We start from the raw sequence: 72,089 nt of genomic DNA, 5'->3' as shown, positions 1-72,089 counted from the left end.
TTGGTGTGGGAAGAGGAGAGTATAGGAAACAGTCACCTCTGATGAGGTCTCCCAAAAAAACCCACTCACTATGGGGAACAAGACAAAGTTTAGGCCTTCTGGTCAGGTTTTTGCCACCCTTGCTGCAAAGGAAATGTGTGTGAAAACATACCTGCTGTCTGTGCAACTTGGACGTGACAGAAAACTGCACTACAGAGGGAAGAGCCACCTCTGTTTCCATCAGTCTCCCATACTCCAACTGATGGTATAGCAACGCACAGAGTACATTTCCAAATAACAACCAGCTACCTTACGCCATCCAAGATGGGGTGACTGATCATGACACTGGGATGGGAAGGAGAGACTCAGTGTTTAGGTACTAGCTAAAACTGCTTCAAGAAACAGCTGCTAAAGGAGCTCTGAAGAGAAGATGCGGCCTTGGTTTGGTCTTGAGGAGCATCCAGGATCTGATTAAGAATCTCACAGTTAAAGAGCACACATAGCAGCATGGGTAGTCTAAAGGCCAAGAGACCTAGATACCATGTTAGTAGCATAAGGCAAAGCACATCACCTATTAAGAAAGACTTAAGGAATTAGTGCACATCCCTCTTATTTTCTGCAGAAGGGGCAAAGCTGGTTCAAGTCAGTCAATAAGCATTTCATCTGTGTTCACCCCTCTTCTCTGACTATAAGCAGAGGTTAGCACCATTTCTAGGCTTCCTTTTGCCTCTCAGAGCCAGTAACAACGGTCTCAGCGGCTGGTGCATACCACAACAAAACTGCTGATGCCACTTGTAAATTCTGTGCTACACCACACATACATAAACAGAGTTCCCAATACCAGCAATACAGATTTTGAGTAAATCACAACAGGATTATGAAGATATGCAGTCTAAACATACTGAAGAAGTTGAGAAATGTTATATGATCCAGTGCTTATTCCTAATAATGAATGGTGAGATCAATGCCCATTTTTGCTTGCTCCTCATTTTAATAAGCTGACAAGGTTCAGCATAACACTAACCCTACACGAGTATTTTGGCACATAATATGGAGGCTAACACAAAGATGTTTGAAAACTATCTGTTGAAACGGGCTGAATCAAACATAATTTCTAAATTATCATCAACAATTGTCCAGTATGATTTAACATTTTTCCATTATTTTTGAGTGCCAAGGAATCTCTTACAAATCAGTAAAGTTGGCAGCACATTAATTTCCTGCCCCTATGAGATTTAATGGCCTTTTTCATCACAATTAAAAGCCATTCACACAATCCCTTCCCCAAGTATTCTCCCTCCAGAAAACTCAAATCCCATTACACTTTACTCATTGGTTTCTATTTGAAGGTTCAGATTTGTAAAGCTTGAGAGGAGTTGGACCCCAGTTTGGAATTTTGCTTTAGGTTCATCCCTCACATCTGAATATCTGAGGAATGAAGTCCATGCCTGATGTTTTATGATTTAACAGACTCAGTTGTAGTGCTAGCTTTCTTCCAAATCTCAGAAAGATCTTTTTACTCACACTTTTACACTGTATGAACTATAAATTGTTCACATTCTAAATTTTCTTTGATAGGTATATTACATTTTTAAAACAAGTTTTCCACCACAACCAATACCTGTGTCTTAATAAAAGACATCTTCCTTTTCTTAATTGCTCTACTGCAATTTTCATTCTGCCATAGGGGATTCCCAGTAGACTTTCAGAGGCACTTTTCGTGATCTGCTGGCAGTGCTCTAATGCTCTTTATCACAAAATCACAGTAGTTTTTATCTTCTTTCAGGCAACGTATAAAATTCTACAAGCCTAGTATGTGACAATTTAAAAAAATGTTTTACAAGATTAATGTATAAAAGTGTAAAAAGTACAGTATATGCTTTGAAAAGGTCATCGAGAAGCTTTCCATTAAAGAAATCAATATGATCACAAACAGATCCTGAAGTCATATTACCACTTTAATTGGCAGGCACAGCCTTCTCACAATTCTACCTCAATGGTGACATTAATTACAATTGTGAGAGTACAAGGCTGTGCTAACACAAACAGGAAAATAATTATTACACATAGAGTGGCTATCTTTTGCTACTACCCAAACATATCAAAGTTATTACATTAAATATCTAACATTGTTTTCCACTCAATAGATTCACCTCTTTCTGGGACTGACTCTGACTTTCTGTTCTTCAGAATGTGATATTAAAAGCATTAAACCCAAGTACTCCAAGCTGGAGTTTGAAAAATAAAAAAAAAAAGTAAAGCAAAAAACCCCCACTTCAAAGTCCCAGTATTGAGCAGCATTAAGACTGGCTGGCTAAAGAACGATGAACTGCTTTGCCCTCTTCCCAGAGAGATGCCAGGGCAGCTGCCATACTGGTGAGCTGCAAAAGTTGCTAAGAGCAGAGGAAGAGGAAGGCTGCCTGTCCCCAGTTCCCCATTCTTGGCTGCTGTAAAATGCCAGCCTCATTCCTTCTACTCTGGCTCCTTCTCCCAATTTGTTTTTTTTATAACTCCTTATCACAGTCTCTCTCTCAAGCTCATGTCTGCATTAATCTGTTTACTTTCATCCCTAGCTTTTAGACATTACTTACCAAGTTAAAACTGCCTCTTGCTGTCATGTTCAATGTGTGTGTCCCACTACATGTCACTGGCTCCCAGATTTTGTCATTAGCCACGGACTCACTGCTGACCACATCCCAAGCTCCTCTAACACGCAAAAAGTTCTGCTTCCTTGCCTGCCACTCCTATAACCCCAGCTCAAAGTTGCCAAACTCACTTGCCAAACTAGTCACTATTTCTTCTCCCTCCTGCCTGCCCCTTAGTTCTAGTGTCACCAGTGTTATTACAAAATATTCCTTCTTTGTGCTTGGTCTGGCTCCAGGCCATTCTACATTCAAATTAGACATGCCATCTTCAAATCCACTCAGCTTGATTACCAGCATGGGTGTTGCTGAAAGCATGTAAGACACACTCGAGAGCAGCTGGGGACAGCAATTACAAGAAAAGTTTGATTTCCTCCATGGGGATGGCATATGAGCCATTTAGTCAGACCCGAGAGTTATGAGAAGACAGTGCTTGCTGTGCTGCTCGGTGGGTTAAGCACGCACACAAGCTGGCCAGCAACCACAAATGCCAGAGGGATGGAGCACGATCAGCAAAGGCAGAGTCCTTGGAGCTTTCAATCTACCCTGACATACACACAAAACTGTTTTTTTGTAAATGTAATTTGGCCATATCAGGGCAGATATTTTCATGAATATGGCAAACCAACACCTTCTGAAATTTCGTACGTCTTCTTGAAAACATGAGAATGTTAAAGCTTAGTAAATTATCTTGAACCTATTTTTAGCTGCCATTTCTTTTTTCTAAAGAGTTATTTTTCCTTCACCTAATTTATGAAAAATATGTGAAATTGGCTGGAATATTTTAAAAATGAAGTATCTAGCAACCAAGAAAGAAAATTCTAGCCCACCAAGTAAATTTACACAAAGTTATGAGAAATTGAAAGGGTTCTGAAAAAGGGTTCTGAATATCCTCCAATAACAGGAAGTGTGTGTGTATATATATATTTATGTATACACATGTACACAGTCTTGTCTATATCTTGATTTGAAATAATCACCCTCTCTACATTCTTTTGAGAATTTGTTTTGAAAAAGTAAAGGTTTAACAATGTCCCAGAAACAATTTAATATATTTAGTAATTATGTAAAGCATACTTTTAAACTCATGTAGAACCCTTAATGTTATCGGACACTACGACCATAAATGCAAACAGATTAAAAAGTAGGCTTTGTATAATACCTTGTATCTGTAGGCTCTGTACTGGACATAATAGACTATAAATAGAAAGAAAAGGAACAGTTAGACATTAAAAATCAATTTAGAAATGAATCTGATGATCTGTAGCTGACATGCAAAAAACTATCATACGGGAGAAAATTATTAAACAATAACTTTGGCAGACGAAAAAAATGTCTACAGGTTCTATGAATAACCAGGAACAAGACGAGAGAAAGCATCCCCGGGTTTATAACACTAAGTAACTTTTGTCCTTGATCAGACCTTTGAACCTTATGAATACGAATCCAGGTTCTCCTGCAGCAGAGCATCTCTGACATATACAAATGCAGCTTTGTCAATTAACAAGAGATATTTGGCATGCAGTGATGACTCAGGAAATGTTCAGAAAACACACCTTTCCAAGAGAAGCTCTTATTTTCTTACCCCCATGAACACATTTAACTAAGTGTGTTACTTCAAGGATATTAGTAATCTCTTTAGGAGGAATCTGTGCCTGCCAACCTGCTAGAACCAGACCTGATTTGTTTTGGATTAGGCAGTGCAAAATGACTCTCTGTTGGCACTTGGGCCTTGCACTGAATTTCCCCCATTGTTAGAGAAGTGTTGGCAAATCAGAGAACATATCTGCTGTGCAAACAAGGCCAAGCACAGGCACAATGAGGACATTTTAGGGAAAAAAAAAAAAAAAGGTCAGATATTTCTTTAGTTAAGATGAACAAAATACAGAAGCTGTATCTTCTCTTCCTAAGACACAGAACTCTATACACCCAAGTCAGAAATCCAGAATAGGAGTCAAATTAGTCCCAGTTTCACTTTGTGAAATACACCATTTTCCTGGTTAACTTATTTCTGGTTTGGGCTGTTTCTGAGAATACTCTCTCATTAACATGACTAGTGTTTTGTCAATGGTCTGCACTGGTGAAAGATTTTTTTGTTTGTTTGTTTAAATGTTACTCTCTTATTTGAAATAAAACCCAATTAAGCAGATATGCCGATTCATATAGTTGACATTCTTAATGTAGACTAGCTAAAATGAATTTAACCTCACCGACGTCTGTTTCTATTTTCAATGCCATTTTCTAGTAACTGTATTTTAAAGCTAAACACAAAATCTTCTTAGTGAATTAGTCACCAGAGATGGCTACCTACCTCCAAGAATATAGAAACATACTGACATTGGCAGAAAAGCTAACAAGTTAATTAAAATCCAAAGTATGTTCAGAAACCTCTCAAATACTTTATGCATTGCTGAACATACCTAATATATCATGACATTAAACTGAAAAAGAGTTCATTCAAAAGAACGGAAAAGTAATAAGAACAGAATACCCAGAATGGTAAAATAAAAATGTATTTGCCAATCTTAAATACCACACACAAGCCACACTTCCTTGGTTTTTCATTGATTTTTTATATATATATTGCAATATTCTTATCATATCAAATAAAATTCAGAAAGTTAAAGGCTGTCAGAGATAAAAATATAGTCACCAGTATTACATGGAGGAAAAAAGGGAAAGGGAACATTCTGAATAAAATCCTCACAACTTTTGTAGAAGTGGAACATGTATCCACTGAGATACATTATTTTATTGGTAGATGAGAATTATGAAAGTTTTTAATTAACTATTGGCAGAGGAGAGCGTAACTGAAATCTGCAAAAATATTAAAAGAACCAAACTGAAGTTGCATCCTAGCATGTATGTGGGACTTACAAAAATCTTTATCACCAGAATTCAAACAGTATTATCTAATACACTGTAAACAAATTATTGTATAACCATTAACAACATTTTTTTAATACAAAGTTATGGAGACTAGCAGTTTGCCTTTATATTTTATATAATGTGTGTATCATTTTCAGGGTGCCCTTACCAATTTATACATATCTTAAATAGCCCTTCAAAAAGTGTCTTTTTCCCTGTACCATGTTTACTTACATATTTCAACATAAATTGAGTGCATAAGTATAGTAAAATTCAGTTTCATGTAGAAAAACTCAAGTTAGTGTTAGAAGATTTCTATCCGATACAGGAAGCAGTAGCCAGCACTAGGTTGATACTTCACCTGCCTGAGCTTCAAGAGTTTCGCTCTGCAAAACTTTGTTGTTGAGACTTTGTTTGTAAAGATCAGGTCATTGTCCATGACCCAAAGGAAAACTCACTTAAAAATAGACCGTGTCATTCAGATTTCTCCTATTCAATACAGAGGAACTGAGGTTGGAACAGATGAAGTGAATGATCACTAGGATGATGTAGGGAAGTGAAAGTCCATCTTATGAGACAATATAGTGTGCAGTAGAATAATAAACCATGATACGAATAAGCATCCTGGGGCTTAGCCCCAAGGAGAGAGAACAGCCATTTACGTTAAAGGACCATCCACTACTTATTCCAAGAAACATTTTTGATTTCATTCATCCATCTCATGAGTACATGAAAAGCTGAATCAATCAGACCTGTGCAGAGCTTTATTATTGATTAAACCTTGCTTTTAGTATAGAACTTGGCATGAAGAAGCCTGACTTCTAATGAAGTTTAGCCATAACCCTCAAAACCCTCCTTTTTTTATTGTTTTAAACCAGCATCGAATTGTATACATGAAATAATCACAGACACAGCTTGCTGCTTACCTTGTTACAAAATTGTACTAACCCAGGACTCTACTTGAGCCTGAAATTTACTGCTTAAAATCCAAAGAGGGAAATGCAAGGTTTGTTAACAGCTATTCAATCAGTAAAATCTTGCCATATGGGCAGCTGATACTGGGGGCCATTGCAAAAGTTCAGCAAGTACTGTGCGCACAGTGGCGTGTTGAGACATACGAGAAAAACAAATCTTTCTGAAATGTCTGGGTATTTCCAAGCAGGAGCTGTACGATAAACTCTTTGAAAATTTCTGTATTGATTCATCAGACTATAAGAAGAGAAGGATTCTAACTGAAATGGTACTTCAGCATACAGATACTATGTGCTCTGAGCCTGTGAAAACATTGTAGGACGTAAGCATCGGTTGTGTGAAACTGGGGAAAAGTTCTCTCCTTGGAAGCCTTGTTCCACCAGATTCCACACAGAGATGGAAGAACCTGTCCATTCAAAATAGCAATGAAACTGCATAAAGAATATTTCAAAATACATTAAGAATGCAAATATGTTTAAAAATGTGCATTAAACTAAAATAGTTTAAATTCTGACATGTATTCTTTTGCATAATGCTACCATCAGCTTCAGAAGATTCCTTTCTGCCAAGAAACAAGTGGAAAGGAAAATTAATATCTGCTTTCACCTAATTGCATAGTTAATATACTGCTAAAGAAAGCTACAGATGAGTCTTCATTTCATCTTCTATAACAAGTTCTAGATGAGTTTTCTTCTTCTCCCAATAGTGCTTCAAAATTACAGGAGATATTTTAAATGTTTTTCAAACTTGATTATATGGAAATGTTAAGCAATGTCCCTGAAAAATGGTTACCTCTCTATTCTTCCATTGAAAATAACAAAAATATTTTCTGGCTATTAGAAATTAATCTTTTCCTCAGTTGAGGATTGCCCAGTGCCTATTTTTAAGTTCAGTGACGGCAGGGAGGAAATAAGGATGATGCAGAAACACTTTTAGTAGCAGAATATTGTATGTATTTCTATCAGAGATCAAAAAATATAAGAAAACAATCTAATATATATTGAATTATATGACATAAGCATTTGCTGATGTGTCAGTTGAGGCAAACAATTCATAATTTAATTCTTTGGTGACAAATGTAATTCATATAAATACGGAGCATGGGAAAGCAAAAAATGGAATCAGATTTAATTCTGTCATCATACCAGCATTCAAACACCTGACATAACTTTTTTTTTCCAGGAACAGTATTACTTTAATCTGGATCAATCACTTTTTCTTTGAAAAGAAGGGAAATTTTAAAGAATACCTAAGCATTAAGTAATTTGACAGATGCTTAGGTGTGGACTGTTAATATGAGGGATATAATTTTCTCAGAGATTCAGAGTATAGTTGCTCACACATCTGAAAACAATCTGATACTCTATCGCTAAATCCTGTTTCTCATAATGCTATAAAGTTTCTGCAAAATATTAAGTGAATTCCTACCTCAAATGCAATAACAGGTTTTCTGTGTGACAGCAGATCTATGTAATGCAAAGAACCCTACCAAGTCCTGATTCAGTACAGCTAAGCTCCAAATTAACATCAATTTTATTAACGTTGCATGCGTGAAACATTTTATGAATGTATTAAAAAAAATTATTTCTTGATTAGCTTGTAGAAGGTATCTAACTTGTCTGTCAGGAAGGAACTAGCCTTCATATTTATTCCTTTCAGTCTGATATTGCTCTAAGTTATGTATTTCAGCAGCAGTTCTTACACAGTGATTTCCTGCAATTATTTCATAAGAAACCAATACTAATCCAATTGAAGTCAACGGAATTATTTCCACAGACACCCGCTGACATTCATCCATGCCCAAAATTCTTTAATAATCAAAGGAGGAGTCTTTCTGTAGCACTGTAGGGATAGATTCAGAGAGTAAAATAATCTGCTTTCAGTATTTATTTAAGGAATAAATTTCAGTATTTATTATATTAACAGTTTGGCTCTGGCTTTCCTGAATGGATTGGTTTAAACACTAAAATTGAAGGTACCACCACTAAATTGCCTTAAAACATGAGAGTACTACGTCATGAAGAACCTAGAAGAGAATACAATTTAGGAGACTTCCTTTCTCCAGACCATTTTCATAAGACTTTTCTGTAATTGCAGATTCCTATCAATTAGACCCATATCATAAGCATGCAGTCTAATTTAGATAAGCAAACTAAAGTTGTATTTTGCTCAGAAAGGGATCACTACAGTAACTAAGACACTAATTTTAGTCTAAGAATTTCTGGACTTTGGGTGACTATACTATCAACACTAACACTAATACACTGTGTCTGGGAGTGGCAAAGAAAGTCTAACTGATCATCACAGAGAGCTTAACCCTAAAAAATGTTCGGAAAGAATAAAAAACCATAGGACACATTTCAGCATTTAGTGACTGAAGACAACATTTAATGCATCTGTATTTTTAGGATACTTGCCAACTTATGTCTTTATACTAAGACATAGGTTATTTTCTTGCAGGTACTCTGGGTGGAATAAGGAACCTTTCAGATGGAATTTATATATAAGCCACATGAAGCATCAGTCCAGAAAAAACCTGCTCCCTCTTCTGAAGTAGATGAAAAGCCTCAGCAACTTCAGGTTGCAATGGAGGCTGGAATGAGCAGGGCAGGTGCAGCAGCAACCTGCTTACTGTTAAGGCAGAATTGGACAAGCTCACATACAGGGGTGGCCCAAGAAGAATGAAATGTGTAAGAAGGAGGGAAAGATGGTGTCCTGTCCTGAGCATAGCTAGTGCAGGTGGTAGGTGTGGATGGGGAAAACAGTCATCCTGAGAGGATAAAGAGGAAAGGAAGTTCATCCCCTCTCTTAGCTCTGGTTCAAAAGGAGAAGCTCTGAAGTCTAGGTTTGTGTTACCTCACTGTGTGCTGCTTTTATCTATAAACAAAACTGTAAATTGATGAATGAAAATACAGTCATCACCAAATAAACAGAGCCTAGAGCTGTCAGGGACGTTCAGAGGTCACTTAGTTCATCCCTGTGCAGGAAGGTGGGAACAACTGCTCCTGAGAGAGGTTTGTCTCTCCTGTTCTTACAGGCTTCCATGGGACCCACCCGACTCGAGGCAGATTATTTCAGTGCTCATTCATCCCTGCAGAAAAACTTAACATCTTTTCCTAGCAACCTTATAAAAATCCTAATCTCACACTTAAAGGAGAGTAGAATTGTTTTTTCTTCTATGAAAACCAATCCAATTTGCACATTATATGTTTGCATGAATTATTGGCTGGAGGGTGCTGTAACAAAATTACAAAACTAGTTAGTGTGGATCAAGCAGAAGTTCCCATATTATTGCTGGAGGGAAAAGTTACAGTCTTACATCAATACAGAGAAATAAATGAGGGCATGGGGAATTAAGAGCAGGGCTATGGGAATTGGGAATAGGCCTACTGTCAAAGAGCAGATGAGAAAGCCTGGCTTTTCACAGCCCAGGAACTAGTTTCCACTACACAGAAATAGCTACAGAGAAAAGTGGCTATCAACTTGCATGATGGAGATGACTTAGACAAAATGTAGATAATCTCTTTTCTATACTTTCAGAGCTCAGTGTTATATCAACTTTACCAGTGGAAGTTACTTAAAATGCAAACGCTTTCCTGCCAGCTTTCCCAGCAGACCTGAATAAAAATTCATCCAGTCCCAGAGCTGAAAAATGAGCAAAAACTTTAATGGGCCCTTCAGATGAAACAGCTGCATATGCACACTCATGTAGAGAATCACCTTGAAGAAATGATCAAACACTGGTAACGGTATAAAATAATTCTCCATAAAAGGTTTTGTTGTTTTTGATTAAAGTGTAAAATGTTAGCAATGTAGAGTGAAAAAATGTTCTCCTAAAAGAAAGCATTATTTTCTTAAGTTAATTACAAAAGGTACAAATATTGGCACAAATTTCAAAAGATGCCCTTCATCTGTGCACTAACATATTTGTATGCCAGATTCTGCCAAGGTAAAGAAGGAAGAGAAAGAAAACAAGAGAAAATATGTGTTATTAAAAGAACAGAGGAGATGTCCCTGGACCTCTAAAGCACTTAGCTAGAACCTAGAGAGACAGCAGCACAGGGGAGACAGAAAGAGAAATAATGTCACGTCCGCACAAGCAATCCCAAAGCAAGAGGCCTTTTATCACCAATTTCTGCAAAAAATAGATGAGATAAATCTGAAATGTCCCTATAACTAAGAAAAAAAAATTTAGACTGTCTGGATATTTAAAATAATCTGACTTGCAAATTGCCTAGAAAAAATTCAAGCTGGAGATTCAATTCCTAAATTAAATCCCACAAAATTGCTGTCTGGGATTGGTCTGGTTTTCTCATTTGCATTCAGTTCTACTGCCACAATGAAGTAGAGGAGATAAAACAACAAAGCCACGAACAAAAATTGCTTTCTGCAGCAATTCTGCTGAGGATTTTCTTTTCTTTCCTATTCCCTCCTGAAATAACATAATGTGTGTGACATATGTAGAATTCTTGTAGAGGCATTTTTGTCTGAATAAATTTAGCTGTTTTAAGAAGGGTAACATCAAAATCAGTAAAAGGTAGCAGGCTCTACTAAGACAAAGTATGACTGCCATCTCCATGGACAAAGGCTGTACCCCCAAAATACACATTCACAGTTAGAAAGTAGAGATGTTATCTTTTAGAAAGTTAGCTAGTATTTTTTTCTGTTTGTTGTAAAGGGCAGGACAGTACAAGTAAGCAAATAGCCTGACTGAATTGATTTTGTTCCAAACAATATCGATAGATCGTTGCGTCTGTGGCCTGCATGCGAGCAGTTTGTAATTTGGAAGTATTTGGGATTTAAACTTCAGAGTTTTCTGGTTATCACTGAGCCTCTGAATTGCATGACCCACTTCTGGGTTTTGATTTGCTAGGTAGCATCTCTGCAGCAGTTTTCACATGAACAGTCATACTTATAAATTAAAAACCTGTTTTCAAGACTCTATTCTAACATTTACTCAATTACTGTTTCCATGGACATCCCTGGTTACCGATATGCCTGAACCAGAATAGTTACAAAGAGCTAATACAGAAATGAGTTGGTGCCATCAAAAGCATAATCATGGCCTAATTCAAGTGAATATTAATTGAAAAAATGCTCAGCAGGATTGACCATGTCATATGGGGGTAGTGGTGGTGGATGTTGGTCTCTTCTCCCAAGTAACAAGCAATAGGACGAGAGGAAATGGCCTCAAGTTGCACCAGGGGAGGTTAGATTGCATAGTAGGAAAAAATTCTTCACTGAAAGGGTTATCAAGCATTGGAACAGGCTGCCCAGGGAAGTGGTGGAGTCACTATCCCTAGAGGTATTTAAAAACTGTGTAGATGTGGCGTTCAGGGACACAGTTTAGTGGTGGACTTGGCAGTGTTAGGTTTATGGTTGGACTCAATGATCTTAAAGGTCTTTTCCAACCTAAACAATTCTATGATTCTAAATGATTCCACACAAGGCCCTGATCCTGCATGATTAAAGGTAATGGGATTTTTGTCATTGACTTTCAATGAGCACTGGAATGAGCCCCAAGGTAGCAGCTATCAGAAAGGGCAGCTGCTAAAAAATTTTATAGCACTTTTACTTGAGAGCCATCAGAATAAAACATACGTTACAGACATAGCCATACTTGGATGCAAACGTGCATGCGCACACACACACACAGAGCTTTAATTTTTCTCAGGCTTTTGTAGCTGCAAACATCTACAGAATCAACAGTTCATTTAGGAAGCACTGCCAGAATTTTAAATTAGCAACTAGTCAGCCACAAGGACAGTGGTTTTGGTGCTGGCAATTTCACAGACTCAGTTGAAGTCCTTGATATTTCCTTCACTGTGCATCACAAGGTCACCAGTCAGTATCCCCGGAAGCTATTTAACTATTCTTCTACTTCAGCACAGCTGTAGACTCTTTCTTAACAGCAAGAAACCTGAACATAAGAGATTTGCACCAAACAAGTCTTCGGGCTGATTACTTTTGTCAGCAACTACTTTAATCCAGGCCACACATTCAGGTTTAGACCTGAGCTTTTGAGTGTGCAGTTGCAAAAGGGAGTAATCAGAAAGCTGAAAGGTTTCAGCTCCTCCAGGAAACTCTCTGCTTACAATGCAGGGGTTAACAGCTGGATTCCTGGTTCAGCATACCAGGGGAAAGCTGAATCACTTTGAGCTTGTTTGTAACAGAAGGCAGCCACATAGTGTTAAGATTTACTAAGGGAAACTTTTACTAATGGCCAATGCATGTATTTGTGGAAGTATGAAGATGAGAAAAGAAGTGGAGGGGCAAGTGGTCAGGTTTGAGGAAAAGTCTCATTCACTTTCTTACGGTGTTCAGAACATGTTTAACCATCTTGTTTATAACCCAGCCCCAGCCATCTCTCAATGATCAAACTAACAGCTTAGCTTTCTTCTCCTATCCCATCAATCAATCAATCCTTACACTTTTTCTTTGTTGTCATTGTTTTTAAGCTCAGGCTTCCTAGTTCATTTCTTTGCCCCTGAAAAAGTGTAAATATGTAATAAAGAAGGATGCTGATTCATGAAATATTTCCTATAGAAAGCCCCAATTCTCATCCACAAATAGGGGGATGATGAAATAAAAAATTCATAACTTAGTGATAGATATTATATGACTTGAACATCATATGAAATACTGAACTGTATTCACTAATCAGCCTTTTTTCCCTTTTCAATATCCTCTAGAGTAATATATTGCTATATTAATAACATAGGGTATTAGTAATATAGTATGAATGTGGTCTTAATGTAAAACTACTTTTGTTTTGATGCCTCTGGTATTCCAGCATATTTCAGTATATTAACAGAACACTACTTCTGAACTCCTTGCCAGGAAACAAGACAAACCAGCTAGTTTGGTTACAGAAAGAGTTATTACACTAAAATTATGGGCACTATAATTTTAAAGCATCAGCTCAGTTTTCCTTCCAAAAGGTCCAAAATTTTTGGTAGGTAAATGGTCTTAATGTTCCTCCCCTCCCTCCCCTTTTTTTTCTTTTTACTTTAAATAATTTTGGTCTAAATTAAATCATATATTTTAATATGAAAACTTTCCATGCATACAGTTCTCATTGAAAAATTCTGGCCTTATACCATCTTTTCCAGTTTTGTTTAGATTTCAAGGGCTGGGGATTTGCAGTTTTCTGTTCCTTCCCTTTCCTTCTTTCTTCCATGAGGTATCTGTTTGTGGCATTTATAACAACATACCATTCATTAAAGTACATCCATACAATTCTGTTACCTTTGCCCTCCTCTCAAATTTATTCTTTTGGGATGGAAAGCAGCCTGTGTCTTTTCACAACCTCAAAGACTAAGCATACAATTTAATACTTAATGGAAGAAATCTAGAAGAATGCTGACAGCTGGTGGAACTACGTCCCACATTTGGAAAATGTATTCATCATCACTAGTCAAGGGAAGCCAGGGACACTAAGATTGCTACTTGTATCCTGCTTATGCAGGATGATGATGAACACAAACTGCCTAGAAATTCATGTGCTATTTTGCTGATAGAATTTGACCAGAGATATACCGTACTCATTCTGAAATGTATTTTGAATGTTTTTTTGATTTCCAAGTGAGTAGGGGTTGCTAACAATCTTGTGACTTATCTTTGTTTTATGAACAGCAGTAATGTACTACCCAAGAGGTTGTTATTTCAAAATATGAAGCAGAGCTACTGTAATCATCTTCAGAGTCATTCTCCTTCATGCATTGCAGTTTATATTAACTGCGCATTTTCATCTTGATTTTTAGATACATAGTTGTTTACCATTTGCATTACATTTTATTTCTAGTAGCCATTGATGGGGTTTTGATGATACTATTACATGAAATTTTGATTTACAAGCAATTTAGTATTTATTTTCATGGTAGTAATTACAATATGTTCTTGAAGTTGAGATGTTTTTAATGGCTACTACTAAAGAACTCCTCCAAATATTTTCATAGCAAATACCTAGTTCAATGTGAAAACCAAAACCAATGTAGGCAGACTGACTGCCTGTTACCAGCTTAAAACATGGAACTGGTAACTGAGCACTCAGTAAACTACGGCAGAAACGGTCAGTACATGCAGGGTGCAGGAGATTGGCAACACTTGCATGCAGTCTTTCTTACTTAGAGAAGCAAGCCTGGTGCGCTGGGACAGTACAGTGGGGATGTGGGCTATGAATAATATGGATGCTTTGACACCGGCAAACCTACTAGTCTCTGACTTCTCCAGTGGATTTCAGTTAGAGACTTTCAGAGAAAAGGTAGTATCTTTTTTTTAACTGCTCTCAGTGAATTTTTCTTCTATTAACTTATCCATATACTATTTTTAATATACATAAAATTTTAGCATCCACATGCATGTAAATATCCTTGCTAGCCTTAACCTTTCAAAAGATCATACCTGTATGCATCTGAAGGATTTGGACCTCATCTTGCACTACTGTCTGTTTATGCTGGAGTCAGATGTCTAAGCAGAAGAGGTCTGGTTTTGCTAAAGTTAAGTACTTGTAAGAAATCCAAAACCATATCTGTGCCTGTAAACAGACAGTAAACAAAAACCTACAAAAAAAACTCCCACAGCAGACGTTACATAGGAGTAATCAGAATATTCTGTCAAATTTCAAGAGCCATGAGCATGGCCGGTCATCCCCTTTTGAATGAAAGCTACTGCCTCCAAACAGGGGTTCACAATTATCCCTATACCAAAGCCCCACATATAGACCAAGTGATTTGCAAACAATGCAGTTTCTATAAGAGGCAGATATTGCTTAAGAAGCAATATCTGTTTATTTAAAGAGTGAAAAACTCATTCATTTTCACTTTTCTGTGAAATGCAGAGAAGATTGGAAATAGAGAAATTGGCTCAGGTGTAACGTACACATATGGTGTAGAGCACGGCTCTAGATGGTATCAATGAAATGAAGCTGACAAAGAAAGAATGCTCATTAAAGAAGACATAGTAGCAAGAGATAAACTATCTAAATTGTAACAACAAAGATAAAGCGAGGAAAGTCAGAGATATATGAAGGAGGGAAAAGCAACTAACTTGGATACAAATAGATTACAGAAAGGGTTCTGTGCTCTGTGTAGCTGTTCATGCATCAATTAACTGTGCGTGTGTTTGACCACTACCTTTCAGACGCTGTTTCATAAACAATGCACAAGTTCCCCTACACTGTGTGTACCAGTATCCTGTCTGCCACCAACATGAGAAATTGCATTGCAATGCTAGTGTCAGTGGAGAAGCTTTGTAGCAAAGAGATATGTTTATGTCAAATTTTGTTCTAAACTGCTGTCGTTCTTTGAATAACTATATCAGAAAAAGAATTTTTGTAGCAGGTGAACTAAGGATATATATTAAGCTGCACAATCACATATATCAATTTCCAGCTTGAATATTTTTCTCTTCTGTCTGGAATTTTGTAACTGAAAACCTAGTTCAGAATATCTAACTACATTTTCGCATTTGCTGTCAATGATCGTGCTAACACTATCTATAAAATCTTGTTAAGAAATGAATTTGTAACCTTGTGTTACAGGACCAGAAAAAATATATGTATAAAGAAAGAACCCAGCATTCACTTTACATTTTCATTAAGATCTTCAATCTATGGGGCTTAACTCATTATTTTTAATGATGGAATTATGCACATAAGAGTTTTGTTTTTCAGGATGTTGATTTTTTAAAATGAAATGTTCAATGAGAACAAATGACTGGAGTCATAACATGTTAAATGACTGGAGATGGTGATCTTTAAAATTTTTATAGCAATTGAGACATAAGTCATAAACAGAGTTTTGCTCAGGGAGAAAAAAAAAAAAATATCCCTCTGTTGGTTTTATTTCTCAAGGGAAAATGGATTCTTAATGAAACTGTGGAAGAGTCCCAAGTGTAAGGGCAAGGAGTAAATAAAATAAAAAGAAGCCATTTTCAGGGCAAAGTCAAAATCAAGAAAATGCTGCTGCTGCTTAGAGATTTCTCTTTACCATATTTTTAAAAGTCCCCCTATGACCTGGTAGCCAATGTTCAAAACAGAAAACTGAATTTCTTGGCCTCTAGAGACTTCTAACAGCTCACAAGCCACTGTCACTACTCCACTCCTGTGCCTTTAGGGAAAAATTTATAAGTTATCTTATCAGCCTACCCCCTGGGAAGAGCACATATGTTATCAGCCCTGGGACTGCCCCTGCTTAGGAGTCCTTCAGGATTGTGATTTCTCACATTAACAGGGTTAACAACCTAATTCTCTGGATAGAAACATCTCCCAGCTACAATCCACCTTGCCGGGATTTCTTCCCAGCATTCTCATTCTCTTATTCGTATTTTTAGCTTCATTTGCTGTAGCAAAGCCTGTGCTGAAGCCTCACTCTCTTTCACATCAGAATTTAAAAGTTTTTATCCTAAACTGCCATGAAACAGAATTTTGGCATTTTTAAAATGTCCAGCTCCTTTACAAAACACTTTTCTGAGGTTGGCTTTACAATGTTAACCACATGCTCTAAGCGTGACATGCCTCACAGCAAATAAGCTACTGAATTGTGGTCAGGCTACAGGGTTAAATTGAACTGAAATGCATAGAACGAGGCGAGGCATTGCAGCCACCTTACTCAGCACACACATCAGGATAAAATGTGAAATTCTTCTCACACTTTTAAAAACCTTGCTATCAAGACTTCAGCGGTGACATATCAACTCTGGATCTTAAGATTCCATCAGTGACTTATGGAGTGATGTAACTTCAGGAGCAAATTTAAAAATAATTTCCTTACACAATTTATTCCCCTAAGTGCCACAGAAGGGGCATGCACTTACATGTAAGTCAGTCTGCAGTCTCAACTGCTCTCCTGGTTTGCCGAAAACTAGCACCAGTCAGCAGCTGATTGATGATTCTGGTACCCAAATTGTATACAAGAAAAGTCAACTGAAGCCACTGCATTCAGTTTACTGGATACTGCTCAGGCTGATTTGGGCTTTAGAACCACAAAAGCTGATTTAACAATGAGAACAGATTTGGAAAGTGACCTTTGAAGTCCACATAGAACTGCGCTTTACCTGCTGGGACTGTGCACACCTCATTCTTTCCTAGATTTAACTGATAAACTTACACTTATATTTTGTGCTTTTTTGACAAGTGTAGAGAAAAGGCTTTAATAAGTTATGAAACATTGGTGGCTGCTTAAGGGGCTATATTATCTCCTCTAGGAAATTACATCAATCATTTTCTAAAAAAGATCTAGAAATATTGTCAGTTGTCACCATCCACTACTGCACTGACAGGGTGAATCTAGAACAGTAGAGGCAGATGTCACACCACAAAATCTTGCAGAAATTTGTAACTCTTGAATAACTGATAGAGCATATGCGACAAATCATGTTAAAACTGTTTCAGAGACCTCAAAATTAATGGATACAGTTTAATTGATTTCAGTGAGTTGTACTCTGGGGCTCAAGTTCCTCGAGAAGTAAAATGTCAGCAGTAAACACTAAAGAAGTGAACTCATTGTTCCAATTGGGCTTTTACTGAAAAATGACCAGAGAAGTTTGACTGCTTTCTGCTTTATAATTGAGAAGAGTATTCAAAGATGTTCTACATTTGCAATAAGAATTTATTAGTGTCATCCTTTAAAGTCATTACCCTCTATTTCTATCAATTTCTAGCTTTCTTATAAGTGTTTCCAGTCGACTAGTATTCCGGGTTCTATTTGAACTTAATAAGAATGCAGAACGGACAAAAAACAATCCACTGTGATATCTACAAATACAATGCATATATTTTAGGCTTCTTTTCTTAAATTGCAGTCTTTTACTATTTCATTGTATCACAGTGTCTTCTCAAATGCTAGTCAAGAACTTCTCTTGTGCAGTCTTTGCCCCAAAAAGCATATGGTTTCATGATGTTCCCACAAAGAAAGGCTTACAAAAAACAGCTGAAGAAATAAGTGCATTTTGCAAACATATCTGCTAGCCGCAAACCAGCTGGGAGCTCCTCAGTACTGGGCAATCTTTTGACTGGCATGTGTGGAGGACACAACTCTACAGCTGGTCTACACAGGCAAGACTTTGGGCAAAGCTGGGAAGCAGATTTGAGTATAGTGAGAACAAAATGGTGCAGGTTTAACTAAAGCAGGTAAACACATACAGATATATACATTCACACAGAGAGAAAGAGAAAGATACTGCGGCAGATTCCCATCTTTTGAAACCAATAACAAGACCTCTGGAGAATGGTAACACGGACTGCTCAGAACAAGAATTACTTTGGAAATTACATACTTTGCACGCTACGCGCTGATTCACCAAAATCTTAAGGTAAGAGCTTCCCATCCAAATTTTTTACACTATGTCCTTGTTATTATTCAAATCTCTTCCCATGTGCAACACTATTTCCAAGCATTATAGTATACAAAGAAAAAACAAAGATGTGAAGTTGTCTAGAATTTTTTTGTGATAATTCTCCAGCAATGATAAAAAAGAAATCTAAGAAAAGCCTTTGCAATGTAATCACCTGAAGATTTAACCTAACTTTCAAAACCACTGTGGAAAACACCAGCACAATATTCAAGACATGAGGCTCCACGGTTAAAAAAATAAAACCAAAATCAAACCAAAAAAACCCGACACAAACCAGGGGAGTCAAGAATCATTAGCTAAGAACGTTTTCCTTTAGAGGCAAGTGGCAAGAAGAGTGGACAAGCACATTAAAAGACTTACTTTTTTGAAAAATAGATATCTTTCATGATTATTACTGTGTAAAATAAGCTTAAGTTGGCTTCATTCAATAGCAAGCCCACATAGGTCGTTACAGCAATATATTAATCTCAGCTTATCAATATCATCCAGTCTGAATCATCTGACCAGAAAGGGGAACTGGAAAAGTAACCTCACTACCAGGGCAGTCAAAGCACTGCATCCATTGCCAATTCAGTAGAAACTCCTGGTAATTAAACATGGCAATACCCTATGAGTTTTAGGATATTAAAAAAAAAACATCTCTAGAAGACCTGGTGCAAAAGCTAAAGAAGGAGATGCTAAAACCAACTGACCTGAAAACAAAAAGATAATTCATAATATAAATCAATAAATAATTAAAATCAGAAAAAATAATAGTAAGGAAAAACCATATAGTGTTATATTTCAAAGTGCTTCACAGTAGTTTGAGATTTATTTTACCAGTTCTTATTTCATACTGTATTTTAAAGTTCATTTTATGTTCTTTATGATGAATTTTTAACTGAGAAACACTTTTTCCATAATTTAGCCCAGAGACATTTCAATCATAGGCTTCCACTAATACATTTGCATATAAACAGCTCTCTCTTAAAATTCATCTGCTTCAATTATTTCTTTCTCACCTGGAGTCATAAAGCTCCATATGGGAGGTATGAACCTTTCTGCTGCCCGAGGCCACGTTATAGGGGGCACAGGAACATATTCTTTCTCTGTCCAAGAGATTCAGCTGGTGAAGTGGTACAGAACATGGTGCAGAAAAACTGTAAGAGAAAAACAAGAGTTCGCACTAATAACTGAAAAAAATGAAGAAAAATTGTTGTCTGAAAAAAAGTATATATGGGTTGTGAGGGAAAGACAGAAATAGGTAACAAGAAGGGGAAAACAGTAAACTGCAAGTAAAGCCCATTTTCTCCAGTGTCACTCGAGTATAACTTCTAATCGTGTTTCCAATTGCAGGCAAAACCACTGGGGTCAAAGGAAACCAGGATCTCAAAGTTGCGTGGGCATCTGGTAAAGAAGGCTGGGACCTAAATCTGTTATTCCTATCAGTGTGTTCCAGGGGTCTATAGAGAGGACATCTAATTTCCCAACACTACTGTTAGCTACCATAAATACTGTGAAAGAAGGATGAAAATTCAAATTACAGTGTCTGGCTGCAGACATGCAAACACAACTGCAATGGAGTAGGTTGGGCTGTGACACAGAGATACTTCACCGTTGTTCTTCCTCTTTGAGGATGTCTTCCCCCAAAAGAGTGAAAATCAATCACTTGGGGCTCACAAGCGATGCTGTGAAACACCACAGTTCCACACAAAATACTCAGCAATGGGGCTGAAGTGCAATGAGTTTCTCTCTCAGCTGTCAGGAGCTCAAGTAAAAGCTACACTAGTATTGTACACCCTCCTTGATCTCCATGGCACCGTCTCTCCTGTGCACGACAATGTCGCTCCGCCTTTAACCACAGAAGAACTGATTCTAAACATTCAGTAACTGACTTATAATAAAAATTTGTTAATTTAGTGAAAAATCAAAAAAAGCAGTATCCAGCAGCAAAATAATTACTGTTATTTACATATTTAACATATTGCATATTTATTTACATATTATAACAACACACTGCCTTCTTCAATCCTCCTCAGCACAGTCAGAGAGATTTTCATGTTTTAACTACTTTTTTAAACAACTTTCACTGTGCTTGATTAATGTCTTTTATTGGATTGGCATAGGACTGTCATAATTCCAATATATTCATAATTTAGATAATTTAGACTGAATTTATCATATAATGTCATATGGTCAGTGTTTTTTAAAGTCCATGTATCTTTAAATAATAGTAGTATTTTGGCCTGAACCACCACACACTCCACAGACTAAAAAAGAAATACAGAATACTTTGCTGCAATTTCTACTGATCCTCTTATTTACCATATTTTTAAACTAATTACTATTTCATTATTTCCAGAAGTCTCTATCAATGTAGAGGACTGTTTTTCAGAACTTTGTCAATACCTCCATATATTTTTAAACATCCATCTAAATGACTAAAACTAGGTTATTAATCATAAATCAAGACAATATGAATTCAACAAGGCTGCCTGTATGAACTACTTTATCCTTACTAATAATTCCATTAAAAGGCTCAGTGCAGCTTCTATTCCAGTCAATGAAATAATGTATGGAGTAACTATGGAAACTTGAGACTAAACCAGAGACTAAATACAGAAGTCAATCACTGGTGTTGTGACAGCATTCACATCTACACCCACTGCCCTCCAAAACTGAAGCAAAATAGTTTACTTGCAGCACTGTATTAATATAACAGAATCTTACAAAAACAACGATGCATGTGCAAAGCTATTCAGAATGCAGACAAATGCTAGAGACTAGAACAGAATACAGAGATAATTATAACGATGTTATAAAACCAGAAGTATTCTTCCGAAATGGCAAGAGCAGAAACAGCAGAAGTCTAAGAGGAATACAATAAGCATTGTTAGGGAAACAGAGCTCTCCGTGTGAACAAAAATTAAAAAGACTGATGCAATGCACATTAGTGATTAACTAATTTAGGATATGCTAGAAGAACCCAAAACAATGAAGTGTATAGACAGGGTAGATCACGTGCTCTCTCATAATAGAAAGAAGATACAGTTAATGAAATCACAAGGCTACATTTAAAGACATTAACAATTGATTAACAGGATATTTTAATACAACATGAAATTAACCAAGACGATTCATTGCAGGAGAAGAGTAAGAGATTAAAAATGGATTATACATTTCAGTGATTGCACTCACACTTATAAAATGTGTGTGATCTTGTGTTTGAGGAAGCAATCAGCCACTGCTTAACACAAATGTGGATATTCCTTCTTCCTCTGAACTGTTCATTGCTCAGTGAGCAATAAGACCTATAATAATCTTACGGGCAGGGAAAACTCAAAAAAATGGCCAGGATACCCTGCCGCAAAAAGTTACCCTGTGTCAAGCGAGCTGTAATGACTGGCACGTGTCTGCTCTTAGACACATCAAATCTGAAGCAGTTAGGCTTAGCTTAATTGCTCTTTCAGGAGGAAGGGGAATGACAACAACTAAATAACAACTAAAGGGAACAGTTAAAATTGATTTTTTTTTTTTGAACAGTCAAAATGCATAAACATAAAAAATTAAACCTGCTTGCCTGACGCACGTTAACACGAAGGTAACAGCGTACTCAGAGACAAGTTAAGAAAGCACTTAGGCCACTGGACCAGCTTTGTAAAATAGTGAGAACTGCATATGGAAATTGTCCAACTGGAACCTACGTTAGGTCTTAGATGAATGCTGCCATGGGCCAGCAATTTGCCAGCTTCAGTCTGCCAGAGAAGGGCTGACTTCTATTCACTGTGAATACATGAACAAATACTGACAAAAAGCCCAATGTGAACTACATGGGTCCCACTCCTAGGTGACTGCCCAAACCTCACAGGCATTTTTGTTTGCTGTTCTGTCAAATATTTCATATTTAACAAGATCTTCAACAGACCTTAAGAGGCATCTACCTGGAATAACTGAAGGTTGGGAATAGCTTGTTCAGTTTGCAAAGTTAATTAAAGCTTTATGAGTAGCTGCTTTTAATAGTTCCTTACAGTAAGAAAGTTACAGGACCTTGTCTTGACCCTCTGTCAGTTGCCCCTTGATAACAGCAACAGGCAGTGCTTTTACTACTGCTATTGCTCCTGAGTCTGATCTTTTCTGGTTTTTAAGACAAAGCTGACATGCTATGAGAGGCAGCTAATACCACAGGGTAAATCAATTTTCAGGCACTAAGTCAAGAAACTCCAGAGACTAGTCCTACAAGCCTTAGCATGTAGGCCTCTGCCCAAGAATAATACCATGTCAGCCTCAGGCAGGTAACACATGAGGAAACTTTGACATTAATCATGAAATAAATATATTTCCCCTGGCAAAACTGGGAGATACCTATGTCAAGACAGATATAAAATCAAAATTATAGTGTTCCCAATGGATTTTTGAAGGTAAGAAATGTACAGTGCCACTGCTCGTCAGGTGGAGCTCTATACAAAAGTTAGAAGAAGCAGCTTTTTCAAATCAAAACTAGATTTCTCCAAATGCCTCTCAGAGCTCAAGTGAAATGCATCCAAGTCAAGTGGAAGTGTCTGGCTCTAACAAGGCTTGATCTTCCTATTCTGACAGGTTACAAAAAGCTAACGTACAGGAACCTTACTCCAGCCAACCAGACGCACACCTGAAATTCAGACCAAGAAAAAAACCAGCCAGATAGATGATTGTTCTCCATGACTCCACTGACACGTGTCAGACAAAGTCTTAGTCAACTAATACTGGCTTGAGCATTCAAGAATAAAAAGCCAAAAAACCCCCCCAAAACTCAAAAATCTTTCCAGACACTTAGGAAGTTATAGTTGTTTTCTTTTTTATATTCCTTTTCCCTACTCAGTACTGTGAACAGTAATGTCAAAAACAACAGGATTATTAAGAAGTTTCTCTTCAAGCTGTGAATGCCATAAGCAATGAGAAACCATCTTTAGTCTACAGTGATTTATTTTAGCTTGAAGGAAACTGAAAAAAGGCAAGAAAGATCATTGGGATGTAGCACAAAATATTTGTGTATTATGAACACCTTAGAAACTCAGAAAACAAAATGGCCGCCATCCCACAGAGCACTAAAATCATGAACAAGGCCCTTCCTAGAACTCAGAAAACAAAATGGCCGCCATCCCACAGAGCGCTAAAATCATGAACAAGGCCCTTCCTAGAATACAGTGTCGCGTGCATCACATTTCATCATCATATATTCCACAGAAAACATAAACACTCTTTTATAATTTATATTAAAGGAGATATTGTGTAGTCTTTTTCTAACCTGTAGTAACCTATAAACTTCCTCGGTTTGACTATACATCTCCCAGCCAAGCAATAATGGCATTGATGGCACTGGTTACAATATAGAACATCAAATCTAAAGCTATGGGTTTTTGATGTTCCACTAGTAGTGCTATATACATTTTTTTTCTCTTACATACAACCTTTTGGAAACAGATTTGTCTTCTCTTTCTCTCTCTACCTGGAACTATTCACTGTCATTGCTCTTCAAGAGGGACTCTGCACCCTCCCTAAATCTTCAGTGGTTACCACTGAGGCACTTGATTTTACCAGAGGTTTTCCACAGGATCATGTCACAACACTGGACTACTGCAGCCCAAACCCAGCAAACAGCAAAGCATTATTCCCCCGAAAGACATACAGCACACAGAAAAAGGATTAAAGAAAAAAATTTACCTCACTTATATTTGCAGTCTTTCCCTGCCCCTTCCAGCACAGACACGCTACTCAGATCACCCTTCAGGACAGTGAAACTGATAGAGAAACTATCTCGCTATAGGCTCCTCTGTCAAAAACTCTTCAGCTATAGCCAGTAACTGCCTCCCCTCCATGTCTTTTTTTCTGGTGGCCTTTAACTTGGACTTCTTAAGTATTACCTCTGAATCTTTATTTCTCACCTAGGACTATGAATCTTGCCCTAAGACAAGACAGAGCCATCTAATAGCCTTCCCATTGTTCACTCTAGGATTTAGTGTTTTCTGGATTGGGCCCATTGCTTCCAGCCATTGCTTGCTCTTGCTTTGCTTCCGGCTCTCAATCTCTTCTGAGGTAACGCTTTCCAAACAAAATAATAGAAATGTATATAAATTAAATTGAATTCATGACTAATAAAAACAAGACTTTCTTTATTTTCAATAACACAGACTTTGCTTTGTTTTGAGCATTTGGGTTGTTTCAAAATATTTTTTTTGTTCTGGCTCCTAGTGTAAAGTTTAAATTAAAAAAGCGCATCTAATGCTATAGGGTTCTGAAATGTACCACTTCTGTCAGAACTAGGACATACTTCTCACCAGTGACATTACACAACAAAAGCATTATTTTTCTCCTCTACCCAGTCAAATATGCGCTTTGGGCAAGGACTGTCGCTCTTTGAACAAATATCCGAGTATCTTAAGTACATCTGAAACTCTGACAATATAAAATATGCAACATACCAGAGAAGGACTTGCTTCTTATTAATTTTAATTAAAGCATTTATTCACTGCACTCAGATGTTAAAGCTTTACCTTATTAGACTGCTGAGTATAAATCCTCCTAGTTTTGTACATTCTAATGGAATGCATCCAGGGATCAACATGAAGCAGGGACCAGTCTTTACAGTTTCATGAATTAATTTTAACAGTGCAGCTGTTATTAGTAATATAATTTCTTTTAATGTTCATATCAATTTGCTCTATTTTATTGTATTTTATTGATGGATTTTAACTTGCATTTCACCTTCTGTAAGAGTCATATGACCATTTACATTCTTCCTTGCCATTCTTGTAATAAATGGAGCTTTATGAATTTGAGATCAAAAGACTTCGTTCCCTTGGCTATTAAAATATTTCTGAGAGTTAATGTTAATAATATAAAAGAGACCAAAGAGCTTGAAATTAGGGCAATACTCTCATATTTCTGAACTGCAATACGTTATCTGTAATTGTCCCTCAGTTTATCACATTTCTTTCTTCTGTTTCAAACTCTTGAGAGATATAAAGCATGAGAGCAACATGATAAAGGGAAAATCAGCAATGAGATGTGAGCTGATATAGGCAACGTACAATAAGCAAGGGTAAAAGTAATAAGAGTTGTCAAAAGAAGGTACGGTAAATAGACTCCTAAGGGTCTCATATCCTCAGATAGGGTATTTCAATATCTGTCCTTTTCCATCTACAAAGTGAAATGCTCAACCAAGGCCACTTGGCTTTGTTTTGACATAAATTAAGTATGTGGTTTGCTATTTTTGAAATACTTGCTAAAGGAGACCATAAATCACATTTGTGCTGAACTGAAGATGGAGGTTGTTTTGCACTTCCCCGCTGCTTGTCTCTTTTCTATTTTGGGAACGTAGAACCCTTAACAGTTTGACGGACTTCAAGAGTTCAAAGGCTATAGCGTAGTTTTACTATTGCTAAAAGAGGAAAGCAACATCTGCTTCATGTTTCTCCTGTGCAAGCTTTATACTATCAGTAGTAAAAGCTGCATAGGTTTCATTATTAACTACTGTATCTTACTTACACACTGGTTTCAAACACACCCTGGTGGGCCAGAAATAGTGGACAAAAAAAAAAAATGGCAATGTCATTAAAAAAAAATAAATCAAACCAGCACCATTTATAAAACAAGCTCAGAACAACTTCGGTAATTGCCATACTATAAAAATCAGTAAATTTTAATTCCTTTAGTTTTACCCATGACATAACCAAAAGATGCCTCTTGATTGTGTCACAAGCAATTAAGAAACATCTTGTCCCCTTCACTGAATGGAACATGAACAAAACTATCCCAGTCTTGAGGAAGAAGTGGGATGAAAGTGTGCTAACCAGAACAGTGCAATCTGAAGGCATAACAAATACTTTCAAATAAACTATTCTGGGAGCTTTGCCCATGAGAAGAAGCTTTAGAACTACTGAAACCATTGGAAACTTTACCCAAACTTCTTTCCTCTTGGACTATACTACTTCCTCTATGGCCTTCTCATTAGAGATTAAAACCTTTGTGCCTGTTCATCCCCACACGTATAATACAACCTAACTCTCTGCTTTTATTTGATCATTCTTTAGAACCATGTAATCAATAGTCACCACAATTATTCTTCATACGAAAAAAAGGAACTTTCTGACACAGGGGTAAACCATAAGGCAAAAATTCCCTTTAGGCTCTAACTTAGAAAGCCTGCCTTCCCTACTTATTTCAGCAGCAGAGCATTTCCATTTATATGTTGACTCTTGCTTTTTAAATCTTGGCAGCGTAAATCCACAATGTAACATAATCTCTCTGTATCAATGAACATACAAGTTTAGATGAGAAGGTGGTTGAACACCCAGTGGCAGGGGATGCTGCTAATGAAACTTATTAGCAGTTTTATCTTTGAGATGAAAGAGGTTTCAGCAATTGCAAGTCCTTGACTGAACACATGGAGTACTTCTGCCCAAGCAGATGAGTCCAGCACATGGCACTGTTTTATCAAACTCAGGTATTTCATTAAATATTTTAAAATAATTTTCTACAGCTTCTGTAGATCTCTTCCTACATGTCTTCTACAGACACTTCATGGCTGGGCTGACAAGTGGACTACTTATTAGATTGATAAGAACTGTAAATAAAGGCTCTAAGAGCAGGCCCTGGGCTTGTAGGCATACTTGCCTGCCCAAGAAAATGTAATTTGAGAGCTCTGCTATTAGACATTTCTCCTTAGCAAATTAATTTCAAATAAAGACTGACAAGCAAAAATCTGATAAATTGTCAGCTCACTACAAAAGCACAAGCAAAATATGGTAAATATAGAAAAATATGTTTGAACAGAAATTTGTGATGTCCTATATTCCCTGCCACTTTCAACACTCCAAGTCTTGTTCCTCTTTCCAAAATACATTATTGGACTTCAAACTAGGATAACAGTCATGTGAAAGGGTTTCATTTGCTGAATAATACTTCTTTCAAACGCAAAGCCGAGTTCTCTCACCAGGTATCTATTCAACAAACAGGATGTTTAAAATACTCTTCTCTGGCAAGCTGTCTCATTTTCTTTCCAAAAGACTCATGCCCTCTCTTAAACAATTTCTTGAAAGATAATTCTCAATGTGTGGGATTAATCATAGCCCAAAACCTGCTTCTGACATGTGATTAACTATTTCTACCTGACTCAAAGGACACAGGCCACAGCATTTCAGTGTTGCTGCTCTTCACTCAAGCCCCGTACTTAAAGACCTGTAGAGTATAGGAAAAGGGGAGGGAGTACATCATTCATACTTTGTAAGCAGAAGGCCAATGTATAATATGAGGGAGGATTTTTATACAATCCGCTGATTTCTCGTGTTTAAGAACTGTCCCAGAATTAAATTTCTCTGCATTTATCATGTCCCAAGAATGCAATGATTTATGCAGTGCATCAGATGCTATTACAAGGTTTCTCACATCATAAACACAACTTATAATGCATCTCATGCATGATATGCACCACTAACAACTTTACTTGATGAAAGCTATCCTTATGCCTTTTATCATTCAAGCATGTTAATGAGTTCCCCCAAAAGATTAGTGAGGAGCCTAATAGACCAAAAACCTATTTCAACAATCATTTTACAGAGTCTTTCAATGAAGCAATGTGAACTTCTGCATCTAAATGATCCTTCCCTTAACAACTCAGGAATAATCACACTCTCTGCACTTGTGCCAGGACATCAGGGTATTTCAACAAATTAATGAATTTACGGTTTTTTTTGAGGAGTTGTACCAGGAGAGGAATTATCCTTTGAAAAAGATACAACTAACTTGTATGAAAGATGTTTGCACTGAATGGCTTAGGTCCTCTTCCCAACATGGAGGTGTAAACAAGAGGAAGATTGACAAAAAAAAAAAACAACAAAACCACCACTGTTGCTAGTAAGAAATACCTCAAACCACTGCAATCAAACTTTCTTTGATCCTAGAGGTCATTTTCTAATGGTGTACTCACATCACCAGAACCATTTGGTTACCCAGAGAATTTCCTTTCAGTTAGTTATTTGGATATGACTATACACCTCACACATTCCGGGGAATAGATAAGTTTTACTACTTGTCCATTACTACGTAATGGAAAATACTTAATGTCCTGCTAGAAGTCCTTTCACCTAATGTTAAAGAGACAAAAGCCTCATACAGACATCCTGGGTGAACAAGCTGGGTCTGAAAAGCAGCTACGCTTTCACCAACAGAAAACATAATCCAAATTGCCTAGTATATCAGAAACTGCTCCCCATCTACTTCATCAGTCTTCACGTTCACTAGAATGAGCTACAACATCACTCCAAGCTATTCTGCTTAATACTTTTGGAGGCTAAGCATGGATGGAAAAAGAGAAATGAAGGAAACTGCAAAGGAAACACCTAACATCATTGCGGCACAGGGGTATGTCCATGCAGCATTTTGCAAACAAGAACAACCTGCCTGGGTTCTGAGCCAGCTGGACATAAGCCTGCTCTGAACGTTGGTGATCAAAAGGCCATACCTAAAGCACTTGCGTGACTTCCTGCTCAGAGCTGGTGGAGGGCACAGGCAGAACAAAACCTCATTTCCCTACAGAAGATGATGCACGTGTTCCACATGAGACAGGAAGTTTGCTCCAGCGAGGGTATTCTCTGGGCCCACATTCCTGACCTGTGTTAATGCTCAAAGTCACTCACACTCCCTTGTTTCTCTTTTCAGCATAAGCACATAGAGCCTGGGAAGCTCATTAATAAGGAACTGTATTTTCTAAGCTGAATTTCTGCCCTTCCACTAGTTCAGTAACTTTCCTCTCTTGCCCAAGTATATTAAGAAAGATTTAAGTGAAGATAAAAATGCAGTCAATTAAATTAAATTTCTAAACCTGAACTTTGTATTTTTAAACTATTTCTTGTTCTCCCTCCCATGAACTTCATCAGCTCCTTATTTCAAATAACCAAATAATTTTCTTAAGAATACAATGTTTAGCTGTGCCCAATAAGAATTCTTTTGCCCTTGCCTAGGCTGCTGTCAGACTATTTCTTTGTCTTCACACTTCCTTTATTCTATAATAGACCTTACATTTCAAGTGCTTCAGTACTCTTTTTGTGTTCTGCTTTAAAGATCAAATTACAAATTAGTTTTATCATATAAAATGAGTTCTTCCCACAAACCCAGTATTATGTTTCCTTTTTCCAGTTACATTTCTAATTCTTTAGTCATGTAATTTGCCTAAACCATTATCTTGTATTGACATAGTTGGCAAGCTGCACAATGCAAAAAACATTTTATTACTGCACAATTTTCAATATACAAGCTTTGCTACATTGAATTTTATATAGTGTGCTTGAGCAAGGTCATACCTGCATTTCCAGTTATTTCTTACATCAGTTGGTGTGATTAAATTGAAAATATAAATCACTGAGTTGCTGAGTCTTGAACTATAAATAAAGACACTAATAGGCCATTTTCTATTAATTTTCCTCCAGTATAGTGGGACAATTTGCCCAGGAGCAGATCTGAAAAATATTGTAAAGATTTTAGATTATGTAAAAGATTTTTTTCTTGCTGACTCACTAGTATTTTACTTCTAGATGAAGACAATCTAGAAAGAGCTCATATCAAAGGAGTCTTTTTGATTAGTTCTTTAGAACTACTCAGTGGAAGAAGTCCTTGCAAGCCCTCTGTGGTCTGCCTCTTCTGGAGGTCACTACTATAGATTTCAAGAGTCTTATGAGAGAAGGGACCTGCAACGGCCTCTTGTTATCACTACAACCCCTTCTCAGGTAATCACACGTGATTATTGCCATTGGTACTGGAAATCCGAGAGGGAAACATTATAGTCCATCTTGACAAAATAATATCTAATGAAATGTAAAAAGAAATCAAATTAAGGCCATTATTCATGCATGTACCTGAAAAGACAGGATAGAAAGCCTATAGGTGTTGGATGCTAAGGTGTGATCTAAAAGCTGGGAAGTCAAAAGCAAGGATACATACCGCAGTGCAACTTTCAGACAGATCTCAAGGAATCACCAGCGTTGCAGTGAATTTCCCTTCCGAAAGAAATGGTAGCAGCTTGCCCACTACTGGCTGTCTTGTTCATACAGTCCTTTATTGATTTGTTTCCTCAACTTCATAAGACTTCACTTGTTTGTAAAGTTCCTTTTGTGGAGCTCTCTGAGGTTTCTGCCAACCCGTATCTCTACCCTGTTGTGGTCCCCCAGAATGGCAGCCCACCCAGTTCTCCCAGTTCTGTACTGTCTGCAAGCTTGCCAAGGGACATTCTGTCTCATCATCCAGGTCATTAATGAAGATATTTTACAGTACTGGCCCCAGTATCTGGGGTGTACTGTCCATCTGATGCATTCTCTGCTTTGTGCTTCCCAAAAGTTTAACCCTGAGAAGTCAATAGCACACAGTTGAGAAAATCTGAAAATTACAGCTCAGATTACCTGTTTAGATTACACATGAATGGTGTGGCATAGGCTGATATGGTATATAGGGAGAGTCTGTTTCTCTGGGGGAGCTTTCTATCTTCCTGAAATTCCTCTTCTGCTCACTGTGCAGGTTCTGCAGCAGTAGAGGCAGAAGTGGTGATACCACCAGTCTTTCTCATCACGTCATTGATTCATCCTCAGTGCTCTACAGGACACACAAGCCTAATGCAAAACACCACAAAAAATCATGCCATTTAAGTGAATTTTATCATAATGAAAGCATTTCAGAGGAGTATTTGTATCTCATTAAACAACAAACTGCTGAGGAAGAGAAGCTACTTACAGATGTAGGAAGAAAGCTATTGAAAAGAAATGTGGCTATGCAGTCAGGGAATGATTACTAAAATGGGATTGTCCATCAGTCGTCTTCCTAAACCAGAGCATTGTTTCACCTGGGGGTATTTATACTGACTACAAATTAGCTATACAGTCTTTCCTCCAGCTCCTGTTATTAGATGAATTTTCTCAGGACATCTGCTAGAATGTAAGGTAACGAATCTCATGGAGTACTTTCTCAAAGTGACTCCTAAAGCAGATTGAGGGATGACAGATCCACTTTATGGTAATTTTAAAATTCTTCCTTCCTGACTAGAAAGAGCTTTTAGAAAGCTTTCTCTGAAATGATAACAAACACACAGACTGAAGGCCTCCATTTCTTTGTTAAAAGGCAGTTTCTGTGTATTTTTCCTTGTGGTGGAAGCGTTAGTTTGCCATAAAAGCTATATTAAGAGCCCAAAACTTTGTACTAGAATACAGAAATTGTCCTTGCTTCTTCCCCTTCTTCCTTTTCTCCTCTGTTCACAGAAAAATAGGAAAAAATTACCAATTCCAATGTCAGTATTGTAAAAAAAGTGTATTTTGGAAATATTCTGACCTGTAATTATCCGGTCATTTTTCAATTCCTTTATTTTGTTTTGTTTTTTTAAATATCCACACTCTGCACTCTCACTATCATCTTTGGTCATCTATTCTATATAAGCTCTCCAATTGCATTCTATGTCCTGTAAAACAAAAACATACCCAAGTTTGTACAGAGTCAATTGCTTTCCAAGTATGTAGCCCTGCCTATAAAATACCACACAAGTATTTAAACTACCCTCAGTCAGCAGGCCTATAGAAATATTTTTTTGTTATTTTGAGATAGTTGCGTCATAAGAGGCAACACAATGAGATGATGATGGTCACTGAAGAGGAAAATAGCGTTGCTCTTACAAAAGATAAGGTCCAAAAAGGATTTATTACACAGTTGTTTCTGCAAGGAAGCCCAGTATGCTCCGTAACGAGTTAAACAGACGCTAATTTGTCTTATGCTGTTGCTGTTTCTTTCAAATGTAGTAAGGCAGGAACGCCTGTCAGATTAAGGTATGGAAAGAGAAACAGATATTTTTCAACTGTCTGAAACTGGCAAACCTCCACTATAACTGACAAGCATACCTGAACAGTGCAGAAATGTAAGCAGAGACCACAGAAATACTCTGAGCATTATTATAATCTAAACATAAAGATGATAATTTGAGCAAATTCTGCAGGGTTCAGTTTTATGTCTCTGGAGATGTACTATGCAAAGAACCACCAACACATGTAGCTTCTTCAAAGCAAAGATGTGATCGGGATCGTGTTTATGTCACCGAGTGATGTAAATAATGATGCCCTGGAGTTAAAACTGTGCTGAACTTCTCTAATCTAAATTGATTCTTGTATGATCTGACATTCCCTGGCTTTTGTGAAACCAAATATAATATATTTATGAATCAGACAGATGTCTTCAATATTACAGTGCTGTCAGCAGTCCTGCCTCTCTGATGTTTAATATTTCATATCATAACAGAGTTTTTGTTCAGAGAGCTACTATCTGGTGAGAAACCTCAAAGGAGCAATCTCAGTCCACTGATGTCAATGACCACTCATGTTGTACTATGAGCCACCACTAGAACGGCCATTTTAGTGTAATACTGGCTACAGAATGGGAATCGGATTAAACAGAATTTGAAAAATATTGACTTTTGATGGAACTGAATCAAATCTGTTTGTAAAAATATTGAATCTTTTTTTCCGTTTCAAACAGAAAAAATCCTGCCCTAGTCAGACCAAAGGGATTCTGCCACTTGCTTTGAAGGGACCATGCCATCAACATTAATAGCTGTCAGGTTAATCACAGGTCTTTTAATGCAATATTGGTTTACCTTTCCTTAAAGTGTGAACAACACTGTTTAATTTCAAATTCTCCATAGACTAACTGTTAATACATTAAAAGGATTAAGCTATGAATCAATAGTTAGTTCTCGACCTCCCTCATGCTATTCCCTCAAAAAAACCCCAACGAACCAAACAAAACAAAACAATCAATGTTTCTGTTACTTGCAGAACTCTCCAATGAGCTCTAATGCAGATTACTCATCTGATAGCTGAGTAACTTGCATGTAGAATGCCACAAAGAACAGAAATAAAGCTCTAGCTTTTCCTGGCACCATCAGATTTGATCACAGCATCAATAATTAAAACTTTCCTTGTCCAACGAGTACCATCAGAATAAGCTACAGAATGAAAATGAAGAAACCTGTTGCACAGTAGGCTTACCTGACATGAACTGGTGTTGATCCAATTACTGAAGTTTACTGTAGTTTAGAAAAAAAATTATAGGCTAAACTAGAGATATTGCAACAAGAAGAAAGACCTGTCCTTTTATGTAAATAACTACTGAGTCAGGCTTCTGATACAGCTGTGAATCTGATATACGGACCCATCAAACAAGAGTTTTGCAGTAACTTTTAGAGGAAGAAGCTAAAAGATAGTTCATGGGCTTATGTACACAGCTGGTGAAATGGGGGAAGGTACTGAAATCAGTTCAGTTCCTACTTTGTGATCCAGGGGCATTGGTAAGTATCCTTTCAGCCTTCCAACACAGCAGAAACATTTGCAAATGTTATTTCATCAGCTCTGTATTGCAAATTAGTTGCTTTTAGAGAGCTTCCTTCAATTTTCTGGGAACATGAAAGCTATTTTGGTACAGTTGATTTTGGCACACGTTTATGTTGGTCATCCATTCATTGTTTTATTTGTTCCTATGGTGACATAACATGACTTGCATAAACTTATTCTAAGTATCTCATATGAGACAAATTCTAATTTTAGAAACTCTTCATCATTCATATCTATTTTCTATTTATAAGATAGTATTCATAAATGACTACGGTTATTGATCTCCTGTATTATGTTGGATTAGCTTTAATGTACTTTCCTTTTGGTTTTGTTGGTGGTGGTGGTTTTTTGTGAGTTTTTCTAAAAAAATTGTTGCTTATAGGTCAGTTTATTTTCACATCTAGTTTTACTTACTGTTCAGCTAAATCGCTGGAAGCTGCAGGCTTGTTAATGAGTGCTGCATGGATATTAATAGCAACTGATATCAAAGCCACTAGGTCAAATGAATGCTTACTTAAGATAGCACTGTTTGTCATCAAGATAAAATGCCTTGTTACTGTTATGCATAAAATAAATTGACTTTAATTTTCTGGCATCTGTTTCAGTTCTCCTCACTTATTAGTGACTAGCATTCATGGCTCTAAGGGAAAATTACTGAAAAAAGATTTGCTTCATCTCCAGCTAAAGGTGAGCAGCTGGTGAAATTCAGATGTCCAATGGCTGCTAAACAATCTGAAACAAATTTAGATAAATTCAGGTACAGCACTGGAAATCTATGTGACACACGAATGGTACCATATTCTCCAAATACACAGTATGAAGTTTCAGCACAAAAGACCTAGAAACACCCTCAAATTCTCTATTACATCCGCAAAACCACAATAGATGTTGTCCTGTTAGACCAGCTGCAATTGCAGCACTTCAGTGCCAGAGCCTTTGCAAAGCATGTAGGTCATCTCACACAAACTTGTCACCTGCAATATCCAGGCTTCATGTCAGCAACTCTGCTTGAGCTGCTGAGATGTCCAGCCAGAGCCAATGTCCTAGAATAGCCTGAAGTAAAAAAGAAATATGATGAGAAAGGTAAGTATGATCTCCTGAACTAGGAGATGACATAAGCTCTGAAAATGGGTTGTTTCACTTGTGCTACGTACTGGAGAGCAAGAGGGCAGCTAGGCAGCATGGATGTCAGAAGACTTACCCTGCTGATTAGTGCAAAGCAGAATGCCAAAGAAAAGAGGACATTTTCAGCCAGTCACATGGAGACGGACCAGCAGCTATGAAAGAGCTGACAGAAGACTCCTGCAGCACCAGAAAACTCCTGGGAGTCTCCAAACTGAGAAACACGTTGAGATTAAAAGGGGAGATCACTGGGAAGGACTATCTAAGCTGCCATACTAAAAGAAAAATACATCCTGATACTTTCAGAAAAGGGGGGGGATCTGGAGGAGACAGGAATAAATATGACTGGATGGTGGACCAAAAACCAAGGAAGCAATGTAAACCCAGCAAACTACAACCTAGCTTAGGCAGGGTAACAACAAAGGTGAAATCTCAGTGGAAAAGGCAGGCTGCCTTTGATCAGAAGCTGAAGAAAGTAAGTCTGGAAGTTGGTGGTGTATCAGCAGGGCCTCATACAGCAAGCAGTGATCTGAACAGACCGATGCTATGCTGCAATATCTGTAAAGATCACCAGCGAGTGAGGAAGTTGATTCTGATGATAATATCCCAAGAGGTATTATAAGGACTTCAGAAATATCTTGTCTGAGCCAAAATTTTGGTTTTCTTGGGAAGATGCAAAATGTAGAAAGAGAAAATTTCTATTCTGCATTCTGAAGAGACAGAGAGACACTGTAATAAATCCTGTGCCTGAGGCTAAACACAGACAACTCCAAGGTTGGCCTAAAGGTTTTCTGATGACTTCTGCAACTGGTGCCTGAGGATGAGCCTGATTTCAGAAAAGCATTGGGCTAGGATGCACTATGGGCTTTCCAGATGACTAACCCTGCTAAAAAGCAATTACAAAGAGGTGAAATCCCAGTCAACATTGAGCTAATGAGTACTGCAGAACAGCAACTACCAGCAGTGAGGGAGAGTCAACGTCACTCAACACCCTTCTCATCAATCTTGAGAGCGTGGAGTACCAAGTCCCAGGGCCCAACAGTCCTGCAGCAAGTGCACACTGCACCAGGCCCCTGATGTTCACTGACACACTGATCTCCTAAACACAAATAAGAGTTTGCATCTTGTGGGGCAGCAAAATGCTCCCAAATAGACCATGAGAAACACAGCTGATACACAAATCAGTTTGAATGATCTGAATCTGGTATGAACTCACAAAATGCTCACACTTTTCAAGACATGCACCTTTTTCCATAGTTTTTATCATGATATATGTAACATCAACCTGGATTCTCAAAAGGCGGCCTTTAGCGAAAATCTGCTACTCTTGGAAACAAGCTGCTTGTGGTAAATTGGCACAACCATGTTAAGAATCATAAAATGTAACCATGTGAAAATGATTGGGACTCATGAGAGGATCCAGCTGCCTGATCGAGTCTGTCAGATCACGACTAACCACTTGCAGAAGACTGTTGTTCTCCGTTAGAAGAATAGAAGAGGCAGACCACAGAAAAAACCTCTACTCCACTTTTCTGAAACCCCACCTGGAGTACTGCATCCAGCTCTGGGGTCCCCAGTACAGGAGAGACATGGAGCTGTTGGAGAGAGTCCAGAGGAGGGCCACGAAGCTGATCAGAGGGCTGGAGCACCTCTCCTATGAGGACAGGCTGAGACAGCTGGGATTGTTCAGCCTGCAGAAAAGAAGGTGGCCTAATTATGGCCTTGCAGTACCTGAAGGGGGCCTACAGGAAAGATGGGGGGGACCGTTTATGAGGGAATGTAGTGATAGGACAAGGGGTAATGGGTTCAAGCTAAAAGAGGGTAGATTTAGATTAGATGTTAGGAAGAAATTCTTCACTGTGAGGGTGGTGAGGCACTGGCACAGGTTGCCCAGAGAGGTCGTGGAGGCCCCATCCCTGGAAGTGTTCAAGCCCAGATTGGATGGGGCTTTGGGCAACGTGGTCTAGTGGAGGGTGTCCCTGCCTGCAGCAGGGGGGTGGAACTAGATGATCTTTAAGGTCCCTTCCAACCCAAACCATTCTATGATTCTATGAAAGAAAGGGGAAGTGCCAAGTGGCTAACAATAAATACCAATTGGATTTTTCAGGAATAAATTACTTTTGTACTTCAATTTTAGGTTTCGATTTATTTTGACATGTATAGAGACTACAAAATGTAAAGTGATTTACAGAATACATATACCCAGAACATAGAGAAGTGAGAACATGTGATAAGTTATGGAGGTATGCTTTATAAAGACTGCTATAAAGTCATAGCTTTCACATTAGGACAGTACTGTACAATCCAATTCAAAACTCACATTTAATACAAATTTAAATTGACTATTTGTTCCAAAGGCAAAGTTAAAGGCAAAGGCATGGTTTGCTGAAGGGAGCTATTAGTTGCTATTGCCATTCAGCAGGCCAGAAACACAGATTTGTGGAATAAGAATATGTAGGGATTTTAAAATGCCCTTTTAGGAAAAGGAAGGACAGTATCACCAACCAACGAGAAAACAACCAACCATTCTAGTGGCCTTCCTGTCCCTGTATGAACTGTATACTTAAGGAGACACAGCTGACATAAATGCAAAGGTAACTAGGCCTTGAAAAGGAGAATTCCAGTATTTAATTTGTTTCTTAACAGAAAGCACTACTGGGAAGATGGATAAATGTTCTTATTTATACACAACTCATCAATTTTCTGTGTTGCCATACCTGTTATAGTCTTTTATCTTCTAGTAAAACCACTACTATAATTGTCTGCTACTTCTCATAAGGAGTATTTTTATGGAAGACATAATTACATCACTAAATATAATATTCATTTTAGAGCCAATCAGAATTACAGATTTCATTTTCAACTGGAAAAATGTATCTCTGATCATATCATGATGGTTTAGTAGACATGATGGTGTTGGGTCGACGGTTGGCCTTGATGATCTAAGAGGTCTTTTCCAACCTTAAAGATTCTATGATTCTATTCTATTATCAGCATGAATTTGATTACCTTATTCAAATGAACGTCTCTTCAATACTCACTAGAACATACTGATCAACAGGGCCAAAACATGTAAAAGCTTCCATGACATTCATTTCAGAAGATTTGTGTAAGTGATGTGGGATTTTTATTACAGGCACAGCAACTGAAAAGTCTTGGAATACATTTAAAATAAACCCATATACCTAGGTGGGGGCAAAGCAGATCTAACAATTCTCTCCCCTCCATACAGATGCAAGAAATAAAAATTACAGGGACAGATTTGAGGTTAGACTATATCATGCCATTCCAGTATATCTCCTTTAAAGTTTCATCAGTTACTGACATGATTCAATATGTTATTGAAGTAAGCTTTTTTAAAGCTGGATTTAAAACAAGTACGATTCTCTTTTTCAGCAGTTCAGAGAATTCTGAGAGTACAGTTCTGTAACAGTGTCTGCCGAGTGACGGGCACACAAGTGTTTTCTAAACCCAGCCCCCAACGGTAAGAGGGCTTTTTTTATACTCCACTTTGTTTCTTAAATTATTACTTTTCCAAGTAGACATTTCATTTTATAAAAACATGAGGCATTTTATATATGACAGCTCCTTTTATATATGCATGTTTATAAATATTTTCTCAGATTTGCTGTTTCCTCTGTAACTTTTTCCCCACAGTGTAAGAAAGATATCAGTTAAAAATTGTCCACCTCAATCCAACATATTAGCTTAGAAGAAACAAACACTAAGAATTGATTTACTATCTTGAATTAAGGAAAGATTCCATTGTATTAAAACATTATCTCATTGTAAACAACTTTGATTACTGACAACTACTCTAAGTTTCTCTTGAGTTATTTTGCGTAAACATGGAATTCAACTGAAGGTAACATGAGCTGCTCAATATTTTGCTTCTATTGTATCCAAAGTTTTGAATACGAACATTTGTTCAATTTTCATTCATTGGGAATGAAAATTACAGATAAGAGGAAATTACTGAAATAACTGTTATGAAAGAAATCTCAGACCATTAATTTGATTTACAGAAAAACAGACTTGCCAAGAACCTGCAGTAGCAATAGAGATACATGCATGCATGTTGTACATAAGAAGTAGATAATCTCCAGGAAAAAGAATCCCTAGGACCAATTATAAATGAGTTTTGCAGCTGTTCCACGCTATTTGATTCAAGTATTATACCATTAGTTTTAGATTTATTGATTTGGCTGGTTTTGGAGGTGAGATGATTACTTATTTCATTTCAGTAGAGAAAAGACAGAGTTAAAAATGAAATAGCCTCTAGAAGGCAGGATCAGTACCAAACTGTAAAGGAAAGAACCATATGCTAAATGCTATGGCCATGCCCTCAGTTTAACATAAAACTATGATTGAGTATCCCCAGGTCACTCATAAGATATCCAAAACTGCTGTCAAAATTATTGACAGTCATGAGATCATGGCAGAGGCCTTCCAATGAAGGCAGAGGATGATACTAGAGGCTCCAGGGATATAATCACCAATAGTTAATTACTGTCGGGAAAGGAATGTGACCGCAGAACTGACTTATGGATAATAACGTGATCAAAGAGCACATATACACATATAAAGAATTGTGTGTAAGGTGAACTTGGGAACCCATGAGGAAAGAAAAAGCAAAGGACCCCTATCGGTTAACTTAGTGGACCCAGGAGCAAGGTAGAGGAATGCCCCAAAGCCAAAATTCTCCTCTTAATGAAGAACCGGGGGCTGCAGATGGCTCATGTAACACCCTCCCACTTCTTGAGGAAGGCGCGTACCCACTGTTGGGACACACAGGAGTGGTGGAAGAACAAGCATAACATGCTGGAGAGAACAGGGTGGGTACTAAGGAGGGTGCAACAGTTGCAACTCTTTCATTATTAGGACATTTTCCTGAAATTGCATTCTTTCATTTTGTTTATTCTTTTTCTATAATAAGTACATCTGGATTAGTAATAATTCTTTTACTAGATTACCAGTAAATTCTTTGCTATGCATGTAAGGTATGTTCCCTACTTACCCATAACAAAATTTTGCATGCAACAGTGTGCGTAGAGCTTTTGAATATAAAGTGTATCAAAACCACAAACCCATTCACTCCATTCAGCCTGCAATTTTGCCTGCAATGACCATTTGTGTTCACCAGACTGTCATACAGTGTGATTCCAGAATCTCACATAACTCTCCAAATCTTGCTTCAAGATACCATTATAGCATGCTGAAAGCTACAAATCATAGTCCTCATTTTTATCCCAGGAAGGAATGTTTCTCTTCTGTTAAATTTTGTACTGTAACAGTTCCTAGCAGCTGAAAAGAAAATACTTGCGACATTGAATATAATTCAGAAAACCAGTTGCCTAGACAGTAATTAAAAGTTAAAGCAGTGATATACAATGGCTATCAGAGAAGATTTGTTTAAAATAAATCTTTGTAAAATCAATATACAAAACAGGCCCATAGAAGCAATAGCCTAGGCTGGCAATATAAACCAACATTCAAGGCTATAACAGGCATTAATTTAGGGTTCATTTGTTATTACCCTTCCTCACAGATCCCACTGAAATGCCCAGTCTCGACAATATAAAGGTGTCTGCCTCACTCCAGGAACCAGGCTGATGCTACACTTAAAGCTTGCCAACCTTGCAACAATTTCAGTGCAACTGAGCAATTATAATAGGTAAAAGGTTAATAAGAAATATTTTCAGACTTAAGAAATGCAAAAAAAAATTAAAATGTAAAGCTCTGACAGATATTTGTTTCTGAAAAGCTATCAGTTCTCTGATGCCATCACTTTTCTAAGCTCCTCTCAGTTCCTGCTCATCTAAATTGTATTTGATAACTTCTGCAGTTTTCTGCATATTTGATATTCTTTGCTTAATGAACCTTTACTTCACAGTTCATTTGTCTGTGTAGAAAAATACATCACTGCAGTTGGTACTGGCTCATCCCCTGCATAAATGACCATTTCTTCTCATAAGAATGGTCCTTCTAATTCCAGAGCCAGAGTCAATGCCACTTCATTATCAGCTATATTGCTGCTGATCCCATTCAAAGAACAGAAAGAAGAAAATCTATCTCAACCCTTACGCAATTATGACATTTCAGGGAGAACAAGTATAACCCCAAAAAATGAACTTTCCATCCTGCTATTCTTCTGCTATAAATGAGCCAAAAGCAAACAGAAACAAACCTTTTGAATAGTGAGGAACTTCAGATACTAATAAACTCTTAACTCATTTCTAACTAGTGAAGTTAGTTCATAAAGGGTGGGGGGGAACAATTTCTCCAAATGAGTGTTGCCTTTCTTTATTCCTAGAGCTCTTGGAGACATGAAAACATGACTACTGGTAGAAAATGCCACGATTCACAGTCAGTGAGCAAGAATTCCAAATAGTCTCTAAGTATACTTTTCAGAGCAATCAGTCTTCAGGCAAAGAATACTATAATCTTCAAAACCTGTTGGATTCATCATTCTAGGAAAAACTGGTTATCTCATATTCACATGTCATACCTGAATATATCTAATCTTCATTTAAGCTTTCAAAGATACTGTTTTCAGTATGGAACCAACTGTGCAGTTTAAAGTCATGTATTTAGGGGTTTTAGAAAATTTAGCAGATCTTTGTATTCTCTCTAGTTCTCAGCCAAGAGTAATTCCATTAACAGGGAACTGCATTCAGTAATCTACCAAAAAGAAAACATTTTAACTTTAAAAACCAGTATACGAATATGTTGGAAAAATCAGAGGAATACAGCAACCCAAGGAGGATTGCTACTAATTCTAGCACTGTGGTCATCTTCCTGTGATGGATGAACCTCAATACCTCCAATGATGTGGCTGAAGATAGTTCTCTATAGAGGACTAGACGAAGATATTTCCAGCACAGTATTTTCCAGAATAAGAAGCAATTACTGAACTATTTTCTATCTTACATGCTCAGCTTCTGCTTCTTTCAATCATGAAAGATTAAATTTGACCATGACATGTACAAGTCCCAAGTGCATTTTCATTGCTCCTTACATGCATAAAGGTCACGAAAGAGCATTAAATGTGGGTAATTGTTAGAACATACACGACACTGCTGGAATACGTATATATAGGAAGGTATACATTTATTAATAGTTAAATGTAAGAAATTCTATATTGATGACTACAAGGTTAGACATGGTGGGGTTTTTGATAAAATATCTGTTTAAGATATGTCACGAGCTATAGACTGGGTGCAGATTTCATGAACAGCTGCACAGCTTATGGTAGGAGATAATGATGTATATGAAAGAACATTAATTGAATATCAAGCTGATATAACTTGACTTCCTGATGTTTAACACCGTGTTTTTAGTCTAAGAAATACCTTTGTTTAGTCACTGAAGCAGCAGAGCTTCAGTTCAGACACAAGCACACCAATTTTAGCAATATTAGGCTGTGGAACTTTTAGCTTTGGCTCTTAATTCAAGTTACAGGTAACCACTTAAACTGTAACAGCGAGGAGCCTTAGCACTGCAATATTTAACCTATCAATTCTCTAGTATTTGCAAATGTTCATCAAGGCACTGGCAGCACCATGCCTCCATAAAACAAACAAAATCAAAAAGACGTTGTGCAACAGAACAAAACCTCCCCCCCAGCTTGTAAAGATTATACTGTTACATGGCCAGCAAAGCACTGATCCAAACCTTAGACAGCAGTAAGGAAAGATCTAACGTTGTAAGCAGAGGTGTCGAAATAGGAAGAAAGTTACCCTCTGAATCTAGAAGGGCTGCAGTTGTGAACTGGAACAAATTAGGCTCAACCCACTGCTACATTTACTGCGTATTTGAACCATCATTAGGAATGATTACAAAAGCCAGGGGTTTTAACCACTGAAATGAAAAACAAACAAAAAAACCCCCACCCCAAAAACCCCAAGAAGGCAGCATTTCTGGAATAGACATTATTAGGATTAGTTTTCACTGCTGGAAATGAGGCATTTGGGGCTTGATTGCTTATCTCAGCCGATAGTTACCTTGTGTTGGTTACAGCCTCCCACCTGGTGCAGTGCTTGCTGAATTGCAGGAGCACTGCCAACCCCTGCCTGGTGCTGCAACAAGCCCTCACCAAAGCAAATCAGTAGCGTGCAGAACAGTTAACACAATCTTTGCCGCAGCAGCAGACAGAAATGGTTTTTGCCATTCCACTAATCTTTTTGGAGTTCCCCTCCTCCTACCCTGTTAGACTGTGGTCTTGCTTCAAGCATCACAAGCATGTTCAGTGCAAATCCTGTGGCTTGTTGGTACCCAAAGGGGAGGTACCATTACTGATTCCCATGCAACTTTTTCACATAAATGCTGCGTTCATTAAACTGATTGTTTTCTTGACTGAATTCACTGGTATATCAGTCAGGTGAATATTTTGCGGTATTAGGAATATATAGAGATAATATGTGAATATATGAATATGTGAATATCTTATCATCTTTTTAAACTTGCCAATATTGCCATTTTGGGGGATGCTGAGAAGAAAGAAATGTATGAAAATATGAATGACACATTTTAGTAATGGATTAAATTAACTACCACTTCAAATTTCTCTTCCTACAGTGGAAGCCCTTTAGCCAAGACTTGTGCAGCATACGGCCTCATTTATTTTACTTTTTCCCCCTGCAGCATGTTATTATTTCCTACCTGAATTTGGCAGTGTACTGTCTACTCATCCAGTTAAGAACCACAATCTCCTCCTCCCAGAATTATACTCAAATCCAGGTATTCCATCTTGCTAGGAGTTGCACCTCTTCAAGGTATTGCTCATATCTCAAAGTGCAGCCCTCCTGCTAACAGTTCTTTTGGGCTGGAATCAGTGCCTTCATTCCCTTAAAACTTTGTTCAAGGGCCTGGGAGTTGCCAAAGCAGCAGGCTACCTCCCCTAAATGATGTCAAACTACCCAGAATTTCTCTCCCTGAACTTCCGCTCAGGCCCTCCACCCCTTACAAATCTTATTCTCCCTGAAAGGCAAACTTCTCTGCTTTCAAAAGGCCTTCTCCATCGCATAGCTCTGCCATATGATCCCTGAACTTTCATTTCCCCCAACAGCAGCAGTAGCTACAGCAGACAGAGGTGAGTCTGATCAGCCAATTCCCTCAAAGCTTCCATGCAGCAGCACATAAAATGCTTTACTGTTAATTCTACAGAGAACATTTGTTCTACTTCTAGGCAAAATCCAAGGAGGCTAATGCTGAACCTAATACTGACGGAACTATAGCTGAAATACTGTATTTGAATCCCATATGAGGATAGGATTCCTCACATATCTTTATCCGTTAATTAGAATTCTAATTAGTGGCTTTTAGCAACTCCTGCTGCATTGCTCCCTCACATTCCAGAGACACCTCTGGGAGTAAGAAATCTGCAGTTGGAAGAGGATGCTGGGGCAAGCACTCCTTCCATTAGCTCACATGAATTGCATGGAGAGAAAATTAAAATAAATGCAGTCTGACACTTCCTTCAGTTTTCCGCTTTCCTGTGCCATGGGATTTATCTGCACGTCACAGACAGCATATTTCAGAGAAGAAATCCTAGCAATGTCCTCCCACTACCAGTTACACTGTCCAAGAACTAACACAATATACTGATCACAAGGCATTTTCTTATGCTTGGATGTGATTTTTTTAAAAAATTGATACTATCATCGAAGAATAAAGCAACCTTCTGGCTCCACCATACCCCAAGCTCCAATTCCCAAAGCAGCAACTTTTGGGGAAGTCAATGGAATAAATTTCCCTCACCCCAGAAGAGCCTTGTATCTACCTTTATTACCTACCACAACAGCAATAGTTCAAGAACCTTCAGAGTTGTATGGTGTCACCCACAGCCCTAGCAAAGGTGATTTTGCATACGCAACACCAATATAGCAGCCGAGAACCACAGTCCACCTCTCTTTTACTGACAGTTCTTTTTAGCTCTTCCCTGTAACTGAAAGAGCAATAATTTAGAATAACACAATTCACAGTAAACAAAATTACTAAAGAAAGTCAAGAAAAAAATTCACATTGCACTGAAAGAACTGACAATAACAAGAGGAGCTACTAAGTACAAATTTTCTCACTAGCATAGACGTGACTGAATCTAATGGAATATTTCACTTTGAAGAGTTTTTTTCTTTTAAGGGATGTAGTCTAAAATCCATGCAAGCCTAGAGAGAAAAAAAGAACCCAAACAACTGAACACCTAGCATATGGAAAGCTACTGAAATTGTATCCCTAACTTACAGGGCTGTGAAAGGAAATAGTCATAAATGTAGCACAACCTTATTTTTCTGCTAAACAATGGCAGAACAGATCTTTGTGCTTGCTGGTAACAAAATTTTTTTATTTGCGCTCATTTAGGGTCAGATTGACATATCCCTACTCAGAATGAAATTGGTATTATTCTTAAAAGCAGTAGCGTGGGAGTCAAGGAATCATTTTTTATCAGCTTGGTAACTGGTTTTAAATTTTGAAGCCTGAAATCTCTTATGAACCTTTAATATTAGAGGGGTTAATGCTGAATCTATTCACCAGCTTGACATATTCCAGAGAAAGAATTTGGGTAAATTTCTCAGCTGACACATGTACCATGAAATGCACAAAATTTCATGGATTTACAACAAAGGAGAATTTGATCCAGAGACAGTTAAATGGCTTGTCTACAGATATAAAACGAGTCATCAGCGGAGATGATACAGATCTCAATGACTCCCTGGCTCAGCCCACTTTGTCCACAGTGAGGTTTTTGTGAGCACACTGGCAGAGGTTTGGGTTCAGAGCAGCCACGTTCTTTCTTCTATCTGTAGCCACTGTTTCATTCCTTATTGCCCTAAGTAAGAAAGTGGTGTGCATCCCGAAATGGTAGAATGTCGTGTCTCTATTTTCAAAGTTGCTTTCAACTTCAGTCAGCAGCATCCAATATTTGGTAAGGTTTAAAAGCAGCAAATACCTGAAATGCTGAAAAGCCAGAGTCTAGGGTTTGAGACAATTACAAAGAATGATATGAAGGTGCAAGAAAAAGTAAGAGGGATTGCACCAGCTATGCTCTTGCTGTGGCTGCCACAAATGCTAGTTGAACCTGCTATGTTAATAATGACAATTCTCCAAGAGAAGGTGTTTCTCTGCAATCAGAGATTACCATGGCATTATTTCATGGTAAACAGATTCTGCTGATCAACAGACTGGGCTCTGGAATTTGTATCTTGCAGGCAGTGTAAAAAACTTCGTCAGGATGAAACAAAACATTTTCAAAATACTCCAGTAAAAGAGGAATTGGAAGGGTTAATGGATACTTTTTGGATATTTACAATTAGGAAAGAGTTTAAAATTTTATTATTAGATGAAAATTTTGTTGTAGATTTGTACTTCATGTTTTGGCAGAGGTTGTTCGTGACATACATGACCTACTAGGACTACTATTTTTTATTGTTACAATAAACCACAAAATATTATATTTAATATTTTATTTTAAAAAATCAATAGTGATGGCTGCTTTTTAGTCCTGGTTGAACTTTTCTACATTACAGTACCTCCTGTTGTAATGAAACAGTCTGGCATTTTGAACAAGTAAAGATGATAAGTACTCAGTATGCTAATTAGAGGAGCAGATGTTTTCAATAAATTTGTGTTAGCCTGAAATAATTTTTCTACACATATGAGTATGCACTTTGGTGGTTGGCCAGTCCATTAAGAGTTTGATTTCAATAGGATTTTTCCCTGACTAATGACTTGGTGTCCTCAGGATTCACTTGGTGATATTTTATTTTTTCTTTTAAAGTGAAGAAGAGCACTTCTTTCCCTAGATAAAATAAGGCTGGTCTAATGCGTCTTGTTATAAACACTTGTGTCTAACTATTTATTACCACAAGTACATCCCACACCTGAATGGAAGATTTAAAAAAAGTTTTAGTCCGTTTGAGGTTTAAAATTAAGACAAATTTTTTTTTCTTGGTAAAAATAAACTAATTGCTGTAACTATGTGACACTCAAATATCACTGTAATCTAGAAGAAAACCGTGAAAAATGGCAGGCCAGATACTTGGATTACTCAAATCTGAGAGATGCTTTTAACCAAGCTGCAAGCTTTTTTTAATAGAAATTTGTTATCTAAACTCCCTCTGGATTCCATCTGCCATGAAAATGCTTCAGCATCAAGCTACAAGACCTGATGGGGAATGTTTCCTCACATCAGGAGACTCCCCGGCTCCAGCACCACACACACGACCTGAGAGGCTGAGGCCGTCTGAGCACTTGGGGCTGCTGCTGAAGGGGCAGAGAGAGGTGGCAGAGCCAGCTGGATGCTTCCCACTGGTGCATCGAAAACCAGGCTCTGCTGCTCTGAAGGTAACAGGCAAACCATGGCCACAGAGAGGGGCAGGAGGAGCAGAAGAGGAACTTAGCCCCGGAAAAGATCCTGCTGCTGGCAGTTGGATGGGGCGAGCGAAATAGTGACTGCTCCAGTCCTCATTGCCCCATAAACTCCAGAAGCTGTTGCCCTGGCTTAAAAAAATTATGCAAAGGCAAAGCCATCATCAGGAGGATTACTTAATTGCTGCTTCTAGAAGTCTACTGCCAGAGGGAGCTTGGTTTTCAGGTCAAGTCAGCCCTAAGAGGAATTGTGGCTCCAGCCTTCCATAGGCAAAAGTAGGTATCAGTTATTTTTCACAACATACCACAGTTGAATGGCATGGGCAATTAGAGAAATGCTGAAGGCGAAGCATTTGCAAAGTGACAGGAGAATCATGTAGCAACACTACCTCCACAGAAAAGCAGTTTCTATCTTTAGTAGTGGCTGGAAGGCCTTACCTTTAGGCTGCTTCAGTAACAATCACATTTTTCCACATTACGATAGGAAGCTCTGCCTGAGGCTCTCTAGGCACCAAAAATCCTGGCTGAAGGGACAATGAGAGGGGTAAGGAGCATTCTTTACTCTTAGGCTGTGGTCCTAGCTTGAAAGTGGATGACCAGGTAAAAAAGTGAGATGAAAATAAAGATGAAAATCTGACTCAGCAAAAGCTGCTGCCTGTTTTGGAATGAGTAAGAAAGAGACAGTTGTAGCCCGCTAACTAAATTACACATACAGCTAACTGCAAAAAGCAGAATGCCAAGAGAGAAAAGGCATGGGTGCTTGATTCACTGTCAGACACAGAAATCCAGTACAAGTATTTTCCCATATAAATGTTTTCTGTCCCTGGTAAACTTAAGAAAAGTATCGTCTAACATCAACCTTTTCCTTCCCAATTTCCCCTGGATTTTATACCACAAATTTGGTATGCAGCATTTGGCACAAAACCAGCACTGAAAGAAAACTTATTTTGTTCTCACTGCGGAGGAAGCTCATGATTTAATCTAATTTAAGTTTCTCTGAAGTGGCTCCAATATGAAAGCAGAAATCGGTGCACATTGGGACAGGGCCCCAGAACAGCTTCTGCGGCTCTGAAGTACGATCACTTCCACAGGCCCTTGTGACATTTTAAAGAAGTAACTCAGAAGAATAACATTTGCATGATTTAACCCATCTTTTAGAGAAATAAAAGAAAACAGAAGGATTTAATTTGCCTCTCATTCAAGTCAATTTTCCAGATGTGGTGGCTAGTACTACACCAGGTAGACACTTTCAGACCAAGACCACTCATGCAGTGAAGCTCTCAATGGCAACAGGCAGATCTTTATGACTCGGTGTTCTTTCCCCTTCAGTCTAATGTGAAGACCTCAACCACCTTCTACTGCTTTACACAGCAAGTGCAGCTACTAACTACCATGCTCTATACAAAGCTAGGCTATCATCTAAGCACATCAACACCAAGGAAACACACACAAAAAAGTAGAAAAGAAGAAAAGATTAGAAAATAGGAAAACGCACACGCGGTTGTCTTTCAAAATTGCCAAAACTTCCAAAGATGCATTGTCTTTTTCTTTCATGTATTATCTTTATTTTTAGAAAACACTTGCACATCTGCTACGTAAGAGAAATTAATACTGATGTGAAATTTTATTTATTAATTATACTGTTTGATTTAATGAAAACCCAAAAATCAAAATGTGTTCTATGTTCAATTTATGTCAAATACTCAGTTTTCTATAAGAATTTTGACTAAACACAGAAGATCAGTTTTTCTTTAAAAAGTTTGCCCTAATTCTAAATACACATAGCAAAATGATACATTAATAGAATATAAACAAAGTCAAGTCAATCTTAGCTTAACTCAAGGTTTAAAAAAAAAAAACAAGGGGAGCAAGGAGGAGGGAAGAAATTAAAACTAGCAGTTGGGAGGCCCAAAATCAAGATTGCCAACTACATTCTGCAAGAACATGCAGAATTCTGGTCCTCACATTCAAGGTAAATAAATTTAAGCATTAGTGTGCAGTGGAAGACAGAATAGCTGGATAAAAGAAAGCCAGTGATAGAAGAGGAGTCTAGCTACTGTGCATTACCAGTTTTACAAGACTTACAAAGTTAAGAGAGGAAAATATTGCTGCCCATAAATACACTACAATAAGCATGAGGGAGGCAGAAGCACCGCTGTCTCAGGACCGAAGAAGAAATAATTCCAAGGACAAATGTGTGTGAACTGATCACGCATACATTAAAGCTATAAAAGAAAAAATGTTTTTAGCTATTCCACCATTATATTCCTGGGGCACGTTTTCAAGTCAGATGGTGGAACAAGAAATTTACTTTCATTTACAGCTGTGTAGAATACATTCCACAAATGTGACTGCATCATGTTGTCCTGATGAAGCAGGAGACTATAATTAATGACAGTATTTTCCAATTCCCTGTTGTTGTTCTCTTATATGACAATAAAGGAATTTATTTATCCCATACACATGGAGACTTGTGTGACTCCAGAGGACATAAGAGAAGTCACAAAAAAGCAAGAGAGATACAGGGATCCTCACGCCCACCATCAAAGTCCAATTATTGTTCAGAGTATCATACAAACAAGATCTTTCATTCTAATCCTTTGCTGCATCAGCAACAATATCATAGAGTTTTGAACCCTTACTAAAACTGCCTAGATAATAAAAGATTTTAAACTAGAGACCTGACACCAATAACCTTTCAGCTAATTTGAAACTGCAAAAGAATGAAAAGAAAGTATCACCACAGACTGACCCCTTAGAGTCCTCAGTATTTGTTACAAGGCAGCATATTAATTATCTGCATGTGTAAAACTTTTTTAGGGTCTTAAGTGTCCCTGTGTGAAACTAGAACATGACAGAAAAGGAGGTAGTGAGATGCGAAACATACTTTCTGATGATGCACAGCATTCAGGTTTCATTTGATGCGGTATCCTGTATAACTTGATTTGTCGATGCTGCAGTTTAAAAATCTACAACTACAGATACATTCCATGATATTTCTGATAAAAACTACTATGGTTTTAAAAGAAAAAGGTAATTTTGAATTTATATTATTACATAAAGATGAGCAGATATATAATTTTAATACTTAACCCTTTTTGTGAAAAGGAATACCTTAATATGTATGCCCAAAAAAAAAAAGTAGCTCTGGCTAGCATTTATATAGCTTATACATGATGAATGAAATCCTTCTATTTTCAGAATATTTGAAGATAGATGGTTAGTTAAAACAATATTTGAAAAGTAAAGTCTTGATTAAAGATAACATCTTAAAACTGTGTGGACTTTCAGGTGTTTATTGATTATTCACAATCAGTTTTAATGAGTATTTCCTGCAAAAGTTCTCTGCCCCTACATAGTGGCATATTTTTCACATTTTCCAGAACACAAACATTTTGCCATTGAAATTTTATTGCTTCGCTTGTGAGTTATAAAGATTTATAGCTTCTCTCAGTTGGTCTCAGCAGCATCACTAACACAAGTGTATTGCTCTGAGAAATAAATGAGAAGCTGTAGATTAGAAAAACATTTGCAGTGACCATTGTTGTGGGTTTAGCTGTTGCTAAAAACACTGAATCTGCTATTACAATTTGTCTGCATTAGTAGCCCTTTGTTTGCAATAAAATAAGAATCCTGTGTGTGGAATGAAAAACTGTTCAGCTCAGTGGGTATATAATGGGTATATAATAATGACCCAACAAAACACTTCACTTTGAAGGGTTTGGTCCTTTCCTTTGTACCTGGCCATTTAGACAAGGGGCCTCATTTTCAGAACCAATTGATATTGTGATTTCCAAGGAAGTCATTAGGTACGCTCTGCACTTCAAGACATCAGCCACCTCTTTGCACTCTAAATAGCATTCCAAGAAACTTCTTTTAATTCAAAATCATGGAAAGCCTGCTGCAGCTGTTATTCAATACTGAAGTAGTCTAAAGTCACAAGGGGTCTTCTAACTGTGGGGTGTTGCCAGGGCTTCTTCAACTCTGCCCCTGGGCGATGCACGGGAGCTGGGTTCACTGCACCCCTCACCTTCCCATGACGTTAGAAAAATCAAATCTCCCTAATCCAAAGGGAGTTTCTTACCTGGCTGGTGCTGGGTTACTCTGGAGATGAGAATGGGATAGATGTACCAACTTCTCCTGCTAAACCTGGGTCACTGTGAATTAAAGACAAGAGACAAGGGCCATAAATAAATTTAAGAAGGAGAGAAGCTCTGTAGCCTTTGCCTGTCTAGCCTTGTGTAGCTGTCAAGCTGCTGCAGGGCAAGATTTTGCATATAAATCAATGCTGCAGGGTGATTTTCCCAGAATAATTATGGCTTGTATCCAAATCTCATTTACCTCCTCCCCAAAGAGATGAGAACAAAAGACGGTATCTGGATATGGGGGAAAATAAAGAGAATAAAGTTTGGGATTTAAATAAATGAAGATACCGCTGCTGATTATAGGATTTGCAGAGTAAATTAACCTGCACGCAACCTCCACAACGCTAGAACTACACTGCTACCAATACCTGATAACACCACCCCAGGGGAATCCCCCGGTAATGGAGTCACTGCTCTTTGCTTCAGGTAATGCTTCATGTAGTCAAAATTTGCTAGTTGCTCAGAGCAACTGGGCATAGAGAGATGACTTCTTTGTCCTAATTTAATGATGTGAATTTCTTATGGAGGAAAACAATTTTTTACATTTTGTCATTGTTTTTGTTGCCAATTTTCCTAATAAATTAGAAAGATCAAGAACTATGCTGAACGCCAAATCTCACATAGTAAGGGTGAGAAAAAAAAATCTCAGTAAAATTTTATTTTCCTCATCACTGGCTCTTTCATATCCCAATAATCCTTTTTTGGGACAGATTCTAATCTGAGATGCAGCGTGGGCATCCCGGCATACCTAAGAAAAATCTGTTACTGTGCATCATGCGTGATATTAGAATCTGGCCCTTCCATTGTAGATGGAACATTTGCATAAAGTTCTTACGACTTTTTATAATAGCCATATTTTCTAATATTTGCAACTGTGCACATTTTTGCCTGAATTGCCTTTCATTCCACAGATGGCAATTATGAAAAGCCCTCACATATGGCAACTACAAAAATAGATTCGTCTAAGGCTACAAACGTACAAATTCACCACAAAATGCAGCACTCTGAACACAGTCCCTTTTCTGAGACCTTGAGTCACACCTTAGTCCCTGCTCCTGTAATGAAGTCAACTGACAATGTCAGAAAGTAAGTCAAACCTAAGAGCTGTCAATTACTATGATTTTACCCTGATTTATTTCTCAAGTCTTAGAGTGAATGAACTTTCTGACTGTATCCAGAAAACCCTCTAGGCATACATTTAACTTTATATAAAGAATTAGCCCCAGGGAGATCAGTCACATCTCTAATTACTTGGACAGATCATCACCATTTTGTTCAGATTTTTCTTTTTATTCCCCACAATCAAGTCAGTATGTGAGTACATGAGGCATAATATGGTCTGCAGAAGGTGGCCTTTTTGACCCATGGCTTTTAGCTGCTTTTCCATAAATGCTGAGGATAAGTGTAAGTTTCAACCTGTCCCTGCTTGCTCTGTGCTTGCCAGCAGGCCCGCTCCGGGGAGCAGGGGGGTGCTGGGGCTGCCACGAGGGGCCCTGGCAGGAAGGGGATGGTATCCAAACACACACCGTATCTTAGAATGATGGTTGTCCTTTACAAGTGTATTTCCTTAAATGTCTTTAAAGCAATTTTTAATAGCACAGTTAATTTTTCCTTCAGAAAGATATATTGTTGTATGTCAATTTATTCTCTTAAGCACTTCAGTTAATTCAATTTCAGTGTCAAATACCAATTACTTTGTTTTCCAAGGGCTGCTCAATCCAACCTCTATATACATGGGGGTTTTTTTTATTAAATCCAGAAAGAAAACACTCATTCCCTCTTACTTATTTTAAATTACCCATAATTCCTTAGTCACAGTGTTTCTCTAATGTAGCCCTCCAGTCTAATAACAGCTTGCTCATTGCTATAGAGTCTCTAGAAATACAGCGTGTCTTTTATTTCTTTCCATGCATTTAAGATCAATGCATTATTTAATGGTCATACAATTTGGAAATGTTAAGTGCTAGATAAATGTGTATTATTATTTTACCTCACTGTGATGTTCACAGCACTTTCATTTCAATTTTTCACCTGCTATTGACTAAACTGTCATCCTACACTGGCCTTAAGATTTACACTTATGTTTACATTATAGTTTTCAGTGCTTCAGATCCAGCTCCACAACCCCTTTGATCTTTAGCAGGTATCCAGCTCCAGGTTTTGAGGTGGTTGTTGGGGGTTTTTTTATTAATATAGTCATTACTTTACTTTTTTAATTTGCTGCATTTCCCTCCAAAATTTCTCTGAGAGGCAAAATACAAATCATTTTTATAAGGGCATTAGTGTTCTGGTGTGTTTTCCTGACTAACCTTTCTAGTCTGTTGTCTAACTGCTTACTATTTATTTGAGAAAAATATATAGAGAAAAGGCTGGGTCCCAAACCTGCACTGGTGTAAATCTGCACAACTTACTTGGAAGCAGTGACATTCTGCTGATCTCAATTAAATCTCCAGCAGGTGATGATTTGCCCTAAATGTGTTAACTCTTCTACTTGCCTTCAGCACACACCTGTAAAAAGAAACTACAGTCTTTTCTAGTTTATCAGTAGACTCCTCCTTACTCCAAATGACCATCAGCAAATTGCAACCTCCTCTTATGTTTCTGGCTACTACTATAATGACTCTTGACTTTAGGAATGCCTCACTTGCCTTCATCCGGCCACTGGAAAAGGCTTTCAACGCTGAACTTTTTGTATTCTAGTATTTCTGTCCTAACTCAACGTCCCTTTGCACCTTCAAGTCATCTCTCTCCCCACTTGAGGCTATCAGCCTCCTTTCTCCTATTGCTGTTCCCATCAAGTACAATAAAAGCCTTCAAATCTCTAACCCAACTAATTTGTCTCAGTAACATTAGGAGATGGTATTTGGTCTAATTTACATCCCATGAAATCCTAGTGACTTCAGTGAGTTGCACAGCATGTAAATCACCCCACAATGTAGCTCACAAGCAAGTTTCTCATTACATGCCTATATAGCTGGCTTTTCCCCAGCTCTAAGCTCTGCAACTCTTTCCCTCTGACAGTATCTGTCTTGTCTTGAAGAATATTCCTCAGACGTTCAGTTCTCCTAGATCCTTAGCATTTTTTCCTCTGCAAATACACCTTTCCGTTCTTTACAGTGATACTGCAATTCCCTGTTTCCCAACACCCTTCTTGACTCCTTTCCCCATATCTCTACAATAATTTTCATGCTACTGAAAACCTAACAGCTTTGTTTGCCATCCTGCCTTCTCATGCTATTACACATCAGAGCTTTCTCAACAGCTGCTTTGATACACTGTACATCTAAACCACTTTGCTTGCATTACCCTCATTAAGAAAACAATAATTAAGAGCAGTTTGTTTGTTTTTAAGTAAACAGAAAAACTCAATGCTATAAAAGTCAACTGGGAGACTCATCTGACTATATCCATCCATCTCACTTAGCTTCCTTGAAACAAAACCATCCACATACAGTGGATGTTCCAAAAAGATAGGCTTATTTTGTAAACCAGTCCCAAAATATAATCTTGCAATGGTTGTGTTTTAAGTATTGGCATGAGTTAACTATGCAAGAGTGCTCAGAGTCAGAATGGCATTCACTGTATCAGTGAGGTTTTCCATGCATCCAGGCAGCAGTTCTCAGCTCACATACACTGGGGAGAATTTAAATCGGGAGCTTTTGAAGACAGGTCTATGCACCACGGCAGCAGCCTAAGGCTGTATAGAGAAAGATGCATTTTACAACATTACTGCGAACAACATTTTAAATCAGACTGTAAGCACTCATGGATAGGGACTATATTTTACCCTGGTCCTAAGCAAAGGGTGAGGAACAACAGAGTTTTGATTGTGCCTAGACTGGGTGTGTAGTGCAAGCAACATTGATAAATGTTGTTCTAACACTCTGCTTTAAATAACTGTCTTCAGAAAGAGTAAAGATCTCCTGTCTAGGTGAAAACCCTAATTTTTCTGTCTGAGCAGTAAAACAATTCAAATAGCAGTGAAGATTATAAAATGGAAAAGAGGGAAAATGGAAAAAAACAAAGAGGGGTAGCATATTTACCTTTTGTGAGTCTGGAGAAAAATTTTTTTTAAAAAAAAAAAGCTTCCTAAACATATTTGGAGAGTTTGGAGAGTTGGAAGGATAGAAAAATCAGATCCTGTTGTAACCACAACACAACATCCACATTTGTGTTCATCACTACCTGCATATTTGAACCAAAATCACTGTCCCCTGGAGTATCCAGACCTTCCTCCCATGATCCAAGAAAAAGAAATTCTTTCAGGACAGGTAAAGTTCACTGTATTACTGCAAATTACAACTCCACTAACTCATTTCTCTGAGAGAAACATTTTATTCAATATACTGTATTTCATTCAATTCATCTATTGGTAATGAGAAGCAAGCTCACATTTACACTAATGAACTTAATGACTGATGAATGACAAAAATGCATTTCTTGTCAAATGACCTATTGCAATTGTTCCAGCAACACTGGTAGTGTTGTGTTTGCACAGCTTCCTTTGGTGGCACATCACCAGGGGTCTGACAGGTCCCTGCTGTCCAAAGTTATTCCCATCATGGGCAGTTCTATTAGGATTTCTCATCAGATTCATATGGCTGCAGTATCTTTTGGGAATATATAAAATAAAGGTTCCTAAAATGGTCCTGTCATTGTACATTTATCAGCTGAAGTTGCCAGGACTGTGCATGGATATGGCAAAATCCCAATTCTTCCATAAGGATGTGGGCTGTGTATGCAGCTTGCTGCACATTTCATCTAACAGCGAAATGAGTAGAGTATTACTGAACAGCACAGTTTAAATAAGGTCAGGAGGACAGCTTTCTCCAGGATGCTGTAGTGAAATGGACTGTAAAAAGCTCCTGCAGTGTGTGAGAGAGGGAAGAAAGGATATTATAATAGCCATACTCAATACAAGGTAGAACCAGAATTTTAAACACAGGCTGATGATATGATTTCTCCATTGGAATTCAGTATAACTGCAACTTAATATGTGAGGCAGAACAATTGCTAGAGCTTTTTTCCTATCCTGTAAAAAGTAAATAGGTTTTTAAAGTGTCTCACTGCAGAAAACAGTAAGATGAAGATGTATATATATAAATGCAGCAGAGTCTCATAACTATGAAAAGCTGAGCAGCTTGCATGGTGAAGGTGGCACCAGTTCAAGTCCTAGCATCACCAGTTCTCCTTTTGCAGTTGCGGGATGTGAAACAGTGAAATAACTGGTTATCCCAGAGCAGGTATCAGCCACCGACCGCTAGCACAGTCCTACGCTGTACTAGTAGTTACATGTGAACAGATGACCCTCCCATTTTCCTGTGTCTCCACTAGCACACAAGTGCATCATTTCAATTTCCATTAAGATTTCAGTGTCTGTGCAAAAGCCACAACAACAAAGAGTAAATATACAATACCCGATGGTACAGTACCCAGGGTAGTTGTTGGGATGCGGGAGACAAGGACTAAGGACATTCTTCTGCCTGATTCAGATGACAGATTTCAATCCTCTGCTTCCTTGAAGGATGCTCTCACGCCAGCTAGCTCCTCTGTTCTTAAGGAGTGAAGGCAAAGGTCATCTGCATCCAACTCTCATATTTCCCTTAAATTCCATGTCAGAAGCTTTATCTCCTGCAGTGTCTTGAAGAAGAAAGACTTGATCCTGAAGAAAACAGTTTCAACAGGTTGGATGATGGTTTTTGTGATAAAAATAGATTCCCAGACTACTTCAGATTATTTCTGAAGTTAAATAGACTGATGGCATGGGGAAAAAATGGCACTGTATTACATACAGAAGGCATTACAGACCACGTGTATTAAAGCAGAGGTAGAAGGGCACCCTCTTGCCTATCAGCTAATCTCTTCTTTTATTACAGTTAAGATATTTTTATATAAAGTGTAACAGAATTCCTCATAGTCCTTCCAAGATAGATCAGTGCCTAATAGCAATGGTTTGATATGCAGCAATACCTGGCCAATAGCTTAATCATTTGTCTTTTAGATATTGCTACAAAATGGGAATATTTTTTTCTTTATTGGGTGGGAGGGGCATGATAGCAGACTTCCAGACAAGTAGAAAACATTTGCTCAAAACTTAGGTGTTCATTCCCTCTCCATTACAGGCTATGCTCTCTCTTGGCTTTCCCAAGGCTTCTCTGGCTGGCTGCGTTGGCAGGAGTCCAGCTACTGTAGCAGAACATGGAGAAGGTAGAAATAATGGTAGTTAGATAGGGAGTAGTGCTTCGAAAGCACTTCCTTGACATCTCCACCTGCCTAGGACACCTGCAAGATGATTAGGATGAGCTGGAGTTCTGGACCCCAGCTGCAGTCTTTGAGGCTACTGGATGTCCAAACAGGAAGATATGTACAAACAAAAATCCCACTCAATACCTCAATAGCTGCACTTGTCTAGACCACCTGGTCACGGTAAGCCATCTCTTTGTGAGTTCCTGCCTCAAAGTTGATGGATTAATACTTAGGAATGAAGCCACAGTTGACTGAAGTAGTCCAATTAGTGTGAGAAGCAGCAGGCCATCTGCTCACTAACACAGGCTATGGAAACTCATCACTTTTGCATACCTCACTGCCTTCCCGTGAAATCAATATCTCTGTCCTAATAGTCAGAGCATTGCAATCTGCTAGAGTGTTTGTGAAAGAAAAGAGACTAAGCAATGGCAGCAAGCTCATGGCAGTATTTCCACAAAATTAAAGTGTGCTGTATGGAGAAGGACAACCTTTCCAGTTCCACTACAGACAGAAATATCTCTGCTAGAGCACACAGTTCCGAACAGAGGTGGAGGAGCTCGAGTGAGGGCACTAGCTGTTTAGCCATATTGTGCAGACTGCCGAGTACAGGCCATCCAGCTTTCCACAGTTAGAATACTCATTAGATGCAAGACGAAAGGGGTATAGTTATTCTATATAGAAGGCCTTCAAAATCCAGGTCTCCAGGGGAACCTGAACTGTAACTAGGTTCACAGGCCACTGGTCTTCAGAGAAAGGGAACACAATAATCTTACACCTTAAAATTAAAAAAGAAATACAGCCATAAAAGAGCCAGGGCAATTCAGAACAGCATTGCTTCTCGTCAGCTACTCAGCCAAATATTCCAGTTATGTAAATGACTACAGCACACATACAATTTCTATTTTAACCTGTATACAGTAGTACAGTTTGGTTTTTTTCAGCCACTGCTGTAATGTATTGATATTTTACTGATGGCATGACTCTGCTGTCCTTGGTCAGACCAAAGGTCCATGCAGCACAGCATATTATCTCTGACAATGACGGTTTAGAGGAAGAATATAAAACTACAGCAAGCCTAATTCCCTCTTTCCCTTAGCAAACCCTTCAAACTACCTGAGCCAGATGTTGTATCTTCATATTTTACAGCCTCTTCCAGGATTTTCTTTCATGAACCTGCCTTTATAATACTGTATTTAATCCACCTAAATTTTTGGTATCCACAATTTTGAGCAGTGCGTCACACAGTTTAATTATGGAACTGGGAAAAAACCCCTATTTCTTTTGGTTTTAAATCCACTTCCAAATATTCTCCCCATTGGGAGAAACATTTAATAATCCTTCCCTACTCATTGTTTTCTACTTAATATTTTACGGACTCTTAATTTCATACCACTTCAGCTATCTCTCCTCCGAGATGAAGACTTCTTGTCTACTTTGTCATTTCTTGTATGGAACAGCTTCAAATATGCAATAAGCCCTGTTGGGCTCCTCATCTATTTTTCTGATAGGAGAGAGGTGGCAGAACTGTATCTAACAGTCAAGATGTACACACTGAGCACCAGACTGGGATGGTCACAGAATTATCCAAAATAGCTCAGAAGTAATAATCACTGGTTCAGCGCCCTCCGTGTTACATATACAGATTAGGACTGGTTTCTCCAATGTACAGTGCTTTGCATTTATTAATATTGGGCTTCATTTATCATTTGATCCCTTAATCACTTGTTATTTTGACATCCCAGTACACCTCTTCACAGCCACTTTAATTTTTACTACTGCAAATAATGTCAAATTCAGAAAATGCTTCCTCTCTACTGTTACCCTTTCCTGAGACTACTTATGGATAAGGGATGAGATTTCTCTGGGACATGCTAGTAGTCTCCCTCCTCAGTGAAAATTAACTACTTATTCCTTTTTTTGGTGTTACGTCTTTTATCAATCTACAAGTCATGGGTTTTTATTAATCATTTGACTTTTTAGTTCTTCTAAAAGCTTTCAGTGAGAGACTGCATTTGAACTTTTTGGAAATCTGAATATAATTCTATACCTTAAGGCATTTTCTAACTATTTGTGTGTTTAGCTATCACATTTTCTCTTAGATAATCACACATGAGACTTACGTATAAACCAAAGATTGAAAACACTGACTCTGGACATATTTTAGGGATGGAAGAGGTACTATACCTAATTTTCATCAACTACAACACTATAGTATCATGATACATCTATACAAGGCAGATAAAAATAGAAAAAAGCTACTTATTTGGTCCCCTTAGATAAAATACAGCCATTTTTACTGAACAATAATCTGTAGTGCACCTTAATAAAGTTAGGGGTTACAAACTTTTTTTCAAAGAGGAGCATGATTGAGCTTCCTTAGCATGACATATATTTACCTATAGTGTCAATTAAGACCTGGTGGGATGCTTGAACAGAGAGTAATTTATTTCCTTGAATGCTTGCAGAGAAACCCTCCCCCAAATAAGATCAATTTTCCTTCAGGAAAGACAACAATACAGAATTTAAACGGTAGCAATGGCTTCTGTAAACTCTCCAAGCTATACCTCCTTTCACAAAAAAGGAAAATCACACAATAATACATAAAAATGTGAGAAAGAAATATCCTCAAGCTCTCTGGAAAACCAAAGTATTTTCTACTTAAAAAGCAAGGAAGACAAACTGTGTGCAGCCTTGGGAAAAAGCAAAAAAAAACCCAACTGTAGGAGCAAAATATATAAGATATGGCAGTCTGCCAAGGAATCAGGACTGGACAATAACACAGGATGGAAATACTATCCAAAACACTCCCATGGCCAATATGAACCAGTTTCTAGACACAGATTAGAGAGTTAGAGTATTAACTCTGGCAACGCTTCCCTGCTTTGTCATGCCAACAGTATAATGGAAAATGAAACACTGATTGATTGAACTGCACAGGACTTGCCATGAGATATGAACTGTATTACTTACAGAATCTTGAATGGATTCTCAGTAGCTCTGCTTTGTAACTAGCTAGTGTTTTATATTTAGCCACTTTATAACTGTAATGTGCAGATGGAAGCGGATTTTAAGCCCTGCTTTATTTCACGTTTCAGGCACTGCTGTGCCATGGCACAATAGGTATCTAGGGGATTGCTAACAAATTGGTGAAAGTACCATGCAGTAAAGTCCACATTTGGCTTTTAATTGTGTGAACGCTGAAAACACTCTGAATACTCATCCTACTCTACACAGCGATCCTACAGGGCAGGCAGATTTTATTGAGCTGGGCTGTAAATGGGTCCCTAGTCAGGGCAGGTCCTTATTCTGTTATCATGAGTGGTGTCCTGAGGTGTTCCTTAGGATTACAGGATAGCACTTTCTCTCAACAAAAATTGCAATCACTCTGACACTTGTTGCCAAGGCTGTGAAAGGCAGCAAGTAATTGCTTCTAACGTTCCCAGAACCCCAAGAAGTGTGCTGAGCAACAGTGCTACTTAAAGCCATTGAATACGGGCAGCTTCCCTAGTATTAGCCAAGATTACCAAGTGAGTTGGCAGATGCCAACACATTTTTGATATTAAAATGCTGGGAAACTACTTAAATATCGATGCATTCATTATGAAAACATCTTTTTGGCATTTGCTTCCAATTAATGCTTGTGCTTTAGCATGATCAGTTTTCCTCATTATATTCACATTTGATGACTATGTGAATGACTGAACATGATTATGGAAATATTGGCTCACATTCCCTGAAACGGATATTTGTAAGGAGGCTGTCAGTTGGAAATATTTGGAAATCTATCGGGAGCTCAAGCACATTTTAAAAGGACATCTGTGTACAAGAAGCTATCAAAATCAACAGTATTATCATACAGGCACATTGCATAATGCGGCAGAGGTGCAGTTGGTGAGCATTATGTTGCATTACCAATCTATGGTTCAGCTGTACAATACCATTGCCAGTCCTAGCTGTATAGTTATGAAAGGAATGGATATCAAGCAACAAATATGAACTTAAAGCTAAATCATGAGGTTGTGTCACAATCAGCTGGGTATCAAAAAGGGAGTAATTTGTTTTCAGAAGCCAAAAGGCTAAACACAAGATCTGTTATTAAAGAATGTTTGCAGTACAAAAACAAAGGCTTTCCTGGCACAGGCACAACAAAAATCATAGCCGTGTCTATCATCCAAGTGGTTTGTTTTAGAAATGAATTCCATAAATTTTCAAACAGGTGCACAGGACTTAGCTTCGCAAATCTATTAAAGTAAATAAAGCATGAACACTGCCCATCTACTCATCTAGTTGGACTTTATTTTAAGCTGTTTGCTGGATTTATTCATATTGCTGCATTCAACTTTTATTTTGAGGGCATTGTTCTCATTAAACAGCTAGATTACAAATATTTTGTTGTTGAAGGACAGAAGGCGCAGTTTAAGCTTTTTAATACATTTTAACCAGCATACATCTCTGATAATCAGCAACATCCTTTAAATTGCAATTCCAGCTAATTTACGCATGCCAAGCTGCCCACTGTAACTGAAGAGTTTCAGTAGCAGAGAGTTCAGTCTCCCTTGAACAGCTCTCTGACCTGCTCCAATACATGGGGCAGAAATAGCCTACCTTAGCCCTTGCAACATGGGAGGATATCTGCTGTTCTTCTACTGCAACTACGTGATAATTTCCCCCAATATGCTGCTGCTGACGGTAGTGAGAACTCCTTGCTATTGAGGTCACAGTAAATTAATCTGTGTAAGTAAGCAGCACTAGATAAATCTTGAGACCTGAGAATTTAGGGGGTTTCTGTTATGGTTTGTGCTGGGCTCAACTTGTGACAGAATAGGGAGCGTTGGCTTGTAAGGTTGTGAACAGTGACAACAAAAAAACCCAAACCAAAATGAAATAGGGAGAAAACAAACCCATTTTAAATTTTGGGTTTTGTTGGTTTTTGTTGGGGGTGGGGGGGTTGTGGGTTGTTTTGGGTTTTTTTCACGGAGGGGAGGTTATTATTTTTTATTCTTTCAAAACTCTGCCTATTTGCAATATACAACATTGTTAGTTTGCAAAAATAATACCTGAAATATGACTCTAAAAGGTTAGAAGATTTATGACTATCAGGAAACAGACAATGAAATCCAATCACTGAAATTTTAAAGCCATTTTTGCAATGTTGAAAAGTGCAACTATTTTTGACACCAGTTTAAAACAGACCAAGTATTGCAGTTTGCAGTTGTGCAATTACTGCAGTCAAAAGCAAAGCTAAAACCCAAGAAAGACTCATAGGACATGTTACGGGGTCCTGTTGAAGCCATTTTTGTACATAATGGCCAACACCTTTCATTATTTCTCATAAGTATTCTACATCCACAATTTAGTTTATAAATTGTAACGTCTGTGGGAGCTGACAGTTTTCTCATAAAAAAAAGCCTAAGTAAGTTAATTTCAAAAGAACAGAAAAAGGAAGCCAGACTGATTTGTATATCCAACCAAGCTGTAAGACTTGAAATATCTAAGGCAAATAGAAGTATTACTTCCAGGCGTTCATCTAGCAGATATAATTTTAGAAATACATATACAACTGTACACGCCCTAGCTAGCTGCTCAATGTTTTAAAAAAACAAAAAGCAAACACAAAACCCCAATGTAGTCTTTGGCAGATTGTTATAAATGAGAAGACAACGACTGTATAAACACAGAGGTCATGTCTGTAAGAACTCATTAATGCCAAATTAAAGTGTGAAATATGAGAAAGTGGACTATGCCTGTACTTGTTCCAGCCACCAACAAAGTGGTATTTTGTGCAAATCAGGCTGCTTTCTTTCCACTCACAAGCTCCTACTGAATCAACCACCAGGCTGTTCGCAGGATATTTTTGGTTGACTGGGTGTCAGTAATGTTTTTTTAATGGGAGAGTGACAGATTGAGAGAGGCAGATGTTCAAGCTTGCGTATTAAAATAGGTGCCCCTGTAAGCTGATTCCCAACATATTTCTGTGACCTACAAGCCACTTAGGCAAACAAGAGAGCACACAGGTGGTAAGCCTGACCAGTGATCCCAGACTGAACTGTATGTTACTGAACTATGTTCTGCAGGGTTCTATTATTTCTCATCAAGACCAAAGGAACTTGTTTTGAAAACAGAAAGTTGATGTTTTCTGTCTGATAGCTGCAAAGCTCCTATTACGGACAATGTCTTTGGGACTCTGGAATTAATCCCTTTTCCCTGCTTGGTTTGCTTCCAGTAGAGTGACCCTCAGTACAAATGTACTCAAATGCAAGCAATAACCACAGTTCAACACATCCAGTTGCTGTTCCCTCACATCATCAGGTAGTTATACCCAGAACCACGTGGCTTACGCAATCAGAAGGGTTTCAGAAGAAAGCTCTTTAGCACCACAGTACACAAGAGTACACACAGGAGAGCCACTTGCTGAGGTGCCCTTCTAAGTAAAAGGCTGATTACCAGAGACACTATCAATGCAAAGAATATACCAAACACATCAGCATTTGTGGAGAGGTCTGCCTGGGATTCTTCAGTCCAGATTCTGCCATGAGAATTAGCAATGCTTTGTGGAAACTGAATCTAGCAAATACATGTTTTTGATCTGCACAACAACTGCTAGAAATAAAAAAAAAAAAAAAGTTTGCTGTCATGGTGAATCTGAGCTACAATAAAGAAACAAGGGGCAGCCAATTAGCTAGCACTGACAGGATGAATTGAGAAAGGCAGCCCATACAGCTAGGAAGCTAAAAAATCTAAAGGTTCAAAGAATATGCTGCACTGCACAACATGTAGCAATCAGCAGCTCCTCAGGGGGGTTGTGTGTATGTCAACACAATGAAGACCCTTCCTAGCAGTGTACACTTACAGGCTAGCAGCCCCCGCTGCGTAGAAAGAGGGTCCTGAACCCAAGTTGGAAATGATGTTCATGAGAAATCCTCCTCACAAGAGGTAAATACACTCTTGGGTCATGAACCTTAGTTACAAGTTGCGACTAGTGTTGGGTAATTCACCTCCCAGGAACACAGCCTAGTTTGTATAAAGTTCCTGAAACTGAAAAATGGGTGCAGAAAAGCTCGCTGGGGGAAGATAAAAGAAATTATATAAAGGATAGGATGGAAGCTACAAATAATCAAATAGGAAATATCAAAGAATAGCAACAGTTCCACACAAGAGAAACAAAATAAAACAAACTTCTACATGTTTTTCTGCAGCCATGTAAGCAATAAGATGGGGAACTAGACTGCCTACCTGACTAGCTTGGCTACACACTTTTAACTGACAATATCAAATATGGGCATAATAACCATACAGGACGCCTAGTGGAAAGAAAACAATCAGACCCACTGTAACATGAAAGTCAAAGCATATATGAAAGATAGAGTAAGCTGTGCCAAGCAGTGTCATATGTTAAAGATTAGTTTAAAACTAATCAGCCAAGCCAGGTTATTAAGATGTGATCCCACGGAACTGATATTCTGGGCAAAAAGGAGAAATACACTATTATCATTGTATTATCAACTATGCAATGACAATGGTGACAGGAAAACATCATTTATACCCAGTGGAGAGCGATAAAAGTCCTGGGACATGTTGCCAGCAATCATTATTTCATGGGCAGTCAGGAAACTCAGAGAGGAGGAAAGAACTCTTGACTTAGTTGGAAGCACTGCACAGGACCAGGGTTTTCTCTTTTCTTTTCTATTTTTTAAACAGCAAGTAAAATTCTCAAAGGCAGTATGAAGAGTATCCAAAGACAACTCCATTCGCAAATAAATTGTGCCTACTAAAAACTTAAAAGAGAAACCAAAAGAACCTGATGCTGTTAAATAGCAGAGTAAGAGGTTTCATATCCAGATGAAGAAACCAGAAAGGATTATAAATTCTTGCAGGTATAATATATATGACACACTAAAAAAAAAGTGTTTGAAGAAGAACTTTAAAAAGGCATAAGGTGAAAGAATCCTGCTGAGAATCTCTAGGGTCAAAAAATGGTGAAGATTTAAAACAAGTGTTTAAAGAAGATAAAGCCATAGCAGAAAAAAATAAATGCATTTCTTCCATGTGGTGGAGGAGATTGGAGAAACTCCTATGATGGACTGTCTCTACAGCAGTACGTGAAAGTGTATCTCAAATCAAAATTAAGCACAGAAGACACTGAAAAAGGTCTTCCAATGAGCAAATGAGCTCAATAACAAACCACCAGAACCACATGATAACTGTTAATAGCATAAAGAAACTCAAAACTTGAACTACCAATGGTGCTATTCAACCTCTGGTTTAAATTTGCTTTGTACAAATTAGACATAGACCTGTTGGAGCGAGTCCAGAGGAGGGCCACGAAGCTGATCAGAGGGCTGGAGCACCTCTCCTATGAAGACAGGCTGAGAGAGTTGGGGTTGTTCAGCCTGGAGAAAAGGCGGCTCCAGGGAGACCTTATAGCAGCCTTCCAGTACCTACAGGGGCTACAGGAAAGATGGGGGGGACCGTTTATCAGGGAGTGTAGTGACAGGACAAGGGGTAATGGGTTTAAGCTGAAAGAGGGTAGATTTAGATTAGATATTAGGAAGAAATTTTCTGCAATGAGGGTGGTGAGGCACTGGCACAGGTTGCCCAGAGAGGTTGTGGATGCCCCATCCCTGGAAGTGTTTAAGGCCAGGTTGGATGAGGCTTTGGGCAACATGGTCTAGTGGAGGGTGTCCCTGCCTGCAGCAGGGGGGTGGAACTAGTAAAGCCAGGCAAATCAGTGGAAACTGTTTTAAAGAACAGAATGAATGCCTTTATAGACAAATATATTTATTGGCAATAGGAGAAACAGATTTTGTGAAGGAAGTCATGCCTCATGATCTATCAGTAGGTATACTGACAACAGAAATCGAGGTTATATTTATATACTCAAAGGCATTTGACACATCCTTAGCCAACAGATCTTAAAGAAACAACTGGTATAGATTAAGAAAGGCTTCAAATGGACAAACAAATGGTTAAAAAGCAGTGAAGAGAAGTAAATTTTTAGAGCACGAGGAGGTGATGAAGGTGACAGATGAGATTTAATAGGCAAAACAGATTAGCAGGGAAAAGGAGACAACGGTTCGCTTTTATCACCCTCAGGGTCCCAGACAGACTGACCTCTGTACTTAGCTGTCCATGCTCGGTGCATAGGGCACGCTCTCAGGAGGGAATAGGTACATCCATACAGAGAGCTCCCTTTCAGCTCCAAAGGCACAATACATGTATATGGAGCTGGCATTTATCAAATAATTTTTTTGACAAAAGGTAAAGATTTAAATATCTGATGACTAGTGACAAAAAAACCTTCAGAAATATATTTTTCTGCTGTAAAGATTAGTCAGGTATTTTCTCTTTAAAAGATTTGGTTTGAGAAATCTGAAATACTAAAGAAAGAGTGGGTTTATATTTCAGTTCAACTGTGATCTTAATTTTATCCTACACATTTTTATTAAAATCAACAAGAGAGGCACATCATCCACAAAGAGATGCTCTATATTTAGGCCTGAATGACCTTTCAGTTTTTCCACTGCTAATATTCAACACCAGCTTTTAAAGAAGTTAGCTAAAGTTGGGAAAACCAACCGTTTTTGATTCCTCTTATTCCCTCTGCCCATCCCTTCTCCACCCCAATTAGCCTTTCTTTCACTATCAAAACTGTGCTTTGTGTATCTCCAGATTTTAGATACCCTGAAAACTGCTGGACCAACACAAGACTTATTTTTCTTCAGTCCCCTGGCAGTGCTCAGAGCAAAAGCTGTGTAGATGCAGGAGAGGGTAAAGGACGTAGACATCACCCGCTCTGATGGCCTTCGCCACCCACACACTGCAATTAGGCTGGGCCAGATAGCAGAGGACCGGTTGGTGTCATTCCATGGGCCCTCCTCGGCTATAAAACTGAACAGCGTAGCTGACAGCACTGGGAGTGAATGAGGTTATGTTCTCCCCACTGCCCCCGAACTTGCAAAATTCAATTTAACCCGTTGCTGAAAAGTCTCAAGTTGCCTCTTCTGAAAAATTTTTAGGTTGCCATCAAGTCAAATATAGTGGGCCCTAAAAGGACAATAGTGCTTCCTAGTGCTACTGCTGTGAAGAGAGTAACTGCCTCCACCTTCTCCTGCAGATTAGTATTGCCCTAGCTCAAGCAAGCGTTTAACTGTTCCTACTATTAGGCACAGTAGCCACACTAGAGAAGAGCATGAAGAACTGGGACAGAGTGCTGTTTTTTCCACTGAAATTTTAAGAGAAATTATCTGAAACAATAAGGCAGGTTCCTCTGTTAAGGCAATAAATTTTCTATTATGAAAGCAATAGGAAAAAAACCCCGAAACCTCGAGCTTATATAAAAATGTTAAAATATTTGAAATACTGAATAAGGAATATTGAAATTAATTGAGTTCTCTTTTCTTTCAAAAAAAAAAATTTATCCCCACATCAAAAAGATGGATACCCCCCTCTGGCTTTTCCTTGAAACCCTCTATATATGTGAGAACAAAATTAAAAAAAATTAGATTTTCATACAGTCTGAGAACCAGTATAGTGAGGTCTCTACTGCTATTTGTAGAAGTATCCTAAGTACTCAGATCATTTATTTTTATTATGTTCTTTGATCCTCAAAATGTTATTAATTTTAAGAAAATAAGCTTTCTAAGAATTAGAAGCAGGTGTGTTTTAGTCAATATTTCACATACCTTATGAAGTTTGCTTGTCTGAAATTTTCCTCGTGCAAGTCCATCAGCTGGCCCATCCCACTCTTAAACACAAAGCTGTAGAAAGACAAACAGAAGTCATCATGAACTGTTATTGAGGAATTTGCTTTCTAAGACTACACAGAAAATACTGATGAATAATAAATTAGGCCACATCTATTCTGAAGAGAATTCTGCCAGTTCTGCCAGTGCAAACCAGTTCTATATCCATATGAAATGACAATGAAATTAAAAAAAGAAAAATAGAAATCAAGAATGTCTGTATTAGTATAAGGGAAATAGATAAGGAAGTATCTAGTCTACAAACTGAAACAAGAAACTGAATCTACAGTATGCATTTTTTCCACTAAACACTTAAGGCCTATCAAGATTTGTTTCACATTAGCAAATTAGATTTAACACTTTCACATTTAAAATAGCATAAACCCATGTGTCTGCTCCTTCTTGCCATTCATCTGTCATCTATGCTTTTATTGATGTACAATAAAAATCAAGTAAATATTATTTTAATTTGGCAGGGGCTGAGATGATGTTTACTAATATCAACACAACTAATAAAGTAAAAATGAGAAGTAATTTTAAGAAGTACAAGATACGCTCCTCCGATTAATATAGTGGTATGTTCTATCTCCTTTCTTTCTTTAAGTTTTAAACATAGCAAAGTTAATTATGAGAATAATTATAACATAATAATTATATTATCATGTAATTATCTTTAGGGGAAACAAATCCTTATAAAAATCCTAGAGGCTAGAGAAAGGCCCCAGGAGATGCGAGTGGAGCTGTTAGGAGGCCTTAACTGTGATGTCAATTTATTTGCATCCAGCTGTGTTTATTGAACAATGATTTTAAAAGGAGAAATGCCTACAATACATTACTTGGGTATGTAAATCAATACTCTTCACTACTGGAAAGCTAGCAGTATGTTGGCCATACACTCAGTGCCATTTGTGCTCACGTCATCACTGATTTTAGAACTGGTTTAGTTTTTAAATAATCCTTATTTCTGTGATATCCCATTTGGAACCTGCAGTTTGGAGTGGAGTTTGCCCTGCTGTGCAATTTCTACAGTCTGGTAAAATCCCAGCTGGCCATAGGTTTAATTCACATGCATCTTATACAGACAGTAAATTCTTCAACACGACAAAACTACTCAAAGCCTGCCTGCAGTTACAGCAGCACAGGATGACAACACTCAGCTAGTTACTACACCCATGGAAACAGCTCCTTCTGCTCTATTAGCTCATGCTTCAGCCTCACAATACGTTTTCTTCAACATATTCTTGTAACAGAGATCTGAAATAACATATCTCTAGCTGCATATCAGCTCTTCAGAAGCCTAGCTGCTATAATCCCCTCCAAGGCTGTTTTATCATGGGGAAACAAGTCTTTTCTTGCAATATACTATCCACGGCACTACTTACACCAAGCAGGATAGAGTAGTAAGGACAATTGCTTCTCACTGAAATTCAGTGTTTCATTTGATTATAAAACATTTTATATGACAATCCAGTCTGACTGGAGAGGGTAATTACAATTAAGCTATTCATAATGTCACTTGAATCTGAGCCCTGATTGTAGGACTTTAAACCCATCTCTTAAGCTTGTCCAAATCTGGAGCATCTATTCAAGGCACCTCATGCTTTCAAAGAGTTTGGAGGAAAAACTGATGCCTGCTTATTTCGTAGATCTGTGTGATATGAGTTCTTAAGTATTAGGCTTTTTTTTTTTTTTAAAATTTTTCAAATTATTCTCTTATGAGGAATAAGTACTTTGTACTTTGGAGAAAGGCATTTGCAGATCCTCCCTAACTGCTAGACTTTTAGTAAAGCTTAATTCAATCCAATGCTGTTAACACTATTGGCATTAACAAAGAAAAATACATTGCTGCAGCTAGATATGCCACTTGGGAGCTGTCTGCTGTAAAAGAAAAGTTTCAGTCTAGTAAAACAGAAAGGCTGATCTCAGAGGCCCTAAAAGAAATAGAGACAGACTCCAGAGGGAGTTATGATTTAATGACAGTTCTGACAGTTGATGAGATTGCCTGAAATATCTGAATTTTTGTCAAATATTTCTCTGTTGCCAACCATAGCCTGTTGGATGAATTTACTAAAGCTTAAGAATTTCTCTAAAGAATTAGCAAGAAATAATGACAACTGGGATAGCACCGCAACCTGGGCTTTTCCAAAATGAAAATATTGAATATGAAGAAACACTTTCTGTCACATGAGGCTACAAAAAGTGCTGGAAAACCCAAATCTAAAGGTGTTTAAAAACTGGTAATGGATGGTAGCAATCATATTTACCTAAGTAGAAAACAAGTCAGGATGTTAATAGATCAACTCTGTTACACCATCTTAAATAAAAAGAGGGGCATGTGTACAAAGTAGGTGTGCTTTTATTTGAGCAATAAGGGAGGGATTTTATAACTATGCATATCAAACTATAACACAGAAGCAATATTATTTATGCATTCTATAACAACAGTATTTATTACCATTACTATACAGCTGTATCAATGACTGATTTTTAGTTACTGCATCTAAACTACCTCTATCACTCCTCAGTAAGGAAAATTCTGTAAGTCTTTAAATTACCTGACCATTAATCCTGCCTTCACTGCTGTCTTACAACATCACAAATAACATCACTGAGCAGAACTTTTTCACCCAAAGTTCTTAATGCTCCTCTGTAATTTCCATTTTATAGATAGAAGGAACAGAGAAGTGATTTGTTTATTGTTATTTAACAAGCTAGGAACCAACTACACTGAATTCGGCCTCCTAACGCTCTTTAATACACTCCCCATCTGAGCAAACATCCTGTAAGGTCAGGATGCAGCTGAGCTAAACTTGAAAGGAATGTGCCATTTCTTGATAGCAAGTAGATGATGTGCTCCCTTCTGCTGCCCTGACAGGTCATGTCTGGAAAATGAGTGCGTGTCCACATGCAGACAAGCAGAGGATCAGACATGCAGATACCACACTGCTGCACTGAACTTTTAGCAGCCTTTTCCGCTTGTCTGCTTTTCCCAGAATTATTTAGTCCTCTCCAATGCAGGTGTTGTAGGGCATATAACGACACGTTATAGCACACGGTGAAGCCTGACAGAATCAGTTTCTCTGAGAGCAGAAAGCAACACCACCACTGGCTGAATAGATTCCACTGTGCTAACCTTGTGAATATTTTTGCTTGACAGGACTGCTTATGGATTAAAAAGAAATTACCCTACTCTGCTATTTCTAATAATCATAATTTCATTGCTATTCTTAGATAATCTATACAATCTTTAAAATCTCTATAAAGAAGACACAGTTCATTATT

The 72,089-nt window shown here is 38.0% G+C and overlaps 1 long non-coding RNA gene across 1 annotated transcript; it reads right to left on the bottom strand.

The window, feature by feature from the left end:
- Window positions 1–19,839: 19,839 nt before the first annotated feature.
- On the bottom strand, window positions 19,840–68,820 carry LOC129208898 (uncharacterized). Its single transcript, XR_008577907.1, has 3 exons — window positions 68,748–68,820; window positions 51,759–51,831; window positions 19,840–19,954 (listed from the first exon to the last, which is right to left on the bottom strand). It is a non-coding gene; the product is annotated as an uncharacterized LOC129208898 (long non-coding RNA).
- Window positions 68,821–72,089: the final 3,269 nt, after the last annotated feature.

Source organism: Grus americana, chromosome 7 (genome assembly GCF_028858705.1).
Source record: "Grus americana isolate bGruAme1 chromosome 7, bGruAme1.mat, whole genome shotgun sequence".
NCBI lineage: Eukaryota > Metazoa > Chordata > Aves > Gruiformes > Gruidae > Grus > Grus americana.
This window is presented reverse-complemented; position numbering and strand designations above follow the sequence as displayed.